Source organism: Phyllostomus hastatus, unplaced genomic scaffold (assembly GCF_019186645.2).
Source record: "Phyllostomus hastatus isolate PE091 unplaced genomic scaffold, TTU_PhHast_1.1 phas_scaffold_60, whole genome shotgun sequence".
Classification (NCBI taxonomy): domain Eukaryota; kingdom Metazoa; phylum Chordata; class Mammalia; order Chiroptera; family Phyllostomidae; genus Phyllostomus; species Phyllostomus hastatus.
The window spans coordinates 18,103,240-18,175,328 of NW_025334038.1; the positions used below are offsets into that span (position 1 = coordinate 18,103,240).

General features: G+C 38.8%; 2 protein-coding genes and 1 long non-coding RNA gene across 3 annotated transcripts; 2 read left to right on the forward strand and 1 right to left on the reverse strand.

The window, feature by feature from the left end:
- Positions 1 to 3,886: 3,886 nt before the first annotated feature.
- On the forward strand, positions 3,887 to 8,768 carry LOC123810358 (HLA class II histocompatibility antigen, DR alpha chain). The gene is made up of 5 exons (XM_045826013.1): positions 3,887 to 4,044; positions 6,299 to 6,544; positions 6,991 to 7,272; positions 7,532 to 7,696; positions 8,373 to 8,768. Exons 1-4 carry the CDS (start codon positions 3,963 to 3,965, stop codon positions 7,684 to 7,686), a joined length of 765 nt encoding a protein of 254 aa, XP_045681969.1. The 5' UTR covers positions 3,887 to 3,962; the 3' UTR covers positions 7,687 to 7,696; positions 8,373 to 8,768.
- A 26,272-nt stretch (positions 8,769 to 35,040) lies between these two features.
- LOC123810280 (DLA class II histocompatibility antigen, DR-1 beta chain) lies at positions 35,041 to 46,422 on the reverse strand. The gene is given in 7 exon segments (XM_045825859.1): positions 35,041 to 35,397; positions 35,680 to 35,703; positions 36,165 to 36,275; positions 36,991 to 37,272; positions 39,157 to 39,391; positions 39,393 to 39,430; positions 46,243 to 46,422. Coding segments are annotated over 7 exon segments (804 nt in total). The 5' UTR covers positions 46,343 to 46,422; the 3' UTR covers positions 35,041 to 35,383.
- Positions 39,440 to 43,799, forward strand: LOC123810281. The gene is made up of 2 exons (XR_006784231.1): positions 39,440 to 39,915; positions 42,822 to 43,799. It is a non-coding gene; the product is annotated as an uncharacterized LOC123810281 (long non-coding RNA).
- Positions 46,423 to 72,089: the final 25,667 nt, after the last annotated feature.

The window sequence follows — 72,089 nt, forward strand, 5'->3', positions numbered from 1 at the left end:
TTTAAAGGAATTACAGGATGGTCTGCTAATTAAAATCGAGCGAATGTCCTGTGGTATGCTGCGGTTCCTGTACAGTGACAGGGAACAGCTCCTCCAGCGACAACCTGGAAAGGGCCAGGAGCAGGCACACGAATCCCAGCTCAATCAAAAATTACATTCATGCTTATCCAACCTCCTAGCTACATCCATTTACTTCAGGTGCTCTAAAATACAACAACAGCAACAAAAACGGTACCTTAAATGTAGAGTAAGATAAGGTAGCATTTAATTAAAGAATTGATCAGTAAGCAAAAATTATATAATTTGATTGATTGGAAACAGGCTTTTCCAATTCTCCTTCTCCAATTAACATACAGATGTAGACGTATTCATGAGATACATCTATTTTCTATAAAATCATTCAGACCCAGATGAGACCCCCAGTTTAGACCTCAGGTGATAGAGCATCAGGTTTGAGGATGCGGTTTCTGGACTGTGTCTTCCATGGACAGTGACTGAAATCACTCCCTAACCCTGGAGAAGAGCGGAAAGGGAGAATCAATCACAGGTGAGGGCAGGCACATTCGCAAAATTGAAAACAACTTTGCACTGGAATGCCTGCCCTCTGCTCCTGGGATTTGTGCTGCCTTCCGCCTGGCGAAAGGTAACAGAGGAAGCTGAAAGCAGCTCTGAAGTGGCAGAATGTCTGAAGGACAGGAGGGTGTGCTGAGTGAGGGGCTCACACTGCTGCCTGGCCAGGTGGGGCTGCCTCATGCGGAAGGCAGCGGGTCTTAGACTCCTTTGGAGATTTTCCAAATTAATCTTTTACTTCACAGTCTCTCAGTTATCAAGTTAAGCTGTGCCTCTTAGAACAAAGATAAAATTGGGAATTATAGAGCAACATGATTATAGATGCTCAAGTTGTAGCAGTGGAATCTGTGGTTGGCTGGTAGAGAGACATGATGAGATGTAGATTCAGTTTCAAACACTCACACGTGCTCACATGCACAGCAAACACAACAGTGTGTGTTTGTGTTTGTACATATAAAATATGTAAGTACATGTATATGCAAAAAAATCTACCCAAGCAAAGAAGGGTGATTTTAATCTCTGTGCAGAGAAAATGCAGGCCTTTGAAGTACCAGCTTCCAGAGGTGAAGAGAGAATGAACTAAACTCTCAAGCTGTCACCCGCGCCCCCAGGTTGGAAATGACCCAAACACCAGGGAGCCCTTCATTCACAAGAGACATGTTCATCAGGAAGGCCCGTTAGCCCACCACCCCAGCACATTTGTTGATTTCAACAGCTGGCAGTTTTTGATCTGATAGAGACTTATTCCAGTAGGCTAGTTTCTCTGCCTCCTCCCAGGATCAGGAGGAGAAATGACACAGAACAAAGAAAGTTTCTTACCTGGGGATTTGGGAAAGAAATGCCAAGATCGAAATTCCTTTGGCTCCTCAGGTGTTCTCAACAGTAAAAATACCATTAAGACTCTTACTGCTGGAGGGAAAAAAAGGCAGGTAAGGGGTCTAAACGAAGGGCTGGAGGCTCTCAGAATTCCAACCACACAAACATAGTAATCAGGTCCCAGACTTGACCGGGATCCAGTGTGGAAGTTCTCATTTCCAAGGTCTAGCCTTTAATCCAAGTAATGTTTTCTCAGGTTCTAAGTTTGATACTATGGCGGGGACCACAGTGAGCTATGGTAGATATATAGATCTCAATCAAAATATATAGATATAGTATTTGCATTTAGTCTTTAAAAAATTTTCATCCACTTTTATGGTCTTGTCTGTATTTTTGGAAATAGATTTAAGAATATTACATTTCTTAGACTCTCCTTTCCCCAGGCTTCCACATGTAGCCGACATTCTGCCAGTGAAGCAGTATTATGAGATTTGGGAGGGGCAGGTAGGCTGAATCCATTTCTTACGGTGGACACAAAGGCTTCCCAGACAGGAGTCTTGGCAAATTCCCTTGGGTTCTGGGAGCATCCCTTTCCACAGGGCTCTAGAGGAGCTGTGACATCAGCAGTGGCCTCTACAGGTCTCCGAGCTCTCAAAGTTATGGTATACGTAGACCTGTGCTCCTCCAGCATTCTAACAGTGTTCAGGTACAATCTCCTATAACAGGAAAGAATGTAATAAAGAGACCATCTATAATGTGAGAGTGTCTATGGTGATTTCTACTTCCTGAATGAACTTTGACCTTACAGTGGCTCTTCACTATCTGCGTCACTGCAAATATCTCATTCGGGAGCCCTCAAAAACTTCCTCGAACACACAGGAGAGAATAGGGAACCATGGGTACTGTTCAGATAGGAACTTCTTTACTATTACACAGAAAAGGAACTGAAAATCTTTTTTAAAATCTCCCAAATTTAGTAATCTCATGAGGAAAACCAATCAATGTTTTAGGACTAAACAGTATCATAAGTTGCCAAGCAACATCTTGAGTTAAAGGTGCTATTACAACATGTAAAATATTTTTCCGAAAAATTCCTCTGATTGCCATATATTTTTTGAGCTCCTTGTAAGAATGAGGCATTATGGCAGCACAGGGCAGGCACAGAAAATATGTACATGGTTTTTCTCTGAACGAGGAGGTGACAAAGCCTAAGTCATAGGCAGAGACTGATACTGTAGAGCTGTCCTCCGGCCCAAGCCCCTGCCTCCAGGAAATGTATCCCTGAGAAATTAAAGAATAGAAGTGTGCTGTGGGCCTCCTCCAAGTGACCTAGAAGCCAGTGTCAGAGAATGTTCAAGGCCCAGATGTGATCAGATAACCACTAATGCACAGGGAGTTGGCCCCCACGATTTGTGAGGCAGCTGCAGGGCAGGATAAGGCCTCAGCCCAGCAGTGCAGAAATCCACCTGAGTGTGTGTGTGATGACTGATGTTAAACAGGAAACTCACCATCTGATGGGCTGCCTCATTGCCAGGTCTTTCTTCACTGAAAGTATTTGGATTCCAACCCTCTCTATATGTGGTTTAATTTTCCCTTATATTACAATAAAGGGGTTAGAGTGTCTTAATTTTCAGTACTCTCAATAGTAAACATCAAAATTAATTCTTTGTATCAGAACTTCCATAATCTTACGACATGATGGAGTGATGGTAAAGCCCTCCTGTAGGTTGGTCTCAGCATTCCCAGTAAAACAGCCCTGCCCAGTTTACTTCAGCCTATTCATCCACTTAAGCCCTCAAATGAGGTGTGTCCCCAAAAGTCTACTCCAGTCTCTGATCATATTTAAGATGGTAGGCATTAGTAAAGGTAGCCCCTTAACAGGTCACTGTCTCCAGTACCCACTACCCACTTCCCAAGGGGTAGCTTCCATCCCCCTCCATCTGGGGAGTGTTGACATTCAGTGTTACCTAAGGGTAGGACAGTGCCTGGGGTCCTGAAGTCTTAAGCAGGGCTGGCTATCTTGGAGCCCAGGACACTGGAGGAGAAGCCCAAAGCAATGAGAAGCTCCTTAAGTGAAGCTCTGCCACCCAATGCCTCCAAATTCAGGTATTTTCCATAGCCTAGAAATTTACCTTTTTATAAAAGGACTTGTTGTCCCTTGAAAGAAACTCTCTAGTTGTCACAGCACAGAGGCATGATCTGTGATCAACCCTCACTTCAGGTTGTTGCACTGATTGTGTTCTCACTCACATGCTTCAGGCATATGCCTTTCTAGAACTTAAAGGTGGAGGAGTGTGAGTGATTGCCTAACATTCTCAAAAACTTGATTTTTTTTAAGTGCTTGTTTGATTAAGAACTTTACATTTTTACCTATCTGCTTCTTAGGCCCTTTACAAGAGTCTTTTCCTTAGCAACAAATATGTCATCTCAAAACACTTTGCTGATTGGCTGTAGCTCAACTGATTTGAATTTCAATCAGTCAGACAACATCACACCCTACATTCTCTTTTCTTTTATTCTTGTCTATTCTGCCCCACTGGAGCTCTATAGATCCCATTAAAGCACTCAGGAAGAAAATGGCCATAACTGGAGTTCCAATGTCAGGATTTTTCATCGCAGTTTTTCTGGCGAGCCTTCAGGAATTGTGGGCTATCAAAGGTAAGTGCTGAGAGAATCGTAAGTAGGAACAATAAGCTCTGAGAGCACTGGAGGAATGAACAGTGGACGTTTGCAGGACAATATTTGGAGTGTAGGAATGGTTTAATCAGTATTCAGTGGGTCTAAATCTAAAAGTATAATAAATAGTAGATTGAAGAGTTCTCTTTCTACCACAATTTGAAGTAAGTTAAATTTATTTTAGAGGAACAAAACTGAGTTGTATATTGGTCAATGCCATCAACTTTGAGGTAAGCCAAACTTAAGGGAGAAGTATTTTCTGACAGGCATTAACAAGCTGCCTTTTGGGGCTTTAATTTATTTTTCTAGAAAATTAGTAAAATTAAAAACCTCATAAAATTTTGTGAGGATTAAAGGAGAAAAATATGAGACATTCTTAACTGAATTCATGGTAGCTATTCTTTGGCATGTGAATCTCATCAGAATATTTTAAACAATGACATTTATTTTGAAGATCACTAGAAAGGAAAGTCACCAAAAAATAACAATCTACCCAAAGGATGGGGAAGGACATGTATGCTGATGGAACTTGCATTTAACTTACTGCCCTTGGAACAGTGATAGGCCTTGTATATTGGATCTTACAATGATCTTCAGTCACTGTTACTCAGTGATTTTTCCAAGAGAGCAGAAACATGAGTGAGGAAGTGAAGAGGTTCTGATGTTCTCTGCCATCTGTTTGGCAAACACTGTGTTGTGGTGAAGATGTATTATGGAAAAATAGCTCTCACCCAAGATGACCACCACAGGGGTGGCAGGTAGACTGGGAATAAGTAAAGTAATAACACAACTCCAAGATTCATGATGGCAATAGCAGGTTTTACATTTCTCAGAAAGGGCCATACATGGGGATGCATACCTGGATGCAAGGGAGAGAGGCCTTTCCCTTGGCTTGGGAAGGGACAACTAGAATATCTGTGTGTATGTACTTGCATGTGCACACATAGCTACAAATGCTAAATAAATCCCTGGCTTTATCAATATACAGTCAGACTTTAAAATCCCCCTTTCCTCTACATACACTATGGAGGCTGCATACTCTCCAGTTTCAATTTTCTTATTTCAAATTGATTATTACCTTGGTATAGATTATTCTCAGTATCAACCATAATAGAATAGACCCCATAATGACAATCTCAATGTAAAGAGTTTTCAGATATAAGGGCTCATCACCAAGAGATATCAGCAGTGTGGGTGTAGATCCCGGAAAGTGTGTTACTACAACACTACAAAGTCTCAATCTTAATTTCCGGGGTACCTCAGACCCCAGTTATATTTTCCATGGGTCTACTTCTTAAATACAAAGCAGTTTCTGGTATTTCTTTCACTGACTGGCTTATTTCACTTAGCCATATGATCTCACTTATAAGAGGAATCTAATGAACAAAATAAACTAATGAGCAAAATAGAACCAGAGGCATAGAATCACAGAACAGACTGACAGTGGTAAGCGGGGAGGAGTGGGGGGACTGATTGAAAGCAGGTGAAGGGATTAGTCGAGGAACATATATGAAGGATGACACGTGGACATGGACAATGGGGTGGGGATTGACTATGGAAGTGGGGGGAGGGTTGGGAAGAGGGGGACAAAGGGAGAAATAACTGGAAAACAACTGTAAAACATAAAAATAATAAAGAGAAAGAAAGAGAAACAAACAAACAAATAAATAAATTTCTGGCCCCAAAGGACTTCTTATAGACCTGATGATATACTAAGAAATTACTTACCTTGTCTGATTTAATCTTAAAAACAAATCTATGGAAGAAGCAAAACCACAGAAGAAAATAACAGGAAAACTACATATAAGTAGGTGAAGTAATCTGCTCAATTCACTAGGTAAGTAAGTAGCTGAATAAGAATTCAAAATTTGATTTTATTTCAGAGTTCAGAACTCAATCTTTTAGGAGCTGCTGCTGGATTTCTAAAGTGGGGATCACTCCTCAGCTAGTGATATGAAGACAAAACACAGCTTCAGGAGACTTCGGGTGTTCAGCTCCCATTTCCTTCAGTTCACTGTCTCTAATGCTGCCCCTAATTTCTCCCTCCCCATCTTGTTCAGCACAAACATGCTGCACCTCGGCCTCACCTTCCCATTCACCCCTATTCCCCACTGCTGCTCCGTGTTCCACTGAGCCTACTACCTGTTTCAACCCCCACCCACAACTTGTGGCATCATCCTGGCTCTTCATTTCTCTCTGCTTGTTCCAACCATAACTCCCTTTTTCACCTTTTCAGAGGATCATGTGATCACCCAGGCCGAGTTCTATATGACCCCACACACATCAGACGAGTTTATGTTTGACTTTGATGGTGATGAGATTTTCCATGTGGATGACAAAAAGAAAGAGACGGTCTGGCGACTTGAAGAATTTGGTCATTTTACCAGCTTTGAAGCTCAGGGTGCACTGGCCAATATGGCTGTGGGCAAAACCAACCTGGACATCACAATAAAGCGCTCCAACCACACCCCAAACACTAATGGTACCTCTCCCTGCTGCACTTCTACATGTGGGAATCACAGCTTTAAAATAGATGCCTTAACTCTTTCTGTTATATTATTGAGAATAACTTTCCCTTCCTGGGACCTAACTTTGCCATAAGCAAGCCCTAGATTCTCAGGCTGTGGGCCCTAAAACATCATGGGTTTTTTTCATTTCTTGATATTCTCACATCTTTTCTCTGCCATCCATAGTCATCCACAAAGTTATTGCCCTCCATCTATGTTGGGGGAGCCAGGAATGAAGTTCTTGGATATCTTATAACTCAACATTGGTTACAGTTTATGGGTGAGAGTGTTAGAGATAGGGACCTGAGACTGTGGCATCGATTCTCATGGCACCATATCAGCTTCTGTTTCAGCTTTAGTGGGAGAGAGGGAGGGGCCATGCCTAAGCATAGAAGGCTAATTTCTGTCCTGTGTCCCCCAGTACCTCCAGAGGTGACTGTGCTCCCAAACAACCCTGTGGAGCTGGGAGAGCCCAACATCCTCATCTGTTTCATCGACAAGTTCTCTCCACCACTGATCAATGTCACGTGGCTTCAAAATGGAAAACCTGTCACTACTGGAGTGTCAGAGACAGTCTTCCTGCCCAGGGAAGACCACCTTTTCCGCAAGTTTTACTATCTCCCCTTCCTGCCCTCAACTGAGGACGTCTATGACTGCAAGGTGGAGCACTGGGGTTTGGATGAGCCTCTTCTCAAGCACTGGGGTACAGAACATCCTTCAGTTCCTTATTTTATGGTTTCCTTCTGTGGTGCATGTGTGTGGTCCTTTGGGACACAGCACAGAGTCCCATTTCATAACAGCTACTGCAATTCTTATTCTTGTTTCTCCCATTATCCAGCTTTCCTTGCTTTCTAAGTTGTAATTTCCTTAATACATTATTCTATTTTCCTCTTTTTAAAATTGATTAATAATTATTTGTTGACTTAGTACCACATTCATTATTCTGCTTTATATTTCCCCAGAGTTTGAAGCACGAACTCCCCTCCCAGAGACAACAGAGAATGTGGTGTGTGGCCTGGGCCTGGTTGTGGGGCTGGTGGGCATCATCGTTGGGACCATGTTCATCATCAAGGGCGTGCGCAAAGGCAGTGCTGCTGACCGCCGAGGTCCACTGTGAGGCACTTCAGGTGGGTTTGCTGTGGTCAGAGCAACACACGTATGAAGTTATCAAAAGAAGGCAACACAGTGGGGGAAAGAACATATGATGCCTTTAAGGGGAAAAATGGGATAAGTCATGGCTCTTGATTTACCTTTGTAGGACAGAATCAGATGTAGCCCCTTTCTAGTATCCCAGAGCTTCAAAGTTCATCATCCCTTCCCATACATGTGCAGCTAGACCTTCAGTCTTAGAAATTATCTCCAGTAATTCACATTTCACAGTCATCTGTTTCACATTAGAATACTGGGTCCTGTGACCTAGGAAAGTTAGCTTCAAGATTTAGATGATTCTTGGCTTATATTTTCTGAGGCAGGCCATCAGTCAGGTCAAAAGAATCCAGAGCTTGGCTCTTTGGGGACTCGTGTAGATTCATTGTAAGAATGCCAATGCCTGTTTTTGCTCCTCCAATCTGAAAAGTGGTGTCAGGGGTGATGAGAGAAGGTAAACTATAGTCTGCTCATTCGTGCTTACTCTGATAGTAGAATATAGCAGTTCATGTTGGAAAGGTTGTATTTACTAGAGGTCAGATCAATATTAAGAGACTTCTAAAGTCAAAGGGCTAAGGGAGAAGGGGAATGAATCTCAAAGTAAGTGCTCAAATATTCATCTTAAGCTCTTTAGAAACTGTGTGTGTCTTTCTACAGGTAATGGGCTTCCTTAGAGAGAAGATCAATGATGAGATTTCTTCTTTAATATCTTTATAAATCTGGCAGTTCTCCAATTATTCACCTCCATGAAGACCACCATTCTTCAGCATTTTCCCGCCGCTTAGTCACACTAGGAGTGGTGACGCCTCTCAGTATTCTATTCCAACTAGTTGGGTGTCCCTGTTTGTTGCCCTTTCCCATATCTGTTTTCCTTCGATTTCCCACAATCTTTTTCCTATCAGCATGCAATGCCTCTGTAATAGGCCCCATGAGACCCTTTCTTTGCTATGGAAACTTTCAAAAGTTTTATGGGAATTCATTGCTTGGGGTTTCTTCAAACAGTGATTGTGACTTTTATGAATACAATAAACCATCAGATGAGTCTTAGGTGAAGTTTTTGGTGTCTGAGCCATTTCTTCACAAGGGCTGGGGAATATATGCAAACCTTTCATCCTCTGTTATTAATAAAAAATATCTAGGTTCATTAGGGTGTGGCCTCACTCAGAGGATGTGTAAGCCATCCAGTTGCTGTGGCCAATCCTCATTTGGACACCTCTACAGTAAGATTTGTTGGGCGGTCTCTACAGGCAACCAGTTCAGAATTTGGTTTTGGTTCTTGAGCCCCCAAGTCAATGAAATATGTGACCCTTCATATGAAGAATCAATGAATCTAGAATGAATCTGAAAGCCTCGGGTTTGGCCTCTGATGACAGGTGAGACAGGTGGTGAGGAGATGAGGTGGAGTGGAGCACAGAAAAGAGGAGGATCCACGTCTGTTACAGAATTTACATATTGGCATCACACATACCAGACTTAATGAGGAATGAGATTAGACACTGAAGATTTTATTTACATAAACATGGATCCCTCTTTCATTACCAGGAGAATGGTCTGACTTACTCTTGGAAACATCTTGCATTTGGAGATGTGACCCTGAGTGGAAAAACTGGGTAAAGGGCTGGGGGATTATGGTGTTAAACAGGAGAAGAGAATGTTTGAGACACAGTGACAGATAAATTGCTCACTTATCTGTGAAACTATTACCTGATGTTTATTTCTAAAATGGTTACCAGAACCTCCCCTAAACCATGAAAACTGATTATTCATGACAATGTGGGAGATTGACATGAAAGTGTTTCTGAAATGAAATACTCTTGGTCTTCATCTTGACTCATCATTTACTGGCTAAGCCACTGATATCTTTTTAAATTAAATATATTGGGGTGAGTTGGATAATAAGATTATATAGATTTCAAGTGTATATTTCTATAATACATGATTTGTATATTGCATTGTGTGCCTACCACCCAAAGTCAAATCATCATCTGTCCCCATATATTTGGCTCCTTTTTCCCATTATTAAAGTGATTAAACAGAGAAGGTTCTTATGCCTTAGTAGCCTACATTAGCAAACCCAAACCTAAGTCAGAATCAATTATATAAATGCACTTGTATCCCAGAAGGTGAAATTTAAGAACAATTGAACAGCCAACTAAGCTTTCCCAAGTAAGGCAGCCACTTTTGTTACAGCCGATCAAATTGTTACCTTGCTTTGTTTCCATTTTCTGTAAAAGCCTTTCCCCTAGCTCCTGTTGACAAAGCATTCTTAACCATTTGTAATTTGATGCTGCCAGATTTAAATCAATGTTTGCTAACATAAACTCTTGTAAATTTTAGTGTGTCCTACTTTATCTTTTAACAATCTTATAAGAGTGACTAGTAAATAGCAATTCTCTGTACCTATGGTTTATAGTATTAAAGCAAAATGTTTAGAAAATTGAAGGTACAAAAGGCCCAGATTTTTCTTTCACATAGCTCCATTTTAATTATAAAATAAATAGATGTACAATAGAGAATATACTAAAAGTCAGACAAATATGGAATAAAAAAGAAAAGTAGTAAATCTATATCTTATCATGTTCAAAAAAGGCATTTTTAAATAGACTTTACTTTTTAGAAAAGCTTTAAGTTGACAGTAAAAATGTACAGAGAGTACAAGAGTTCCCTAACCCTCATCTTCCCCCTGTTCCACTTAAGGTATCTCCTAGTATTAATACCTTGCATTAGTGTGGTACAGTTGTTACAACTGATGGACTGATATTGACACATTATTATTAATTGATGTACATAGTTGACATTAGGATTCACTCTCTATATTATAAAGTTCAGTGGCCTTTGGCAAACGCAAGATGTCATGTATCCACTGTTGCCATATCAAACAGACTAATTCCACCAACCTGAAATCCCCAGTGCTCTCCCTGTGCATCCCTGTTCTCCTCTCCCTGGACCCTGGAAACCAATAATATTTCTACCATTTTCATAGGTTTGCCTTTTCCAAAATATCATATAATTGTATCCAAATAGTAAGCAGGTTTTTCAGCCCAATATAATTCTCTCACTTAGCAATATGTATTTAAGATTTTTCCATGTCTTTTCTATGTCTTTTCATAGCTTAATAGCTTCTTTATTTTTATTACTAAATAATAATTGTGTGAATGTACCATAGCTGGTTTATCCATTCACTATTGAATGATATTTAGGTTACTTCCAAGTTTTGGCAATTGTAAATAAAGCTGCAATAAACATTTGTGTGCAGGTTTTTTGTGTGGACAAACTTTTTAACTCATTTGAGTAAATCCCTGAGACTATTATGACTGCTGAAACATATGGTAAGGGTTTGTGTAGCTTTGTAAGAAACCACCTGAGTGTCTTCCAAAGTGACTGCACCCTTTTGCATTCCACCACAAATGATTGAGTCTCAGTTGTACCACACCCTTGCTACTATTTAGTGTTTTGAGTGTTAGCTAGCAAGCTAGTTTTTAAAAACTTTTTATTTAAACTAATTACAGATTCAAAAAATACAAAGACAGTACAGGGAGATCCTGTGTACCCTTTCACCTATTTTCCCAAATGGTTATATTTTGAGACTATAGTACAGTGTCAAAACCAGAAAACTCATATTGGTGCATTGTGTGCATGTAGTTCTATTCCTATGTTTTATTGTATTTTAGATTTGTGTAACCACCACCGAAATCAAGCACAGAACCGCTCCATTACCACAGAGATCTCCCTCTTGCTACCCTTTCTAGCTACCACCACTGCCTTCCAGACACCATTAGCCTAATACCTGACAACCATCTGTTCTCTATCTCTACAATTTTGCAAATTTGACAATGTTAGATAATCACACAACATGTGACTTTCTGAAGTTGGCATATCTCACTTAGCACAATGTCCTTGAGAGCAATCTAAGCTGCTGTATGCATCAACAGTGACTTCTTTTTTATTGCTGAGTAGTATTCCACAGCAAGGATGTACCACACTTGTCTGTTTACCTATTGAAGGGCACTTTGGTTGTTTCTCATTTAGGGCTATTACAAATAAAGTTTCTATGAATATTTGTGTAAGGCTACTGTGTAAACATGTTTTCATTTCTCTAGCATAAATATAAAGAAAAGTGATCATGTAGTAAGAGTATGTTTGATTTTTTAAGAAACTGCCAAAGTCTTTTCCAGAGGCGCTGTACCACTCTGTGTTCCCACCACAGTGTATGAGGTTGTAACCAGCATTACAGGTATTTTGTGTTTCAGGTGTTTTTACAGTGGTACATCATCATGTTGTTACTTTGCATTTCTCTAATAGCTACTGATATTAAACATCATTCAACATGCTTATCTGCCATCTAGATATCCTCTCATGAAGAAAATGTCTCTTCATGTCTTACGCCAATTTTGAAATTAGATTTTCTTAGCATGGAGTTATGAGAGTCCTTTATATATTCTAGATATTGTACATGCTCTCTGTAATATTTGGGGAGTGCAAATACTTCTCTCTGTAAGTTCTTTTCATTCTTTTAACAGGATTTTTGCAGAAAGTTTATAATTTTAATAAAGCCCCATTTGTTGACTTCATTTCTTTTTATGGATTATGCTTTTAGTGTAATGTCTGTAAAATCACCAGGCCATAGGTCCCAAAGATTTCTTCCTGGTTTTCTTCTAAAAGTTTTATATTTTACATTTAAGTTGATCTAATCTGAGTGAACTTTTAAATAAAGTGTGAGAATGGGTCTCATTTCTTTTTTTCTGTTTTCCTTCTTTATTTTCTCTTTCTTTCTCTTTCTTCTTTCCTTTCCCCCTCCCTTCCTCCCTCCCTTCCTTTCTTCCCGTTTGATTTTACAATAAAAGAGTTTGTTAGTGAAGGAATGAAACAGAGAAAAGGCTACTCCATAGGCAGAGTAGGTTTTTTCTTTTTTCTCTTTTTTTGTGGGGGAGGCTGTTGGGAGTGGGGCATGGATATTCACTTCCTCCAGCACCATTCTTCGGAGTGATCATCCATCCTCCATTCAATTACTTTGCACCTTTGCCAAAAGTGACTTGGTATGGGTCTGTTTCTGGGTTCTCTATACTGGGTCTATCAATCTACATCCATTTCTCCACAATACCCATCAGTCTTGATTAGTGTAGCTATATAAAGGTCTTAAATTTGGTTAGAGTGATCTCTCAACTTTATTCTTCTTTATCAAATTTGCTTTAGTCATTCTGATTTCTTTGCTTTTTAGTATAAATTTTAGAATAATTTTATCTATAACTATTAAAATTATTGTGGGATTTAATTGAAATTACATTAAAGTAAGATATTGGTTTTGGAGGATAAGTGACATCTTTACTATTTTTCAGCTGATGAATATGGTGTCTCCATTTTTAGATTTTTAATTATTTTTATCAACATTTAAGCATACAAGTACTATGTTTTGTTAGAGTTACATTTGTGTTTTTTTTTATTTTTAGTGACTGTAAATGGTATTGTATTTTTAATTTTTGTTTTATGTCTTCATTACCACATACAGAAATGCAAACTAAAATTTTTGGTTGGTCTTGGATTCTGCAACCTTAATGAGCTGCCTTACTAGTTCTAACAGAGTTTTTTGCAGGGGAGGGGGCAGTCTGCGGGATTTTTTTATGTAGACATTCACATAGACTGAATAGGAACAGTTTTATTTCTTCCTTTCTGATCTTCATGTGTTTTGACCACTCTTCTTCATCTTGTTGGTAAAGGAGGGGTGTGTTACCCTAAATAGTACGAGATGGCTGACCCCACAACACCCAAAATAGACAGATGAGTTGATAGCAGTTTGCCAAGTGTTCTTACAGCCTAAGGGAGCAGGACTCCAGGCAGGGTCACTTGGGGGTTGCACTCAGGAACCTACTGAACCAGCAGGGGCTGTGAGAGATGGGCTTTGTAGTAACAAGAGCATGGGGTGTCTCCTGTTTCCAACAGGAGGGTGTTGTTTGTTTGTTTGTTTGTTTGTTTGAATAGTTCCATGGTCTGGCAGGGACTGAGTGAAGGCCTTGGGTTGAGGATCAGTGGAGAGCAGCTGCTCAGGCTGATACAGGAAGTAGCTGGGAGGGGACTATAACTGGTGAAAGGAGAAGATCTCACAGTTAGGTCTTTGGGGCCCTCTGAGACCAAAGATGTCAAAGCAGCACTTGAAAGCTCAGATCTCATAATATTGCATAACATTTTTTTCCTTTTCTTGTTTTATTGTGCTGTCCAGGACTTCTGTTACCAGATTAAATAAGAGTGGTGAGAGCAGAAGAGGAAAAGCATTAGTTTTTCACCATTAAATGTGATTTTAGCTGTAGAATTTTGGTAGAAATTATAAAGTTGAGAAGTTTCCCTCTAGTCCTAGTTTTTTAGGGTTTTTAAAAATCATAAATAAATGTTAAATCTTATCAAATGCTTTTTCTGCATTAACTGATAGAACCATGTGTTTTTTCTTCTCTACCTTAGTAAGATGCATTACATTGGTTGGCTTAAACTATTGAACCAGGCTTACATAGCTGTCACCCTACCATGGGGGATGGGTGTTAGGGGGTGGAAAGGATTGAACAAAAAGGAAAAAAGACTCATGGAAAGTGTGGTGATCGTGGGGGGTGGGTATAAGAGGGATAAATGGTAATGGAAAAATACAATAAAAAATAAAATAAGGTAAAATATCCATCTCCTGCAAAAAAATAATAAGAAAAAATAAGTCAGACTTGCATCACTAGAATAAACCCCACTCTGATATAGTGTATAATTCTTTTGAAATTCTGCTGATATTTTTTGCTAATATTTTCTTAAGGAGTTTTGTATCTATAGTCATTCAGGTATATTCTTTTTTAATGTTTGTTGTACTGTTTCTGTCTGCTTTTGGTATCAGGAAATGCTGATGTCATAAAATATGATGGGATATTTCCTCTTATTCTCTATTTTCTGGAGGAATTTTGGAGACTTGTTAATTCCATTTAAAATGGCTGATAGATTTCTCCAGTGAAACCATCTGGGTCTTGAGATTTCTCTTTCATTAGTCTTCCAATTATGAATTAAATTTCTTTTAAGAGTTATAGAGTTGTTCACTTTACCTATTTATATTGAGTTAATTGTACTAGTTTTTAATTTTTAAGAAATTAGGTATTGTCACCTAAGTTCTCAAATTTATGTATAAACTTGTTTTTAGTATTCCCTGATGTCCTATAAATGCTTGGATTGTCTGAAATTATATCCTTTGTTTTATTCTTGAAACTAGTAATTTGCATGTTCTTACTTTTCTTTTCCTTGTCTGTCTTCCTAAAAGTTTGTCAATTCCTTTAACCTTTCAAAGAACATCTTTTTCTTTTTTTTAATTAAAATATAGTTGGCATATAATATTATATGTTTCAGGTGTACAACATAGTGATTCTACATTTATATACCTCACAATGTGATCAACCATATGTCTAGTAAACCATCTGTCACCAAATTTATCATGGTATTTTTTACTATATTCCTTGTGCTATACCTTACATCCCCATGACTTATTTATTTTATAACTGGCAATTTGTACTTCTTAATCCCTTTTACCTTTTTCATCCATACCCACAATCCACTCCCATCTGGCAACCATCAGTTCTCAAAAAAAAACCTCATTTATAAGTTTTTTCTGTTTTGTTTGTTTACTTTTTTATATTTAGATTCCATATATGTGAAATAATGTGATACTTGTCTTTGCCTTATTTCACTTAATATAACACCTTCTAGCTCCATCCATATTATCACAAATGACAAGATTTCCATTTTCATGGCTAATACTTCATTATCATTATCCATTTTCTTTATTCATTTATCTGCCAATGGACACCTAGGTTGTTTCCATTTTGTAGCTATTGTAAATAATGCTGCAGTGAACATAGGATGTATATACCTGTTCAGATTAGTATTTTTGTTTTCTTCAGATAAATACCCAGAAGTGGAATTGCTAGATCATATGTTAATTCTAGCTTTAATGTTTTGGGGAACCTCCATACTGTTTTCCATAGTGGTAGCACCAATTTGGATTCCTACTAACAGTTTACAAGGGTTCCCTTCTCTACACATCTTAGTCAACACTTGTTATTGGTTGACTTCTTGATAGTAGCCATTCATACTGGTGTGAAGTGCTGTCTTATTGTGGTTTTAATCTGTTGACCATCATATGTTTACTTTATAAAATGTTTATTCAGGTTTTCAGCCTATTTTTAATGAGATTGTTAAGGTGTTTATTTTTTTGCTATTGAGTTATATGAGTTTTTAGATATTAACCTCTTATCAACTATATAATTTATAAAGATTTTCTCACATTCAGTAGGTTGCATTTTTATTTTGTTGATGATTTTCTTTGCTGTACAGGAGTTTTTAGTATAAGGTAGTCCCACATTTATTTCTGGTTTTATTGCCTTTGCTTTAGATGTCAGATTGAAAAATCATCACCAAGACTGCTGTCAAGGAGCTTACAGCCTATGTTTTTGTGACAGGATAGTAAGAATCTAGGAAAATTCCTGGACAAGTACAATAGGGAAATTGAGACAAGAAAATTAAACAGGCCAAACAATTTGAACAACTTATATCCAGCTGGTGAATCACAAGACCTTATCTTCCTTAACTAAGGACACTTGAGAGAAACTGATTTATACCTCTCCTCCTTAACCGTAGAATACATAGCTTAAATCACCCTGGTCTGGGAAATAAAGATCAGAGACCCAATTAATGCCATTTGTGCCAGCTAAATCCAAGGTTAGATGAAGTCAGAGGAACAAATAACAAAACCCCATTAAAACCAGACAGACCCAAGATAAAAGTAGAGCAGTAAAGCATAATCCCAAAGAATAATCCCAACACCCCCACATGCTCATTTTAATGAATCAGCATATTAAAAATGTACCTGGAAAGCTGATGAATATTTGGCTGAAACCATCTCCTAAAATTCTTACCCACAGAAGAGAGATAAAAACCTCAAGACAAAGACTGGGTGTGGGATCACTTTAGAGCACACCCTTGCCCCTTCCTAAGCATGACCTTTTTTTCTTCCAACATCCCTGCCTTGGCTCTTTTCTGTCACTGTGACCTTCACTTCCCAGGATGCTAACAGCAGCCCTGCCTTGGCTCACTACTTTCCTATAATGTTTCTGGGGAGCCAAAGCAGAGCACTGCCTAAGCTTTCTCCTGTTACCTCTACCCTAAGTTCTTCCTTTGTTTTACTGTTCCCAGCTTTAATAAATGTCCTTTCAAAATCACCAGGACTCGTGTTATGAAATCTTTCCTTCAGGAAGTCCAGAACCCACCCACTACAGGCCAGCCTGAGGCAGACCCGCTTTGGACCTCTCCCTGTCTGGTAACATTTTCTTCTAGGAACTTGATAGTTTCAGATCTTACATTCAAGTTTTTAATTTATTTTGAGTTAATTTTTATGTATGTTCTAAGACATTGGTTGAATTTCATTGTTTTGCATGTAGCTGTCTAGTTTTCCCAACACCATTTATTGAAGAGATTGTTTTTTCCCATTGTATATTCTTTCTTCTTTGCCATAAATTGATCATGTATTTTTAGGTGTATTTCTGGGCTGTCTGTTCTGTTCCATTCGTCTATGTGTCTGCTTTTATGTCAATATCACATAAATTGATTACTATAGTTTTGTAATATAGTTTGAAATCAGGGAGCATAATGCCTCTAGTTTTGTTCTTCTTTCTCGGGATTATTTTAGCTATTTTTGGATCTTTTTGATTTGTTACAAATTTTTAGTTTGCTCTATTTCTGTGGAAAAAGCCATTGGGATTTTGTTAGGGTTTGCATTGAATCTGTAGATTGCTTTGAGTAATATGAACATTTTTAGCAATATTAATGCTTTTAATCCATGAGCATAGAATATTTTTCTTTTTATTTGTATCTTCTTCAATTTTTTCCATCAATGTCTTAAAGTTTTCAGTGTACAGATTTTTCAACACTTTGGTTACATTTATTCCTATGTATTTTTTTTTTTGGTGCAATTGCTAATATTTATCTGATCCTGTCCCTGACATGGGTTTCTTCAAGCCCTGTAGATTCCTAAATGATAAGAGCACTAGGAGCATCTTTTGTTCTAATGAGTCTACTCTGGAGGGTCCTGCATGGCTGGCTCCTGGATGGGTGTGGGTCACCACAAGGACCAAGCCATGGTTAAAAGCTTGGGATTTTCAGTCTCATTGCCATACTCCAGAGAGGGAAGAGGGGCTGGAAATGAACTTAATAATTGATCATGTCTATGTGAGAAAGCCTCCATAAAATCCTAATAGTAGGGTATTCAGAGAGCTTCCAGGTTGGTGAACACATCTGTACTGGGAGAGTGACACAGCCCAACTCCAAGCACAGAAACTCCAGCACTCAGTATTTGCTCAGTCCTAACCTTATGTATCACTTCATCTGTATCTCTTATCATATCCTTTAACAAACCGATGAACATAAGAAACTGTTTCTCTGAATTCTGTGAGCCACTCTAGCAAATGAATCAAGAGGAAATCATTGAAACCTTTGATCTATAACTGGTTGGGCTTGCAGTTGAAGTGTGTGTGTTGGGGAAGGGGCAGTCTTGTGGGACTGAGTCCTTAACCCATGGGATATGACACTCTCTCCAGGTTGATACTGTTAAAATTGAATTAAATTGTAGGACACCCAGCTGGTGTCATAAAGAATTACTTGTTGAGAGGAAAAGCCTCCAGACATTGATGATCATAAGTGTCCAAAGTAAAGTGTGCTCTGGGAGTAGTAACAAAGACACACAGGGAAAAAAGACAGAAAAGGGGAGAGCTGGGTTATTCTCTGTTCAGTCAGCCATAGAAGGCCGACTGAATTAGCTTTCCCTTTATACTGCTCTATGAGAAACAAATAAAAACCAAAATCAAGAAAATGTTACCATTCACAATAGCATCAAAAATATAAAATATCCAGATATAAATCTAACTATAGATGAACAAGATTTCTATACTGAAAACTAGATGACATCACTAGAGAAATTAATGCATTTACAAAAATAACAAGACTACGCAATTTGGCCCTGGCTGGTGTGGTTCAGTGGATTGAGTGAAGACCTGCAAACCAAAGGGTCACCAGTTTGATTCCCAGTCAAAGCACATGCCTGGGCTGCAGGCCAAGTCTCCCAGTAGGGAGCATGCAAGAGGCAAAAACACATTGATGTTTCTCTTCCTCTCTTTCTCCCTCCCTTCCCCTCTGTCTAAAATAAATAAATAAATAAATAAATAAATAAATAAATAAATAAATAAATTTGGAGATTACAACAGTAAATATTTTAAAGTTCTCTCCAAATTGATCTATAATCAGTAGAAATACCATTGATAATCATGACAATAATTTTCCCTTTTTATTGAATTTGTTAGGGTGACACCAGTTAACAAAATTATACAGGTTTCAGGTGTACAGTTCTATAATACATCGTTGATACACTGTATTGTCTATTCACTACCCCAAGTCAAGTCTCTGTCCATCACCATGGAATCTCCCTATACTCTCCTCCATTTGCCCCAACCCCCTCCCCCATCACCACACTGTTGTCTGTGTTTGTGTTTCATTTTCTCTTTTTTCTTTTTTGTTCAATAGCTCTGTCCCCCCACCCCACCCCTAAACTCCCCATTGACTGCTGTCAGCCTGCTTTCTATCTATGAGTATGTCTCTCATTTTGCTTGTTAGCTCATCGTGTTCATGAGTGATATATTTACACAATGGGATACTACTCAGCCATAAAAAGAAGGGAATCTTACCTTTTATGACAGCATGGATGGAACTGAAAAACATTATGCTAAGTGAAATAAGCCAGTCAAAGAAAAGCAAATACCATATGATTTCACTCATATGTGGAATCTAATGAATAACATGAACTAACAAGCAAGAAGTTTTTGTTAGTTTGCTTGTTTGTCTTGTATTATTTCTTCTGGTTTGTTTTTGGTTACTGGTGTGCTAGGACTATGAAGCTAAATTTAAAATCCATGTTCATGTGTAAATACTGAAGCCTTAACTTAGTCAAGGAAATTTGAAAAATAAGAACAAAACTGTAAGACATTCAGTAAAAGGTAGAAAAATAATGTTAATTAACATTATTGGTATTGATTATATTAGTTAACACCTTGTGGTACACTAATTACCACAGCATAGAGTAGGCTCAAAAGTAGACAAACTAGACAACAGAACAAAATAGAAATTCTGGAAACAGATCCCCTCCAGATACAATGCTCTGGTTGCTGATGACACTGCAGTTCAGTAAGAGAAAGATTATCTTTTCAATGAATGCTAATAAGTCATTTGAATGTTCACTTGAGAACATTTACTGTCTACTCAAATCATCAAGAAAAATTCATTCTACTTATAGGTGAGATCATATGATATTTGTCTTTCACCATCTGGCTTATTTCACTTAGTATAATGCTCTCCAGATCCATCCATGCTATTGTAAAGGGTAAGAGATCCTTCTTTCCTTCTGCTGTGTAATAGTCCACTGTATAAATGTACCATAGTCCATAGTTTTTTTATCCATTCATTTACTGATGGGCACTTAGGCTGCTTCCAGCACTTGGCTATTATAAATTGTGCTGCTATGAACATTGGAGTGCATGGGTTCTTTTGAATTGACGTTTCAGGATTCTTAGGATATAATACCAACTGTAGAATTGCTGGGTCAAAAGGCAGTTTCATGTTTAGTTTTCTGAGGAAATTTCATACTGTTTTCCACAGTGGCTGCACCAGTCTGCATTCCCACCAACATTTCACTAGGGTTCTCTTTCCTCCACAACCTCTCCAGCACTTGTTGTTCATTGATTTGTTTATGATGGCCATTCTGACCAGTGTGAAGTGGTATCTCATTGTGGTTTTAATTTGCATCTCTGTGATGGCTAGTGATGCTGAGCATCCTTTCAGATGTCTCTGGACCCGATGTCTCTGTGTGTCCTCCTTAGAGAAGTGCCTGTTCAGTTCCTTTGCTCATTTTTAATTGGATTGTTTGTCTTTCTGGAGTCCAGTCATGTGAGTTCTTTATATATTTTGAAGATGCATTTTTTAAATTTGTACCATTTTTTTAAAAAATTTATTTTAATTGTTGTTCAAGTACAGTTTTGTGTCTTTTACTCCTATTCCAGGCCACCCACCCAGACCTAACCACCTCCCTCCCATTTTTAAATTAGTTTTCTTGTCTTCTTAAAGTGGAGTCATGTAAGTTCTTTATATACTTTGGAGATCAAACCCTTCTCTGATGTATCATTGGCAAATATATGTTCCCATACAGTTGGTTCTCTTTTTATTTTAATACTGTGTTCTTTAGCTGTGCAGAAGCTTTTTATTTTGATGAGACCCCATTTGTTTATTCTTTCCTGTATGTCCCTTGCTCTAGGGGACATATCAGTAAAAATGTTGCTGCATGAAATATCTGAAATTTTCCTGCCTATGTTCTCCTCTAGGACTTTAATGGTGTCACAGATTATATTTGCATCTTTTATCCACCTTGAATTTATTTTTGTGTATGGTGTAAGTTGGTGCTTGAGTTTTATTTCTTTGCACATAGATGTCCAGTTCTCCCAACACCATTTGTTGAAGAGGTTATTTTTACTCCATTTTATGTTGCTGCCCCCTTTGTCAAATATTAATTAACCATGGAGACTTGGGTTTATTTCTGAGCTCTCTACTCTGTTCCACTGGTCCATGTGCCTGAATTTATGCCAGTACCAGACTGTTTTGATTACAGTGGCCTTGTAATACAGTTGAGTATCAGGTATTGTGATCCCTCCTACTTTGCTCTTTTTTCTCAAAACTGCAGCAGCTATTCAGGGTCGTTTATGGTTCCATATAAATTTTTGAAGTGTTTGTTCTATGTCTGTGAAATATGCCATTGGTACTTTAATAGGTATTGCATTGAATGTATAAATTGCTTTGGGTAATATGGACATTTTGATGATGTTAATTCTTCCTATCCATGAACACAGTATATGTTTCCATTTGTTTGTGTCTTCCTTGATTTCTTTCTCCAGTATTGTGTAGTATTCTGCATACAGGTCTTTTACCTCCTTGGTTAGGTGTATTCCTAGATATTTTATTTTTCTTTTTGCTATATCAAATGGGATTTTTTTCTTGATTTCTGCTTCTGCTGTTTCATTGTTGGTATACAAAAATAATTTGACTTCAGGATATTGACTTTGTATCCCGCTGTATTGCCAAATTCATTTCTTATGTCGAGTAGTTTTTGAGTAGAGTCTATAGGATTTTCTATGTACACTATCATGTCATGTGCAAACAATAACACTTTTGTTTTCTCCTATCTGATTTGGATGTCATTTATTTCCTTTTCTTGTCTGATTGCTGTGGCTAAAACTTCCAATACTATACTGAATAGAAGTGGTGAAAGTGGACAACCTGGTCTTGTTCCTGATCTTAGTGGAGAAGATTTTAGTTTTTGCCCATTGAGTGTGATGTTGGCTGTAGGTCTCTCATATATGGCCTTTATTATGTTGAGGAATGCTCCCTCTATTCCTACTTTGCTGAGAGTTTTTATCGTAAATGGGTGCTGTACCTTATCAAATGCTTTTTCTGCATCTATTGATATGATCATGTGGTTTTTGTCTTTGCTTTTGTGTATGTGATGTATTACATTTACTGATTTGCAAATATTGAACCATCCTTTCATCCCTGGGATGAATCCCACTTGGTCATGGTGTATAATCTTTTTAATGTATTGTTGGATGCAGTTTGCCAATATTTTGTTGAGGATTTTAGCGTCAATGTTCATCAGTGATATTGGCCTGAAGGTTTCTTTCTTTGTTGTGTCTTTATCTGGTTTTGGGTTTAGGATGGTGCTGGCCTCATAAAAAGAGTTTGGGAGTCTTCCATCTTTTTGGATTTTTTGAAATAGTCTGTGAAAGATAGGAGTTAGCTCTTCTTTAAATACTTTGTAGAATTCTCCTGTGAAACCATCTGGTCCAGGGCTTTTGTGTGTCAGGAGATTTTGATTACTGCTTCAATTTCATCTGCTGTTATTGGTCTGTTTAGGCTTTCTGCTTCTTGTTCATTCAGTTTCAGGAGATTATATTTTTCTAGAAATTTGTCCATTTCACCTAGGTTTTCAAATTTCTTGACATATAGTTCTTTGTAGTATTTCTTACAATCCTTTGTATTTCTGTGGTATCAGTTGTAGGCTCTCCTCTTTCATTTCTGATTGTGTTTATTTGGGTCCTCTCTCTTTTTCTCTTAATGAGCATGCTTAAAGGCTGGTCAGTTTTGTTTATTGTTTCAAAGAACTAGCTCCTGGATTCATTGATCCTCAGAATTGCAATTTTAGTCTTTATGTCATTTAATTCTGCTCTGATCTTGGTTATTTCCTTCCTTCTACTTGCTCTGGGATGTCTTTGTTGTTATTCCTCGAGTTTTTGTAGACGTAGGGTTAGGTTGTTTGTTTGAAATATTTCTGTCTTTTTTAGGTAGGCCTGTATTGCTATGCATGTCCCTCTCAGGACTGCTTTGGCTGTGTCCCATAAGTTTTGGGCTGTTGTGAGTTCATTTTCATTTGTTTCCAGAAACTTTTTGATTTCTTCCCTAATTTCATTTTTGACCCATTCATTGTGTAATAGCATGCTATTTAATCTCTATGATTTTGAATGTTTTGGGTTTTTTTCCTTGGGGTTGGTTTCTAGTTTCAGTCCCTAGTGGTCAGAGAAAATGCTTGTATGATTTCAATTTTTTTGAATTTGTTGAGGCTTGTGTTGTGTTCTATCTTGAAGTCTATCTTTGAAAATGTTCCATGTGCATTTGAAAACAATGTATATTTAGCTTCTTTGGGATGGAGGGCTCTCTCTCTATATATAAGTTAAGTCCATTTTCTCTAGGGCATTGTTCAATTTCACAATATCTTTGTTGATATTTTGTTTGGAAGATCTGCCCGTTTTTGACAGTGGGGTGTTAAAATCCCCTACTGTAATTGTGTTCTTGTCAATATCTTTCTTGAAGTCCTCTAAGATTTTCTTTAGGTATTTGGGTGCTCCTATGTTGGGTGCATACATATTTACAATATTTATGTCTTCTTAGTGGATTCTTCCCTTGAGTATTATGAAATCACCTTCTGGGTCTCTCTTTATGGTCCTTTTTTGAAAGTCTATTTTGTCTGATATGAGTATTGCCACCCCAGCTTTTTTTTCCTGTCCATTTGTTTGGAAAATTTGTTTCCAGCCCTTCACTTTCAGTCTGTGTAGGTCTTTTTTCCTGAGATGGGTCTCTTGTAGGCAGCATATGTGTGGGTCATGCTTTCTTATCCATTCAGCTATTCTATGCCTTTTGATTGGAACATTTAATCCATTTACGTTTAAGGTTATTATTGATAGGCACTTATTCATTGCCATTTTCATACCTGTGTTCCTCTCTCTCTCTCTCTCTCTCCCTCTTTTCCTTCCTTTCCTGAAAGCAGTCCCTTTAGCATCTCTTGCAGAGCTGGTTTGGTGGAGCTGTATTCTTTTAGACTTCTTTTGTCTAGGAAGCTCCTTATCTGGCCTGCTATCATGATTGAGAGCCTTGCTTGGTAAAGTAGTCCCAGCTGCAGGCCTCTGGTTCTCATTATTTGGCATAGTTCTTGCCATTCTCTTCTGGCTTGGAGCGTTTCCATTGAGAAGTCAGCTGCTAGACTTATTAGGGCTCCCTTGTATGTTTCTTCCTGTTTTCCCTTGCTGCCTTTAAGATTCTCTCTTTGTCTTGGTATTTTGCCATTTAAATTATGATGTGTCTTGAAGCTGGCCTCTTTGGGTTCCTCTTGATTGGGACTTTCTGTGTTTCCTGGGTATGTGTTACTTTTTCTCTCATCAAATTAGGGAAGTTTTCCATCATTACTTTTTCAAACAGGTTTTCTATCCTTTGCTCTTCTTCTTCTCCTTCTGCTATCTCTATTATATAGCTGTTATTATGTTTCATATTGTCTTGCATTTTTCTTAACCCCTCTTCATTGTTTCTGAGCTTCTTTTCTTTTTCTTGTTCTTTCTAGTTGTTTTTTTCTACTTTGTCCTCCAATTCACTAATCCGATCTTCTGCTTCATTGACCCTGTTTTTGATTTCTTCTACTGTGTTCTTCATTTCAAAAATTGTATTCTTTATTTCCTCTTGGCCCTTGTTGATGGTTTCTATTTCCTTTTTCATGTTGATATACTTTGCAGTGAGTTTGTTGTAGTTTCCTGTAGTTTTTGGTAGCTCATTGTGAGCTCATTGAGCTTCCTGATAATCATTGTTTTGAACTCAATATCTGATAGTTGAGTTGTCTCTATTTCATTTAGCATTCTTTCTGAGGCTTCCTCCTTTGCCTTCATTTGGGGATTGTGTCTTTGTCTTCTCATTGTTCATGAGACTCTTCTTGTTAGCCTCTGTTTCTTAAATTGATCTGTTCTGGTTCCCTGGGTTTATGGTGTGGACTTCTGTTTTAGAATACTTGTGAGACTCAGTGGTGCAATCTCCTTCAGGTAGCCTGGTGTTCACAGCTTCCCCCTACTCTTTTTTGTGATCATTTGGAGGGGTAAGGGAAAATGGTTTAAGACAGCAAGAGAGCATTCTATGATATTTACAGTAGCAGCTAATAGAGAAGAGATAGGAGATCCTTTGGCTATGTACAGTGTTAACCATGATCTTCCACCCCACTAGCCACTTTTTAGAAAGGATGGAAAGAAGATAAGACTCTTGTTGGGAAGGGAAGGATTGTGAGTTGGATCTAGAAAGCAGTGAGGTTGTGGGAGGTCAGATTCTGAGGTAGTGTGAGAGTAAAGGATAGTAAATAAGTGGAGTGTGTGAGAGAATAGAGTTATCCACTACAGTAATAGAGTTTGGGAAACTGTGAAGTGGGCTAAGGTCTGGGAGGGGTGTTGTGTAGTATTTACAATCATATGGAATAGCTATTATTTACAGTAATATTAGAGCAACAATCATATGACAGAATCTATGAGATCCAGATAACAAGAATAAGGAGTATAGAACCTTGAGTAGTGTGTTAAATGGAACACAATGGAAGGACAGTAAATTAGCAATACACCATGAATGAGATAACAGGGGAAATCTGTCAAATGATACAATATAACCAGCCAAGTAAAGCAGACTATACAGAAAGAAGAGGAATACCAAAATACTATTATAATAAAAGATGTAAGAATAATGAAAAAATTATAATACAAATATGCAATAACTTCCTAGTTCAAAAAAAAGCAAGAAAAGAAAAAAAAGAAAGAAGAAAAGCAGAAGATGGAAGGAAGAAGAGATGAATTTGGAAAGGAAGAAGGTATTACACTAGAAAGAAAGAAAGAGAAACATAAGGAATTGAGAGATATAAAAATAATAAAAATTTTAAAAAATTAAAAGTTACTTAAAAAAGACAAAATCAAGCAATTAAACAAAAAACCCTCTTGTTGGTTTCAAACTGGCCAAATCAGTTTTTCTGGTCTTGCTGGCTTCAGCAGGCTGAGGGGAGATTGGTATGCTTTTCTCCCTTCCTGTTCAGCACTCAGTCAGCTTCTCCCTGTCTCCTTCTCCCCAGAGCCAGTCTGGTGCCTCTCTGCAGCACCCTGGGTGTGGGATCTGGGCTCTCCTAAGCATGCTCTCTGGAGCTCACCACCGTGGGCTCTGGGATCCTTCGGAATGAGCGCACCTTCTTCGTGTTCACAGCTGTGTGCTCCAGGGATCTTGCGGGGAACCTGCATCTTTTCCAGGTTCACAGGTGTGGACTCCAGGGTTCTTGATGGGTGTGCACTTTCCTCGAGTTCACGACCATGGGCACCTGGAATCCTGTGGAGCACCCACGCCTTTTCCATGACCATGGCTGTGGGCTCTGGATCTTCCACAAAAGCACACTCTTTCCGGGTTTCGGGCACAGCCAGAGGCCAGGCTGCCCTTGGTCGCACAGGCTGGGGCCACACTCTTCCCAGGGGTATGCATGGGTGCTCTCAACCCCTGTGTGCAATCAGTCTCTGAGACTGAGACCTCTCAGTCCTCACTCCCCTCTCTGTGCCTTCAAGCATCAAGGCCTCCCCCAGTGCTGTTCAATCCTTGTTTGGGGGGGAGGGGGAGCGGTTGACCCAGCTCTCTCCTGAGTGCCCTGAGGCAGACCTGGGAGCACTGGGCCTGGGGCTGCAACCTCCCTGGTCCCCACACTGATCCCTAGGCCCTTATTACTCTGAAGCAATCTCCTTACTGTCTGGTTTTTCGATGTCCGCTATAATTTTTTATCTGTTTTCATATATGCTGTGGTACTGTTGGCTGTTTGCTCTGTTCCTCTGTAGATTGGCTAGGTTTTTTTCCAGTGTGTAGGGGGAAGTGGAATCCCCTCCCTCCTTCAGCCATCTTCCTCTGGAGATATATTTTTAATTGCATTAATTTCTTCTTTTACCCTTAGTACTTCCTTCCTTCTTTCTTTTTTTTTGTTAAATTCACTTTTTCTAGATTCTTAAGTTAAAGTTTAGATCTCTAACTTTTATATATTTCTCCATTAATATTATAAACATTTTTATCTATAAGTTTCTCTCTAGGAACTGCTTTGGTTTCATATCACAAAATTTGAAAATTGTAATATTCCCTTATTTTAAATATTTAGTTCCTCATCTGTTTGCTCTTTGATAAACCATACATTATTTAGATGTATATTATTTCAATGCCAAAAAGTTAGATGCTGTCTCAATTTTATTGATTTGTAATTTAATACGATTGTGTTAAAATAATACATACTGTGTGGTTCCTGTGAAATTTCTTAATACTTGTTTTACAGCCATAATATATGGTCTATTTCATGGATATTCTTTGTGATATTTAAAGAAATATTTATCCTGTAGTTATTGGATGTAGTCAATGCACATTGTCAATTTTAAATGTTAATTAGGTCAAGATGATTTAAATTACTGCTTGTATCTTTGATTTTCTTACTGATGCTTATTTACAGAAAACTATAAAGAAAATTTTCTGCCTTCTATCTACCTCCCAAGTCCCCACACCACTACCATAGACTCAGAAACAGTTCTGGGAGGAGAATCAACTGTCAGGGAAAGCAGCTTATATAATATTATACCTCACAGCTCATAGACTCCAATCCATTTCATACCTACAGGATTATTAAAACTAACTGGTTTCTCCTTACCCATCATATCCCTTTCTGCACCAGGCCCGTTCTCCACCATGCTGATGTTCAGCAGGTGACCCAGATGATGAGAGTGGGCCCTTGTCCCTGCTTACCTAAGCAGAAGGCATCCAACTCCACAATTTCTCATTGTTAGACTTCTTTGTATCTGTACCTTTTTTAAGTCTTTAAAAATAATATTTTTCCAGTTTACCTGTTTAATTCATACATTTTTCTTTTTGTTTTTGTTTTAATATTTTATTGATTATGCTATTACAGTTGTCCCATTACCCCCTCCATCTCCCTCCACCCTGCACACCCTCCCCCACCCACATTTCCCCCCTCTAGTTCATGTCCATGTGTCATAAGTTCTTCAGCTTCTACATTTCCCATACTATTCTTGCCCTCCTCCTGTCTATTTTCTACCTACTATCTGTGCTACTTATTCTCTGTACCTTTTATCCCTCTCTCCTCCTCGCACTCCCCTGTTGCTAACCCTCCATGTGATCTCCATTTCTGTGGTTCTGTTCCTGTTCTAGTTGTTTGCTTAGTTTCTTTTGGTTTTGCTTTAGGTGTGGTTGTTAATAATTGTGAGTTTGCTGTCCTTTTACTATACATGTTTTTTATCTTCTTTTTCTTAGATAAATCCCTTTAACATTTCATAAAATAAGGGCTTGGTGATGATGAACTCCTTTAACTTGACCTTATCTGAAAAACACTTTATCTGCCCTTCCATGCTAAATGAAAGGTTTGCTGAATAGAGCAAACTGGGATGTAGGTCCTTACCTTTTATGACTTGGAATACTTCTTTCTAGCCCCTTCTTGCCTGCAAGGTCTCTTTTGAGAAATCAGCTGACAGTCTGATGGGAACTCCTTTGTAGATTACTGTCTCCTTGTCTCTTGCTGCTTCTAGGATTCTCTCCTTCATTTTTACCTTGGCTAATGTAATTATGTTGTGCCTTTGTGTGTTCCTTCTTGGATCCAGCTTCTTTGGGACTCTCTGAGCTTCTTGGATGTCCTGGAAGTCCATTTCCTTTGCCAGATTGGGGAAGTTCTCCTTTATTATTTGTTCAAATAACTTTTCCACTTGTTGCTCTTCCTCTTCCCCTTCTGGTACCCCTATAATTCAGATGTTGGAATGTTTAAATATGTCCCAGAGGTTCCTAAGCCTCTCCTCATTTTTTTGAATTTTTATTTCTTCATTCTTTTCTGTGTGGTTGTTTCTTTCTTCCTTCTGGTCCACTCCATTGATGTGAGACCCAGCTTTCTTTCCATCACTATTGGTTCCCTGTGCATTTTCTTCATTTCACTTATTGTAGTCTTCATTTTTTCATCTAATTTGTGACCAAAATCAACCAATTCTATGAGCTTCCTGATCACCAGTGTTTTGAACTATGCATCTGATAGGTTGGCTATCTCTCAGTTACTTAAAAGGACGGGTTCTGGGACTTTCATTTGTTCTTCTGTTTGAGCCATCTGTTTTTTGTTGTTGTTTTTTTTTTGGTCTGGTCACACCTGTTACATATGAGGGGCGGAGCCTTAAGTGTTCACCAGGGCGGGGCAACCCAGCTGCTGGGTTGTGACACTATTGTGGGGGTGGGTTCCAAGAGGGAACAATGGCACTTGCTCTGCTCTCTGCCGATTTCAGTCCCTTCTGCTGCTTCCCCCAAGCAAACTGGACCTTTGTGGTGCTGATTCCTGTGTGGGTGGGCTTGTGCACCTTGTGGGTGTTTCCAACAACCTCTCCTGTGAGGCTGGGAGTCTCTCCCTGCACCTCAAACCCCACAGGTGTTTTCAATCAGCGTCCCAAGGCTCTATTTCCCAGTGCTGTGATCCTGGGTTGCATGCAGTGCCTTGCTTCACAATCGCCACCTCGCTGGGTCTGCCAGTTGCCACCTCTTGGCTGGAGTTTGCCAGCCGCCACTTGCATGCCCAGGGTCTGCCCGCTGCAATCTTATGCACCTGGTCCCAATGCTTTTTGTGCCGTGAGACCCCTCTCCACCTGGCTTCCTGACTCCGTCCCTCCTACTGGTCTGGATGAATGTGTCTATTTTAACTCCTTAGTTGTCCTACTTCTATACAGTTCAATTTTCTGTCAGTTCTGGTTGTTATTCTGTTTCTAAATGGTTGTTGTCCCTATCTTGGTTGTGCAAGGAGGCACAGTGTGTCTACCTATGCCTCCATCTTGGCCAGAAGTCCAATTTATACATTTTTTTCTTGTTCTTATGGTGGCAGTGATGGCCCTAATTGGCACTATGATTTATTTTTTCTTAACCATGTTGATAGTGCTAGTAAATTTATTTAAAGCCCTGCATATTGTTCTTATGCATGACTATACCATAATTTGTGTGTTCTCTATCTGAAAATTCAGACTGGTTTTTTCCTTTTCTATCACATGTTTATATGTTATCTTGGGCATGTATGTGAGAATTCATGAGTGTAAACCCCTGGGATGGAGGTGTTAGATGATCCAAACTATTGGGAGGGGTGTGCCAATCTATGTTCATATCACCAGGTGCAATGCCCAAGCACCATCTTGCAGCACTCTGTCCTTTCCCATATTGTTACTGTATGTCAATGTATAAGTCAAGACAGACTTACTAGTTTTTATTTTAGAATTTGAAAATGTTTTTATTATTCCAAACCCTGGTGCAAAAAAAATTCAATGTTATGTCTTCTTGGGCTCATGTAGTATTATTTCTTTAATAGATATCTAAAAATGGATGTTCATTATTGTTAGCCAAGTAGTATTTACATTTTTAATCATAATAGTTACTGCCAAGCTCCCACCCACTCAAGATCCTCACAGCAGTCAGTATTGAGAGAATCCATCCACATAGACTCTTATCAATTTGTGACTTAAAGCAGGAATGTCAAACTCATTTTCACTGGGGGCCACATCAGCTTCGCAGTTGCCTTCAAAGGGCCAAATGTAATTTTAGGACTGTATAAATGTAACTACTCCTTAACAGTTAAGTGAGAGCTCAGCTCTGCCACTGGGGAGAAATGATGTGCTGGGTCAGATAAAACAAGGTGGAGGGCCGGATTTGGCCCATGAGCCTTGTGTTTTATTTAAAGTAACAAACTACCATCTTTGCTAATTGAAGGAAAAATATTTAATCCCATTGTTAGTTGAATTTGCATTTTTCATCTTATTTCATATGTTTCAATAAATATTTTGTTTATTGGTCATTGTTATATTCTCTTCTGTAAATAATATATATGCATTTTGTTAGGCTTTTGTTAATTTATTTACTGACTTGTTGGGAGTTTTATATATTGAAAAGACCCACTGTCTATCTTGTGTGTTGCATTTTTTCCCCCTGAGTTTTATATACTTCTTTTAGTTTTATTTTTACATGCAAAAAAATTTTCTGTTCAAATATATTTTTCAGGTATGTCTTTGGGATTTTGAATTACTTACAAAGACTTATTTTTTAAAAGGTTTGTTTTTAACAAACCAATCAATGTTTCTCCTCCTCTCTCTCTCTAAAATCAATAAGCATATCCTTGAGTGAGGACTAAAAATAATCCAACGATTTCAGTAAATTTATAGATGTATACAATCACCACAATCCAGGTTTAGAACATGTTTAATACCCCCAAAAGTTCCTTGTTTACAGTTAGCCCCCACCCTCATTCCAAAGCTTGTACTGATCTGCTTTATGAATCTACAAATTTGCTTTTTGCAGATATTCCATGTAAATGGAATCATATGACATGTAGTCTTTTGTGTCTGGCTTCTTTCATTTAGTATAATGGTTTTGAAGTTCATTCATTTTGTAGCATGTATCATTTTCTTTACATGTATTTCAGTTGTTCCTGTCTTTGTATTGCCAAATAGTATTTCATTATATGGGTATAGTACATTTTGTTTATCCATTCACTAACTAATGGAAATTTGAATCATTTCTAGTTTGGGGCTATTATGACTAATGCTGCTATGAACATTTGCAAATATGTATTTGTGATGATATATGCTCTTATTTCTCTTGAGTTGATTCCAAGGATGAGAATTGCTGAGTCATATGAGAAGTGGATATTTAACTTTTTAAGAAATTTCTCAAGTGTTTTCTGAAGTAGTTATAACATTATACACTCCCATCAGTAATGCATCAGGGTTTAGAAAGGCTTCTTATCCTCAAACATAATTATAACAACACTGATGATAATAATGGAAATAATAACCATTATTCTATTTTTATTTTCTTTTTATGTTTTGATTTTTATTCATCAGGGATCCATTTTGTTAAAAGGAATGAGTTTGAAATTCATCTTGCCAATAATTTCAAATTATCTTAACCTAAGCCTCAACTGTTCAGGGACCTAATTTAGGTCTCTGTTTTACTGGTGTATTTAACCAAAAATTAATCAATGCAAAAAAAGTGCTTGTTAAAATAAAGGTATTTTGTTTTAGCATCTTAAAAAGCTAGTCATTTCATGACTTTTTTTCAAAATTTTCCATTGAAAACATATATTTTCATAAAACTAAGTATCACCCAAATAAGTTCTAAAAATAAATTCTCCTGTTTACTGGTTTATATTTTGTAATTAGGTGTATGGCTGACATTTAATACTCAGTGCTAAAAAAAACAAACCTCATAACTTTGAGTTGCTGCTATCCATCAAGAATCTATCATCCTTTAGGAGGAAATACTGAAAAATATAAACAACCTGATAGTGCAGAAGCTATAGCTTCTGTATCCTAAAATCATTCTTCCTTACTCCATCTACCATTTCTTTCTTTCCAAAAATATATGAATTAGCTCCTTTCCTTCCCTGTGTGCATCGGGAGAGGTGGGCCCAGTCCACAAAAGGTGAGTCGTGGTTTGTCTGAGTCAACAGCTGTAATTGCAGGATCCTCCTAACGTGTGGAAAGTGGGTTCATTGGGAAGACTCCTTGTAAGAAAAACAGTTCTCCTTTTCTACCTTTAGAAGTTGTTGTGAGAGAATACAAAGCCTAAAGCTGCTGCAGGCATCCTTCTACTATCTTAGGAGCGCTGGCATGAGTAATAGGGGTATGAGGTACAAAGTCCCAGGCTCACTGGTGATGCTACTGACCTGATGAATTGGTCAACTCTGGAGATGCCCCATCTAGGGTCTACCTTGTCTGTAAGCTAATATGTTAAAGAAAAATAGAGCAAATTAGGTTGAATTTTCTACTAGTAGCAGAAAGCATCTTCATTTAAATATTCATACCATATACTTAAATTCTACCTTTAATTTCACACCATAGGTCTCAAATAAAATGACACAATTCACTTCTTCATCTCAGAGAACAAAGTGAGAGTAAAGTTGCAAGCCTGAGTTTAAACAGAATTTATCTCAACTGCAGGCATATTGCAGATGTTACTATCAGCTTGTTGAATTCTGGCAAGATGATAACCACTTTCACACAACTAATGCACAATATAATTAAAATATGCATAATCTTTAAATTCACTTGAAAATAAAAGTTGTCTCTGACAGTAAAGAAATTGTGTTCAAATTACTGTTCCTTTGAAATAAACTTCTGAATCAATTATCTGCTCTTTAGATTTTAGATTCACACTTTAACTGTTCAGATGAAACACAAGAGCAGAACCCACCCTCTTCTAACCACTTTAGCTGTCCTTCTCTGAAACCTGTCCAGCTCCCTCATATTATTAGAGTCTGTGGAATGTAGAACCAAATACTGATTTAGAATTAGTTTCAGTGTTTTATGAAAGGATCAAAATGTTTTGATTTTGTCTTCTAGCTTATTTTTCATTATATATTTTTGTCAAGATTATTGTAATTGTTAGTTTGTTCTCAGTTTTCATGGATTTTTAAAAATTTGTGATTTAAACTTCCATTATATACAATATTTTAATGTATAAAATAAAAATAAAATTATTAAATAAGATACATTTAAAAAGTCTATCTTTTATCCCTCAACCCTCATTTTGCCTCACAGAAAACCATTTTTTAAATTTCTCCATTGTTTCTATTTACAAATATAGGGAGAGAGAGAACAGTTGTAGCTATAGATTCCTATTCTCCTTTACTTTATTAAAAACATATGCTGTGTACTATGCAAACACTCTTGTTCCTTGCTCCAAACATATTCTGGAGATTATTCCATAGCAGAGTATTCTCATTTTTCCTTCCAGTGCAGAGTACTTCACTGTTTGGATGTACATCAGTGGATTCATACATTACCCCCTTGCTTCCCAGCATTGTCTCTGATTTATGCTAAGACAAGATCCACACAGGAGTTTCCTGTGACAGACACTGAGTTGGTCACACAACCTGGAGGGCCTCAGAGGTGCATCTTTTCCACTAGATTGTGCTTTGTCCTGAAGCCTCTAAGACCTATTAATGGGCAAGGGTGAGTTGCAAGAGAAAGAGTCAACACAGCATTGATTATTACCTGAGAGACAGAAAAAGAGTGAAGTATTGAAGCCCACCATTAGTCTAATAAGCAGGGACTTCAGGAAGTACTCAGGTTTGCCCAGATGTGGTTCCACAGGTTGGGCATTGGCCTGCAAACTGAAGGTCACCAGTTTGATTCCTGGTCAGGGCACATGCCAGGCAGCTAATCAATGTTTCTCTCTCTCTTTTTCCCTTCCTCCCTCTCTCTCAAAATAAATAAATAAATAAGTATAATCTTTTTTTTTAAGGAGTACCCAAGTTTGTCCTGGCTATGTAGTTCAGTTGGCTGGAGTGTCACCTCGATACTCCAAGATTGCCAGTTTGATTCCTGGTCAGGGCACATACAAGAAGCAACCAATGAATGCATAAATAAGTGGAACAACAAATCTTTCTCTTTGGACTCAATGAACTTTAAAAAATTATAAAAAGTTCCCAAGTTTAGATTCTTTAAAAAAAATCAGAGAAAAAGAGACCAAAGAACATAATTAGAAACATTTTAAAGGCATTACATCCTTACAACTGACCTGCATTTCTTATACTTATTGTCCCCTTTCTATGTCCCATGTTGCAAAGGGACTTATGTGTTCGTCCTTGAGAAACAAAGATGTAGGGGACTGCCATGTATTGCAGGCTTTGTCCCAGCTCAGGATAACATGCCTAATCACAGAATGCAGAAAACTCATGAAAAAGCATGGAAGGAGCAAGGAAATCTTCCAGATCCCCATGTGACAAAAGTTCAGGACTATAAATGAAAATTATTATTGATTGTGATGAAATCCTCTATTTCTCTTTTCTTTCTACTTTTTGTCCTTGAAGCTATATGAAGCAGACGATTTTTACTCCATGTTAATTGGGGAAATTTTTATAAAGAAATGTGGGCAGAGGGTGAATTCAGGTACATAGGAGAGAGTAAGGCTTGAATACAGAGGGACCAGGGAAGGAAGGAAGGTAAGTAAGGCACTGCAGTTGGTCGATACTGGGACTTCCAGGTCAGGAGCGGGGGTAGAGGAAGCCAGCAGGGAGGACATGTTCTGCAGGGTCACTGAACCAGGACCGAAGCAGATCCTGAGGAGGTGCCCTCTTTGTGGAATAAGGACCAAGCAGGAAACCTTTTCATGCTGCAAAGAAGCGAAGAAGGGGACAGAAGGTTCTTTCTTCCTTGAGTGTCACCAGCGTCACCATTGTTACTTCAGCTCAGGAGTCCTGCAGACAGAGGAGAATGATGTTCCCAGACCTAGCCAACAAGCAGCTTTTTTCCTTTCTCTAGAGCCTCCTAGAAGGAAGTTCCAAAATAAAAAGAAAAGTTCTCAGGTCACCCTGAGCCAAAGCTGCTTTAGAGCAGGCCTTTTATTAAGTGGTGAGAAGTTTAGTGTAAACTGCCTGACCAGAAGTCAGATTCAAAGACATTCCCATTATTTCAGTCACCTCTACATTCTGTTCTAGGGAAACCGAATATGTCTCTAAAATACAGTTAAAGAGCATTACCTGTTGGCTGAAGTCCAGAGTGTCCTAAGAAAGAGAAGGAAGATATAGACTTAAAAGACATGAAGGTAAATCTGTCCCCAAACACAATGTCACCAGCCCCAGACCACCTGACCTTTCTCTAGTACCACAACCCCCCAGAGTAGAGAGGAGAGCAGAAACTGAGAGCAGTGACCCACAAAGCTTCTGTCGCACAAATCTGGTGTAATTTTATTAACTGCAGTGTCTGTTCCTTCATTTATTCCAGGATCTTGGCCCAAACACTCATGGATGTTAACCCTTCTCTTACCTCTATAGGCCATAATTCCTTGTTTCAACCATAACTAACCATGAACTATTTTTTCTGGGTTTCCAGGAAATTTGAGATTAACCAGGGAAAGAAAGGCTTTGTATGGGGCCACTGACATACAGAGAACTAACGTGAGCAAAGTCATGTTTCTTCCCCCGTACAGTCTGTGGGGACCTTCAGCTGCCCACAGGTTCCTTACCTTTCTGATTCCTGAAGTAGACGAACAGCCCTGCCCCAAGGAAGAGCAGACCCAGAACGAAGCCCCCAACTCCACTCAGCATCTTGCTCTGTGCAGATTCAGACTGTGCCCCTGAGAGAAGAAGCTGGTTTTAGTGATTTTTATCCCAAACCCAACTTCTCTGATCGAGACTCTGAGACTGAGAGCTTTGAGGGTCAGAAGAAGCCTTCCCTAGAAGAACAAGAAGAACTGGCCATTTCTGGAAAGAGGCTTTAAAATCACACTGAGGAGACATGAGGTTCAGGCACTGAACTCATTGAAACATCATGGCCTGACATAAGGCCATGGATGCCTTATTTCAGTATCTGATGGATGCGGAGCCTAGGGCTCAGTAAAGTGGAGTCCTTGTCCAGGGTGACAGAGCTAATAGACAGCAGAGCAGAGACTGAACTCTCCCCGTGTCAGGAAGGTCCCTATGCTGTACAGGATGTGGCTTTGCTCAGATCTCATTGGACAACTCAGAGCAACAGGGCAGAAGTACCACCCCTGCCAAGGCAGGGGACTGGTGCCCAGGGCCAAGGAGGAACATGACCTGTGACATCGTGGGAAAGTTCAAAACAGAGACAACCTCTCTTCTGACTGCCAGGAACAACAGCTTCCCCAAGGACTCTAAGTATTTATAGAAATTGTCACAGGTCCACACACCCCCCACCCCCGTGACCTGTGTGGAAAGGGAGAACACGAGCAAATGATAACGTGGTGTGGGGAGGGGAGAACCCTGACACTCAGGGATGAACAAAGCCCCCCATGGTGGGTGAGGCCTGAGTGGGGACAGAACACTTCTCACTCCACTCCACGGTGACAGGGTCCATCAGGCTCAGGTGCTGCACTTGGCAGGTGTAGACCTCCCCACTCCGGGGAACGGTTTCCAGCATCACCAGGATCTGGAAGGTCCAGTCTCCATTCCGGATCAGGCCCGTGGAGACGACCCCAGCCTCCTCTTCTTGGCCGTTCCGCAGCCACCGGACTTCAATGTTACCGGGGTAGAAACCATTCACAGAGCAAACCAGGAGGTTGTGGTGCTGCAGGCGCTGCGTCTTTGCAGGGTACACAGTCACTGTAGGCACAGCTAGGAGAGAAAAGACCAGGAAACATGAGGGACGCAGAGGTGGCTCCTGGGCTGGCTGCCTTTCAGCCTCCAGGCTCCAGTCTCCAGCAGGCCTCCCTCCCAGCAGGAGTTAGTGCCATGGGCCTTAAATCTATCCCTACAGCATGGGCCCACCAGCATGAGAGAGGTGGAGGACATTTGTGGATTTTTTCATATCTTGAAACAGTTATTCATTGTTGAAGTGTTTACAACTCTTCACAAGGCATATAGTGCATTAATTAAAAGTGTGATTTCTGAAGCAGGGCTGCCTGAGTTCAAATCCAGGCTCTGCCTCATACTGGTTGACCCTGGCAGAATTTTCACATTCCTCCATTCTGAGCTTTCTCACATATAAAGTGGGACAATAACACTAACTTACCTCTTAAGGACATATGAGGATCAATGGACCTAATCGCTGGAACTTAGCCATCAATATTTGTTAGCTACTTACTACCCTTGTTCACTTGGAGAGAAAATGTAATTCAAAGCAGTGAGGATAAATTGGGGAACACTGGGGAAGATGGGGATACAGGGTAGGAAATCCTGGGACTGCAACACACACGCCAGAGAACAGCACAGAACTGGTTCTTCCTGGGAAGCAGGAAAGACACAGGTGATTCTCTGACCCTATAAGCTGAGTCCCAGAAAAGCATGAGTCCTGGAGAAGACGGGAAGGAGCAAGGAGAGTCACTCATCTAGAAATATTTACAATTACACTCAGTTGGGCAAGCCCTCTCCTTTTCAAAAGCAGCATATCTATTATTGGAATTGCTATTATTTTATAATTGTCTCTCTTTTTAGCTGACATTGAGCTCAGGGCAGGGTCTGGGACTCATTAATATGTGCGTTTCCTGCCTGAGGCCAAGCTCAATAAATACAATGGAGAAAGGGGAAGGGGAGGAGGTAGGGGAGGAGAAGGAAGAGGTAGGGGAGAAGAAACCTAGGGAGAACATTTTTACACCACAAATAGGTACATTTAAGATTGATAGTAAATCATTGCTAACAACTTTGCAGTCCATTTCATTACATTAGAGGTGTTTCAATTCTTAACATGGAAAGTAATAAAGGAGAGACAAAACACAAACCAGGAATTGGAGAAAGTGCTGAGTCAAATATTAGCAATGTGTTCCCCCTACTGCATGGAGAACCCATAAAACCACTGAGAGAAACACCAGGCCCCCAGAGTTGATAGACAACTGGCAATTCTTAGAGCAGGAGTAACAACTAACCAATAAATATGTGAAAAATGTTCAAGAACCTTAGAAATCAAAGTACAAATTAAAAATAAAATATATAAAATTTCAATTTCATATATTTTATATGTTGATATAAAATACTTAAAAATTTCAGTATTTGGTAATATTTTTAAAAATTCAGAATGTGAGGTAAATTGTCACAGCTCTATAAAGATAATATGTAACTACTTAAATATGGTGCTATTAGCATTACAAAAATAGTAACATCCATATGTTAGGTAACAAAATTACAATTTAAAGATCTGATTCTGTAATCACTTAAGCCTCGGAAAGGTCGGAGTGCCCCGCCCTCCAGAACTCGGCCTGACCCCCCTCCCCAGTGAAACGCTCGCGCAGCAAACACGCGGCCCTGACCAGGGTTTGGGGTTAAGGAGGGTTTGGCCACGACGGACAGCGAGTCCCCTCCTCGCAGCACCCCCCCCCCGACCTTTCACCCCTCACCTCTGCTCCCCGAACCTTCACCCCAACCGGACAGCACCGCCGTGTCCCTCACACAGGCCGCCGTCACCCGGCGACCCTGAGCGCAGCCGTCACCCGCGGGCTCGCTCGCGGGCCCACAAACACGCGCATGCGCACGTACGCGCACACCCCCGCCCCCCGCCGCGCTCACTTTGCCGGTGCACCAGGAATCCGTCCAACACCCCGTAGTTGTGTTTGCACACCGTGTCCAGCTCGGCCCGCCTCTGCTCCATGAAGTCCTTCTGCCCGTTCCAGTACTCGGCGTCCGGCCGCCCCAGCTCGGTCTCCGCGCGGTACTGCCCCCAGTCGCTGTCGTAGCGCACGATCTCCTGCCCGTTGTAGATGTGTCTCTGCAGGAGCCGCACCCGCTGCGTCCCGTTGGTGAAAGTGACACTCGGACTTATGCTGCTCCACGAAATTCTTCGCTGTGGGGACGGACAGAACGACCCGGTCACTCGGGTTAGAGGCTGACGGCGACGCCGCCGGTGCGGGCGCCCGGCCGTGGGGGCACGAGGCCCCGGCACCCCGACTGCCGGCTCCGGGGTCGCCCCTCGTCCGGGGCCGGGGGGGGGGGGGCGGGGGGACCCCTGGGCGCTCAGCCGCCGCGGATCCCCTCGGCCTCCCCGCGGGGCCGCGGGACCGGCGCTGCGCGAGGGTTCGGGCCGGCACCGGCCCCGGCCCCGCCGCCCCCGGGAATCCGGAAGGAAAACGGCCGCCGCCGCCGCTCGGGGGCTTAGGGGTCGGGCCCAGCCACCGAGAACTCCCGCGGGAGCGAGAAACGGCAGCAGGAAAGCGTGGGCTTCCGGAAGAGAGACACTAACGGGATCTAAGTTCGGGCGACAGGAAGGGGCCTCGGGGTGACGCTGGAGGTGAGACCACGGTTGGGTCGGCGTGAGCTGGAGGAACACAGGTGACCGCATAGGTTTGGGGAAGGGGAGGCGCAGTCCAGGGAAAGGCTGCAGCTCGGGCCAGAGCCGGACGGAACCCGTGAGCCTGCTCCGGGGACCAGGGCAGAGCCGCTCCCGGGGGCGCAGACGGCGGGAGGGAGGCGGGGGAGACGGGACGGGACAGGCAGGTGCGGCCGTGCCCAGAGCCTGCGGGTGAGTGAGGATGGGACCTCACACCGAAGGTGACGGGGAACTGCGGACGAGTTTCAGGGAGAAATAAGCATAATCCCACAGCAGGGCCACATCTCTTCTGCATGTCCAAACCTAGAAAACTCAGAAAACCAGAAGAATAAACCGGTGGTTAAAGGTGAGAGAAATAAATGGAAGATTCTGATCTCATCAATACTGTAGAAAGTAGAATTACTGCAGAAATTTGAGACACTTTACTCAAAATATTGGTGACTTAAAACATTGGTAGCTTTTATCAATGTTAAAAGTTAATTAGAGACGCGATGACCAAGAACTGATGAAATTTTGAAAAACATTGCATAAGGTAAAAAATAAAAATGAAGATTTCTTACTTCAACTGATTGAATGGATTCAACAAGGAAGCAGTGAATTAATACATCTCTCTCTCTACCTCTCTCTGTGTAATGAGCTAAAATAAACCATGAAGAACTGAATTGGAAGGTGAGTGTGTGTATAAATAGTGAGTCCAAAATTTCTAGAAACAGCCAATGTAAAGCAGTGTTCTCAACCTCAAAACTATTGATGTTTGGATCAGATAATTCTTTGTTGTTGGGGGTGGGCAACCTGTTCTGTGCACAGTAGGCTGTACTCAGCATCCCTGGCCTCTCTACCCACTAGTCATCAGAAGAAACCCCTGGGGTAACAACCAAACTGGCTCCAGATATTGCCAGATGTTCCAGGGGTGGGAAGCGGAGGGAGGGGTGGTGAACCTTCACAGGGTGAGCTCCACTGGTGTGAACCATCTGAAAAATCTGTGGTGAAAAAGCCACTGCTAATTATAGAGCAGCTGAGAATTACACAGAAAGTTCTATTAATATTATATCTGTTGAAAATCTTGGTAATCTATGAAATTTTTAATTTTTAGCAGTCTGGTCCCAGCACGCAGTAATATTTTTAGCAAAATAAATTTGTTCAGGGCCTGTTTACCTGTTTCTTTGCCTTGTCAACCAATCACCAAGTCATATAATGTATCCTTCACATCATCTTCATTTTTAATTTTTCTGCTGCTGGTCCACTATTTATCTACAGTAGAAAACTACAGCCACAGCCATTTGATTCCTGTTCAATGTCCCAGTTAATTCATTTTCTAACTGTCTCCTGCTCCCAATAATACCAGAGGGCACCAAATTACCAACCTTGGCCAGATGTGGAACTCTCCCTTTTACAGTTGTTTCCCCTCAAAAAGGGAGAAAATAGGATGACATTCTCATATAGACAGTTTGCAAAAATGAGCAGGTTCCCAGGCTCTGAGTAGAGACCTTCACTTAGAAATGAGGGCAGAAAGGAGGGCACTGTGGTCAGACCACATTTATTCACAAATTCTCCAGTGCTTCCTGACACATGAGAAAGTTGAAAAAATGTGTGAAGTTGCTGTTCACTGTAGCCTGTGTGGTCAGCACTGTTGGTCCCTATTCACTACCCAACTTAAAGTTTCCAAATATAACACATAAAAATATAGAGTGTCCAGTTAAATTTGTATTTCAGATAAATAATTCTTGGTTCTCTGAAATTCAGATTTAATTGAGCATCTGGTATTTTATTTGCCAACCCTAGCCCAACTTGCTAATAAAATCTCAGAAAAAAGAGTATATTTAACGCTTCTTTATGTTCTTCCTCTTGTGCCCACAACAGTCTGTACGTAGTGCAAGCACATATGGAACTTTTAACATTATAAATGCAAAATGAATGTGAATTTCTCCTCTACATTGAAACTACCAGCCCTTGCATTGACCCACCCCCCAACCCTCAGACACACACTGGCACATGTGAACCTCTGAAATTTCATCAGTAATTCAGACTCAGCCAAGCCACTGTTCACTAGTGGTGGTTAGAAGCCCAAACTCTAGAATTACAGAATCTAAATTTGAACATTAGCTCTTCCACTTGGGTCAGATTTTAACATCCATGGGCCTCTTTTTCTTTATCTCTAAAATAGATTTAGTGATAGTATATTCCTTGCAGTATATTGTTAAGTGTGAAATTAAATAGTGCTGATCACATAATAAGTACTCAATAAACACATTGTTATTTTAATACTTATAACCCCTATGAATGCAAGCTCACAAGATCTTTCTATTTTTTAATTTCCTAAAGAAAATAATTTCTTCATAATTTGGCAGTTGTCTTTAATTAATTTTATCACTAAATATCATTTTGAACACATGAGGACAGAAGTTTGGCTTATATGTAATAATGGGACACACACGACCCTCATGTGAGTGTGCTGATGTAGAGGAGAGGGCTTTCTAGACACTGAGGGTCAGACTATGTACTCCATGTTCTACAACTGACTGTGTGACTCTGGGTGAGTTACTTAAACTTTGAATTTTAGATTCCATAGAGTATTATGTTTTTAATTACTGCAGATAAGATAGGATAGTGATGAGGATTACATACTCAAATTTATAGGTCTGGTACATAGTCACTACAGAATGTTCTGATGCTCCATGCTGATAGAGACCAGATTTGTTTTGTTGATGCCTCCATCCTCATTATCTAGGGTGATAACTGGTCTATTCTAGGTCACTAATAAATATTGGCTGTATAATCAATGGCTTTTTGCATAACCAGTCACCTGGGCATATGAAACCACTCTAGTGGCTCCTTGCTGCTGACTAAATATCTCCGGTTCTCACGTCCTCCCAGCTTCTTCTGAGGCTCATTTGTTTTTGTGCTTTAGGTCCAGCTGACTCCCTGGTCCTGGAGCCCAGTTTCTCCCTGAGGTCAGCTGCTCAGAAGAGTCACCTGTAATCCATCCATCATGTCTTCAGCTCCCATCCTCTCTTCAAATGGTCCAATCCAGTTTCCATCTTGTACAATTGACTGACTGTGCACGTTACATCCACCAAACCCAGTGCTCACTTCTCTGCATGTTCTTGCTTCCCAAACTGCTAGTGATTCTCACCACATCTGACCACTCCCTCCTCTGGGAAAATTGGCTTCCCTTCACCTCCATGCATCACACTCTCTTGGTTTTCCTCAACACTGCTGGCACCCCTTCTCAGTACCCTTGGCTGCCTCACTAGCCCTTGGTCCTCTGGGCTCAGCCCTTTCCATCTTCCTGTCTGCCACACACACTTGCTCACTCACTGTGTGGCCTCCTCCACTTTCCTGGACTTTAACGCAGCATATGTGTCAATGACACCAACATGCGTACCCCCAGCCCTGGCTGGAGCTCTCGGCTCCTGTACTCAACTGACCTCTTGATAGGGCCACATGAATGTCAAAAAATCCTTTCAAACTTAAACAAAATATTTATTCCTAACCACCCAGTTCAAATTATTTTCTTACAGTATTCCTTATCCCAATAAACTGTACCACTAAATTTATTCAAATTATTTAAGACAAACTTTTTAGGGATAAGCTTGATTTTCTACTCCTCCCCCTTTTGATCCATTAAAAAGTCATAAAAATATCTACCCCAAATCTGCTCACCTTGTCTTTATGACTGTCCTTGTCACTACCACATGAAATGGAGCCCCAAGCATGTCTTCCCTGGAGAACTCATCCATGCTCCTAATGGCCTTGCTGACTCCACTCATGAACCCCTAGAGTCCAGTCTATACATGGTAGCTGGTGTTATTGTTTTTCAAATAAATATAACTGCACTCTCCTTATTCACATGTCTCTTCAAATAAAATTCAAATTTCTTACCACAGCCATTAGAGCCCAATATCATTTATCTCCCATTTTCTCCACCCTCTTCCTGTCTCAGTGTCACTCTTCAACTTGCTGGCTGTGCCTGAGCCACTCTAGCCTTCCTTCTGTCCCTGAAACATGGCAAACACATTCCCACACTTTGGCACTTCTCTGCTCCTCTCTCTGGAACTCTTGTCCCCTAGATCTTCACATGGTAGCTTCCCTCATCATTCAGGCCTCGAAAAAATGTCACTTTCTCAGAGAGAGCTCCCCTAACCACCTGAACTGAAGTCAGGTAAATTTCATTTTCTCTGGCATGACTCTGGTTTATTATTTTTTATTTTTTTATTGTAGTTCAATTACAATTGTCCCCATTTTCCCCCCATTACTCTCCCATGCCCTGCCCGTACCCCCTCTCCCACATTCAGTCCTCCCCCCCCCCCACCATTGTCCTTGTCCATGGGTCCTTTACACGTGTTCCTTGACTTGACCCTTCCCCTTCTTTCCCCATTATCCCCCTCCCCTCTGGTCACTGTCAGTTTGTTCTTTATTTCCATGTCTCTGGTTTTATTTTGCTCACTTGTTTGTTTTATTGATTAGGTTCCACTTATAGGTGAGATCATATGGTATTTGTCTTTCACCACCTGGCTTATTTTATTTAACATAACACTCTCTAGTTCTGTGCTGAATTTTTTTCTTTCTTAAATGTCATTGGTTTATTTATTGTCTTTCTCCCCTGATGTTAGCTAAGTTCTATGATAATAGGGGACTTTCTATCATATTGAAATAGGATTTTCTGATCCTACAACAGAGTCCAGTGTATAATAGTTGCTCAGATAAATATGTGACCTAAGTGAATGAACTGAGTTTCTGGGACTTGATCATTGTGTGAATCCTGGAAAATGGAAGAGGTTCAAGCTCCTACACTCTTTTTTTTCAGATGACACATTATATCCCTTATACATTCTGTGAGAAATTCAAACAAAGTTCTTTCTTTTTCTATTGTTAGAAGAAACTTTCGCCAGTAAGGAGAGGGTGACTTTTTAAAAAAGTGAAAATATCACTATATTTTATCTTGTCTATGAATCTGTTCCAGTGCTGAGGATCTGTGAGTACTTTGGGATCTCAGGAATGGTAATGAGGTGGAGAAAGAATAGGGAGAAACTGAGCCCTGGGTGGTGTGGCTCAGTGGATTGAGTGCCAGCCAGCAAACCAAAGGGTCACCAGTTCAATTCCCAGTCAGGGCACATGCCTGGGTTGTGGGCCAGGTCCCCAAATGGGGGCATACATGATGCCACCACACACTGATGTTTCTCTCCTTTACTTTCTCCCTCCCTTTCTCTAAAAATAAATAAAATCTTTTTTAAAAAAGAATAGAGAAGAACTGGAAGTAGAGGTAACCAAAAGTGGCTGATTAAGGAAAACAGTGGGCATGATGAATGGACCTGTGACATTTGGGGCCAAGAGTCCAGGAAGCTAATGATGTCTCTTGACTTGATTATTGACTTTCAGCACCATGGGATGAAAGCAGCCTTCATACTCTATACTCCTGCTCCAGGTGTATAATTTGAACCTATGAAATTGCTAATATTTGACTCTTTTTAACTTAAGGAACAGAATTTCATGCAGTTTATCTCTACTAGTTTAATCACCACTGTGGACTCAGATTAGACAAAGGGAGATGTAGGAGAAACTGATAGTATAGGAAGGTTCAAAACAGATTCACGATGGATGCTAACCTGGACAGGTGTTCAGAAGATGCCTTGAGTTCTTTAAGGCATCAAAAAAACACCCCACAAGTGCTCTTTATCTGTAGGGTCGTTCCAAGCACCAGCAATCTCTGCTTCAGCTCCAGGAGGCTTTCCACAAGGGGAATAGAGAGCACTAACCCCAACTTCTGCCAGACAACCTCCCTTATAGGAACACAGATCTTATAAACACTGGGGTTCAGGGAGAAAAGAAAGGAAAGAGTGGCGGAGGCCCCTCACACATTAGAGAGACACCTACATTACAGTTTCTGTTGAGGACATAACATGGGATTTTCTAAGAGAGACCCTACTAATTTGTTTTGGTTCTCCATAAAATTTCAGAGAAACTTTTTCTCTTCTTCAAATAACTCAGCATAATGAATGGAACCACTAGATGGGAATTAGTTTGATATCATTCAAACTACTCTCAAGACCCTGAGGGAATGGGACACCAGGCTGGAGAGGCTTTACCGGAGGAGAGCCGAGAAGAAATGACCTGTGTACATGGAGCCCCTTACACAGTTCTGGTGGAGGGCAAGCACCCAGGCTCCCTTTGTTGTGGAAAGAATTGGGGATCCATGCAATAAAGACAGGTGGTCACTGAAGAAAATGTCACAATTTTTAAGGGACATAGCTTAGACACAGTAATAAAGTGAATCTCTTCCTTCTGTCACCCCAGAATTTCCCACCCCCACACCCAAGATATGCACTTACGTGGTGTGTTCCTGGCCAAAGCCAGGAGAGGGCTCAGTACCAATAGTATCACCATCAGAGCTGCCATCCAGGAGCCTCCGGGGAAGCACAGACGCACCATGCTGGAGAATGGAGAGGACAGGGTGCAGAGAGCAGGCAAGTCTTACTCAATGAGCAATATGACCTTTCTCCACCCACATCCCAAATAATACCAACCAAGGAACTCATTTCTTTGTTCCTGGATTGGGTAATTTCAGTGTTGAGAACCAATCAGTATGAGAGATGAATGGTGTCATCAAATGCTGGTCAGAGATTCAGTATGAAGGTCTTCTTCTGAAAGTTTGAATTTCCTGTATTAAAAAGATTGTTTTAATTTAGTGCTTTAAAGGTTTGATTCAGTTGTCTCTGAAACATTTTATTGGGCCCCTGTTGTGAGCCAGTTCTGTGCTGGCCAATGCTGTGTGTACAAGTTGGGGCCTTTTAGAACTATATTCATTTCTCAGACTTGCAGAGACAGCCATTTTGACAAATGTGTGTATGAGTATGTTTAGGAGTTTAGGCAATGGAGAAGAAGATGATTGCAAGTTAGGAGACTCTCAATTTTGCCTTTATTGCATCATACTTTAGTGTTGTAGATTTGGGTAAATTACTTAACTTCTCACAATTAAAGTCACTGTGATCTTTCCGGTGTTTTAATTCTGGAAAATGCTGTGATTCTGGGGACACTTCAAGGAGCAGTTTCTCCTAGTAACTGATGACATGACAGACTTACAGTCATTGATTGGAGAATGTAATCTGTACCTCTTTATAAGGAGGAATGTCTCTGACTGAAGGAAACTGAAAGTTATTCAATAATTAACCCGAGTGAAAAGGTTTTTCAGATTTATCTCCCAATGCTGTTGCTGAGCTTAGCAGCACCTCCAGAATACACATAGACAAAAGTGCTCAGAGGAGGTGACCTATATGGAGTGGAGAGGAAAGTACTTTTGAATAGCACCTTTGGATAACTTTTAACCCAACAATGTAATAAGGCCAACTGTCCAAACCAAAGTATCCAGGGAGCTGAGATGTTGATAAAGGAGTCAAAATCAGCCTATGACACAATTCTACTATAGAACAATTAATATTTTATGTTAAAAAAAAGTCCAATGCCTTACTCTTGGTCTCCATTATGATTTTTCATTTTCTTAAGGACATGCCCCCTTGCTTATTCAACTTCTTGCTTTATTTAAAAAAAAAAGTTTAAAAAGACTTTGTTAATTAAATTGTTATACAGTGTTCAGGAAATGGAATGCTGTGGAAAAATAGAAATTATATTCTTTGATATAATAATATAATTTTAATTGTATAGTCTACTTTATATAATTATTACACAAAATTTTAATATAAGTATAATTCTCAGATCCTGAGTGGACTTCAAAGGATCATTCTTTATCTAAAATGTCAGCATTAATTCTCACTCGATGACAGTTCTTTTCTTTTCTTTTATTTTAAAATATATTTTATTGATTATGCTATTACAGTTGTCCCATTTTTCCCCTCCCATCCCCCCTCCACCCTGCACACCCTCTCCCACCCACATTCCCCCTCTTTAGTTCATGTCCATGTGTCATACATATAAGTTCTTTGGCTCCTGTATTTCCCATACTATTCTTACCCTCCCCTTATCTATTTTCTACTTTACCATCTATGCTACTTATTCTCTGTACCTTTTTCCCCCTCTCTCTCCTCTCACTCCCCCTGTTGACTAACCCTCCATGTGATCTCCATTTCTGTGGTTCTGTTCCTGTTCTAGTTGTTTGCTCAGTTTGTTTTTGTTTTTGTTTTAGGTGTGGTTGTTAATAATCATGAGTTTGCTGTCATTTTAGTGTACATATTTTTTATCTTCTTCTTCTTCTTAGATAAATCCCTTTAACATTTCATATAGTAAGGGCTTGGTGAAGATGAACTCCTTTAACTTGACCTTATCTGGGAAGCACTTTATCTGCCCTTCCATTCTAAATGATGGCTTTGCTGGATAGAGTAACCTTGAATGTAGGTCCTTGCCTTTCATGACTTTGAATAATTCTTTCCAGCCCCTTCTTGCCTATAAGGTTTCTTCTGAGAAATCAGCTGATAGTCTTATGGGAACTCCTTTGTAGGTAACTCTCTCCTTTCCTCTTGCTGCTTTTAAGATTCTCTCTTTATCTTTAATCTTGGGTAACTTAACAATGATGTGCCTTGGTGTGTTCCTCCTTGGGTCCAATTTCTTTGGGACTCTCTGAGCTTCCTGGTCTCCCTGGAAGTCTATTTCCTTTGCCAGATTAGGGAAATTTTCCTTCATTACTTGTTCAAAAAAGTTTTCAATTTCTTGCCCTTATTCTTCTCCTTTTGGCACCCCAATGATTTGGATGTTAGAGCATTTAAAGTTGTCCCAGAGGTTGCTAAGCCTGCCCTAATTTTTTAAAATTATTGTTTCTTCATTCTGTCCCAGTTGGATGTTTATTTCTTCCTTTTGTTCCAAATCATTGATCTGAGTCCTAGTTTCCTTCCCTTCACTGTTGGTTCCTTGAATATTTTGCTTTATTTTACTTTGGCTAGCTTTCATTTCTTCCTTCATTTTGCCACCAAGCTCAATGAATTCTGTGATCATCCTGATTACCAGTGTTTTGAGCTCTGCATCAGATAGGTTCTCTGTCTCCTGGTCACTTAGCTCTTTTTCTGGAGTTTTGATCTGTTCTCTCATTTGGGCCATATTTCTTTGTCTCAGCACACCTGTTAGGTAGTAAGGGGGCAGAGCCTTAGGTATTTGCCAGGGTGGGTCAACCCTCTTTGCTGCATTGTGGCACTGTTTGTGGGTGAAGGGTCAGAGAGGGAACAATGACACTCATTTGCTGTGCTTTAGCCCCACTTTCCAACAACCTCTCCTGTGAGACTGGGAGTTTCTCTAGCCTTTGCAACCCTTGCAGTATTTTACAGCTAGATTTGATTGTTTAGTTTCCTGTTCAGCCATCTCTACCTCACCCTCACAATCCAGCACCTTGCCACCTGTCCTCTCTGCTTAGCTGCCTTTCTCCCATCTCTGCCTCTCCTATCAGCCTGGGTGAACATTTCTCTAACTCCTTAGTTGTCAGAGTTCCACACACTTTGATTTTCTGGTACTTCTGGTTATTTATTATTTTCAAATTGGTTATTATCCTTCTTTTGGTTGCGTGAGGAAGTGAAGCATTTCTACCTATGTCTCCATGTTGGCTGGAACTCCCAAGAGAGTAGATCTTAAATGTTCTCATCACAAGAACAAATTTTGTATCTATGTGTGGTATAGTTGTTAACTAGACTTATTATGGTGATCATTTCACAACAAATACAAATATCCAATCATTATGGAGGAAGGTCCAACATGGTTGCAGCATAGCAAGATGCTGAACTCACCCCTGCCCATGAGCACACTCAAATAGACACCTGTATATAGAGAGCAATTACTTCTGCAAGACAACTGAGGGCTGAGTAAACAGCTTCTGAATAACAAACAGGAGAAAGAGACTGAACAGGGAAAGGCTGGGAAGCTGGAGTCCCCAGCTTTGGGAACTCTTTGGGACAAGGAGCTTATAAGCACCATTGTTTACATCTCCCTCCACTTGGATAAGGCTGGCAGAGTTTTATTTGGGTGCTTTGGACAACTGGCAGAATCACCTCAGTGCATTCACAGGCACATTGCATGGAGTAGTTTTTGTCCAAACAGAGGGAGAAAACAAGAACAATAGGGCTCCACCTCAGCACCTGGTCTCCCTACCAGGAGCTGCTCCAGCCCAGTTGGCCATGCACCAGGTACTGTAAATGCCTGTCTAGCTCCAACTGGCTTCCCCAAACTACTTCACACACAAAGTCTACACAGAGGTCACATATACACAAACCACTTTTGATACAACAAACAAGAGAGAGACTATATAGATAAGGCTGGGGAGCCATGGGAGCTATCCAGGGACTGAGGAGAGATCACTTCTCAGGGGACCCAGAGGAAAACAATGAGTTACATACAAAGGAAACACAGGAAAGTTATCAGCTGATTTATCTGCATCAACTTTACAGGACAGAAGGGAGTGGCAGGCATCTTTGAAATGCTAAAAGAAAGGAACTTACAACCTAGAGTAGTTTACCTAACAAGGTTATTATTCATGTTTAAAGGAGAAATAAAGAGTTTCCCAGACAAACAAAAACTAAAGGAGCTCATCATTATTAAAAAGACAATAGGGCTGGGGAGGATTGAATGTGGGAGGTGAGGGGTGGGCGGGGCAGGGGAGAGTAATGGGGGGGAAGATGGAGACAATTGTAATTGAACAAAAATAAAATTTTTAAATAAATAAATAAAACAGCTTTATAGAAGTGTTAAAGGGTCTTTTATAAGCATAAAAGGAAAGGCCATAACCAGACATTAGAAAATACTAGAAAGGAAAAAATGTCACAGACAATACCAAATATTTGATAAATACCATTAATCAGACATTTAAAAAGCTAGTATTAAGGTCAAAAGCAAAAAGTATGAAACCACTAAAACACAACAAAAAGATATAAAACATGACAGCAATAACAAAGTGTGGAGGGGCAAGTAAAAATGTAGTCCTTGTAGAATTAAATACCTATCAGCTTAAAATAGACTACTGTAGATATAGAATGATATATATCTATATCTATCTATCTATATATCTATCTATCTATATATCTATATAGATAGATAGATATATCTATCTATATATCTATCTATCTATATATCTATATAGATAGATAGATATATAGATAGATAGATATATAAATCTCATGGTAACCACAAACCAAAATTTCCAGAACACACGTGAAGAATAAAGAGAAAAGAAACCAAACAAAAACACTAAAGAAAACCAGCAAACCACATGGGAAGAAGTCAAGGATAGAAGAAAGAAATGGAAGAGAACTATTAAAACCACCAAAAAAAGTTAACCAAATGGCATGAAGTATATACTTATCAACAGTTACTTTAAATGTAAATGCATTAAATGCTGCAATAAAAAGAATAGGGTAAATAGATTTTAAAACATGACCCATCTATATGGTACTAACAAGAGACTCACTTCTAAAAGAAAGACACATACAGATTGAAAGTGAAGGGATGGAAAAGATATTCCATGCAAATAGAAATGAAAAGAAAGCTAATTAGCAACTCTCGTATCAGGCTAAAGAGACTTTAAAACAAAAAAAATGTGAAAAAAGACAAAGAGCATTACATAATTATAAAGGGGTAAATCCAAGAGGAAGATATAACCATTGTAAATACAGGTCAATTTTGCCAAATATCCAAACAAGAACAAACACCTGTCCTCAAACTATTCCAAGATATTCAAAAGGAGGGCAGACTTCCAAGCTCACTTTATGAAGCATGCATTATTCTAATTCTGAAGCCATATAAACACACTACAAAGAAAGAAAATTTTAGGCCAATATCCATGATGAACATAGATGTATACATTCTCACAAACTGTTAACAAATCAAATTCAACAATACATTAAAAAGATCATACACTATGATAAAATGAGATTTATTTCTGGGATGAAAAATTGGTACAATATCCACAAATCAATGAATGTGACATACCACATAAACAAAATGAAGGATTAAAATCATATAATTACATAAACAATTACAGAAAAAGAATTTCACAAATCCAGCAACAATTTGTAATAAAAGAAAAATTCTCAGCAAAAATAGAATAGAGGGGAGAGGGGAGGGGATAATGAGGGGAAAAAGGGTGAAGAGTTTATGGGAACAATTATAAAAGATACATGGACAATAACAAGGTGAGGTGGAAATAGGAGAAGGAGGTTGAGAGGGCTGGGATGGTGGGAAGGGGTGGGGAAAAGAGGTAGAAAACTGTACTTGAACAAGAATAAAAAATGTTTAAAAAATTAAAAAATAGAATAGAAGAAACATATCTCAAAATAACAAAAGCCATATATGACAAACTCACAGCTAAATCAGACTCAACAGGCAAAAACTAAAACCATTTTTCTTAACATCAGAAACAAAACAGGAATGTCCACTTTCACCACTCTTTTTTTAAAGATTTTATTTATTTATTTTTAGAGAGGGAAAAGAGGGAGAAAGAGAGAGAGAGAAACATCAATGTGCAGTTGCTGGGGGCGTGGCCTGCAACCCAGGTGTGTGGCCCGACTGGGAATTGAACCTGCGACACTTTGGTTTGCAGCCTGTGCTCAGTCCACTGAGCTATGCCAGCCAGGGCTCACTTTCACCACTCTTATACAACATACTGTGGGAAATATTAGCCACAGCAATCAAACATAAAGAAGAAACAAAAAGAATCCAATTTGGAAAGGAAGAAGTAAAACTTCCCCATTACCTGTCACATTCTACCTGGCGGTATCCTGAGAATGAGGTGACTTGAACATAGAGGGGAAGCCCACCATCTCAAAGAATACAGAGCATTTCCCAGGGCCAAGGTGACACCATTTTACTGAGATCCCAAAGGTACCAGGTGTTCAGGAAGAGAAAACAAGAACTTCTGCTATAGCATCAAATATTCAAAAACAAAATAAAGACTTATAGTCCTCAGCCTGTTGAATGGTTAAGAACAAAATAGTAACTAATAAAGAAGAGTTTCCTACTTTACCTGCCCAGGCAGAGAAACCATGTATGAAGTACCATAAATAACCAAGGTAACAAGGTAGCACAGAAGAAATATGAAGTTTCCAGAAACCAAATTAAAAAAAATTATTATTGTTTAAGTACAGTTGTCTCCATTTCCCCACCACCACTCATCCCCACCCCAACCATTCCTACCTCCCACCTTCGATCCTACCCACTTTGGCTTTGTCTACGGGTCTTTTATACCTGTTCTATAACAAACCTTCCCCCTCTTCCTCCCATTACTTCCTGCCAACTCCAATCTGGTTACTGTCAGTTTGTCCCTAATTCTAATGTCTCTGGTTATATTTTGCTTGCTTGTTTGTATTGTTGATTAGGTTCCACATATAGGTGAAATCATACTGTACTTTTCTTTCACGGCCCAGCTTACTTCACTTAGCATAATGCTCTCCAGATTCATCCAAGGTGTTGCAAAGGGTAGGAGCTCCATCTTTCTTTCTGTTGCATAGTAGTCCATTGTGTAAATGTACCGATGTTTTTTGGTCCACTCATTCACTGATGGGCACTCAGCTTGCTTCTAGTACTTGACTATTGTAAATTGTGCTGCTAGGACATTGAGGTGCATAGATTCTTTTGAACTGGTGTTTCAGCATTCTTAGGGCATAGTTCCAGCAGTGGAATTTCTGTGTCAAAAGGCAGTTCCATTTTAGTTTTCTAAGTAATTTCCATACCATTTTCCACAGTGGCTGCACCAGTCTGCATTCCCACCAACAGTGCACTAGGGTTCTCTTTTCTCCACAGCCTCCCCAGCACTTATTTTTTATTGATTTGGTTATGGTGGCCATTCTGACTGGTGTGAAGTGCTATCTCATTGTGGCTTTAATTTGCATCTATCTGATGGCTAGTGATGCTGAGCATCTTTTCGTTTGTCTCTGAGACCTCTGTATGTCTTCCTTGGAGAAAAGTCTGTTCAGATCCTTTGCCCATTTTTTTATTGGGTTGTTTGTCTTGCTGGAGTGGAGTCATGTGAGTTCTTTGTATATTTTGAAGATCAAATTCTTCTCTGAGGTATCATTTGCAAATATATTTTCCAATATGGTTGGAAATACGGTTGCAATACTCTTTTAATTTTGCTGACATTTTCTTTAGCCATGCAGAAGCTTTTAATTTTGACAAAATCCCATTTGTTTATTCTTTCCTTTATGTCCCTTGCTCTAGGGCACATATTGGTGAAACTATTGCTGTGTGGAATACCTGAAATTTTCCTGCCTTTGTTCTCCTGTAGAACTTTTATAGTGTCACAACTTATATTTTATAGTCTTTTATACATCTTGAGTTTATTTTTGTGTATGGTTTAAGTTAGTGGTTGAGTTTCATTTTTTTGTATGTAGCTGTCCAAATCTCCCAGCACCCATTTGTTGAAGAGGCTATTTTTGCTCCATTTTATGTTGCTGCCTCCTTTGTCAAATATTAGTTGACCATAGAGACTTGGGTTTATTTCTGGGCTCTCTATTCTGTTCCATTGATCTATGTGTCTGTTCTTATGCCAATGCCAGACTGTTTTGATTACTTTGGCCTTGTAATATAGTTTGATAATCAGGTATAATCAGTGAGTGATCCCTCTCACTTTGTTTTTCTTTCTCAAAATTGTTGTGGTTATTGTGGGAGGTGTATGGTTCCATATAAATTTTTGAAATGTTTGTTCCATATCTGTGAAATATATCATGGGTATTTTATAGGGATTATTGAATCTATACATTGCTTTTGGCAGTATGGACATTTTGATTATGTTAATTCTTCCAGTCAATGAACATGATATATACTTCCATTTATTTGTGTCTTCCTAAATTTTTTTCTTCAATGTTGTGTAGTTTTCTGAGTACAGGACTCCTACCTCCTTGGTTAGATTTATTCCTAGGTGCTTTATTTTTCTTGTTGCTATAACAAATGGGTCTTATTCCTGATTTATATTTCTGATATTTCACTGTTGGTGCACAAAAATACCTTTGATTTTTGAATATTGACTTTGTATCTTGCTGTTTTGCCAAATTCACTTATTAGGTGGAGTAGTTTTTTTGGTGGAGTCTACAGGATTTTTCCATGTACACTACCATGTCATCTGCAAACAAAGACAGTTTCATTTCCTCCTATCCAATTTAGATGCCTTTTATTCCTTTTTCTTGTCTGATTGCTGTGGCTAGGACTTCCAATATATGTTGAATAGGAGTGGTAAAAGCAGACATCTTTGTCTTGTTCCTGATCTTAGTGGGAAAGTTTTTAGTTTTCCCCCCTTGAGTATGATGCTGGCTGTAGGTTTCTCATATATAGCCTTTATTGTGTTGAGAAATGCTCCTTCTACTCCCACTTTGCTAACTGTTTTTTTATCATAAATGTGTGCTGTACTTTATCAGATGGTTTTTTCACATCTATTGATATGATCATGTGATTTCTGTCTCTCCTTTTGTTTATGTGATGTATTATGTTTATTGATTTTTTAATGTGTAAGGAGCTTTTCTACCTGAAACAAAAAGACAAAAGTATAAAAAACTTTTAGTAAAATATCAAACAAACAGACCAAAGGAGGAAATTTTAACTCTACTGCAAAATGGGACATTAAACACAATTATAACATAGAGTTTAAAGGGGAAAATCATCTAAAAAATAAGACTTCTGCAATTTGAAAGCAAATGCACAGGAATGAAAAATATTTTGTGACAAAAAACATTGAAAGGAAGGAGGAAAAAGGCTCAAACTGCTCACATAAATGAAAATAAAATGCAATTAGAAGTAAAAGGACTAATATATATGAACTTTTCTACATAAACCTAATGGTAATCATAAAACAAAATCTAGAGCTTAGACATGCAACATAAAAAAGAGGAAGTGAAGAAAAAATCATGAGAAACCTCTAAATTAAAATAGCAGACTGAAACACAAGGGAAAGACATGAAATACAGACAACCAGAAAACAAAAGATAAAATGGCTGCAGTAAATTATTGTATATCAATTATCACCCTAAATGTAAATGGAGTCAGCTCATCAATCAAAAGGCACAAAGTAAAAAGTTGGATAAAATGATGAGACCCAACTATATATCTTATCCAAGACACCCATCTCAGCTATAAAGACATGCATAGACTCAAAAAGGTGAAAGATGATACTCCAAGCAAATGGCACCCAGAGAAAAGCAGGTGTAGCTGTACTTATATCAGACAAAATAGATTTCAAAATAATTCAAGAAAACATAATACTTACCTATGTACACACACAACCTGCAAGCACCAAAATATATAAAGCAATTAATAACAGACCCAAAGGAAGAAACTGACAAAAATACAATTATAGTAGAAAACCTGAATATGCCATTGATAGCAATGTACAGATCATTCAAACAGAATTTCAATTAGGAAATATCAACCTTAAATGATATATCTATATATAGAACTTTCCATCCTAAAGCAACAGAATATACATTCTTCTCAAGTCCATATGGAACATTCTCAAGGATAGACCATATATTGGGATATGAAACTAGTCTCAATACATTTAAGAAGACTGAAATGATACTGAGCATATTTCCCAACCAAAATGATATGAAACTGGAAATTACAAGAAAGCTGGAAAAACCATGAATATGAGAAGATTAAACAACATGCTATGAAAAATAATTGAGCCAAAGAAGGAATAAAAGAAGTGATCAAAAGATACATAGAAACACATAAAAATGTAACATTCCAAAATTTGGGGGATATAGCAAAAAGCAGTAATAAAAAAAAATTTAGTTTCATAGGCCTATCTCAGAAATAAAAAAAAATTTAAATAAACAATCTAATACTACTTTTTAAACAACTAGAAAAAAACAAAGCCCAGTCAATAGAACAAAGGAAATAATAATGAAAGAGCAGAAATAATATAGAGATCAAAAAATAGAAAAATGTAATGAAACAACAAAGAGCTAGTTCTTTAAAAAGATTAATAAAGTGACAAACCTCTGGTTTGACTCACTAAGAAAAAAAAGAGAAAGGACTAAAATAAAATCAGAAATGAAAGAAAAGAAGTTACGAGAAACTTCTGGCAAGATGGAGGCATAGATGGACACACTATACCTCCACGCACAACCAAGATTGGAACAACAATTTAGAGGCACAGTAACACCCAGAACTGACAGAAAATTTATCTGAATGGAAGTCAGACAGCCAAGAAGTTGAAATAGACCTGTTTATCCAGACCAGTAGGAGGGATGGAGAAAAGCAGCCGGCACCAGGTCGCGGCATGGAGAACAGGGCACATAAGGCAACTGGGAGTGTGTAAGGCATCTGGGGCACGCAAGACCACAGATGGACCCTCAGTACGCAAGTGGCAGCTGGCAGACCCAGTGAGGTGGCAAGTGTGGAGCAGGGCAGAGCACGCAGCCCAGGATCCCAGAGAAGGGACTGAGATCCCACGGAGAACAGAGCTACCACCATTGTTCCCTCTCAACCCCGCCCTCACATACAACATCACAATCTAGCGACTGGGGTGCCCAGCCCTGGTGAACATGTAAGGCTCCGCCCATCACTGGAACTGGAGCAACTAATCCAAAAAAAGAGAGAGAGAGAGAGAGAGAGAGAGAGAGAGATGGCTGAAACAGAAGCACAAATCAGTGCCCCAGAGCTCATCCTTTTGAGCAACCAAGAGACAGCTAACCTACCAGATGCACAGTTCAAAACACTGGTGATCAGGAAACTCACAGAATTGGTTGATTTTGGTCACAAATTAGATGAAAAAATGAAGACTACAATAAGTGAAATGAAGAAAATGCACAGGGAACCAACAGCGATGGGAAGGAAACTGGGACTCAAAATAATAGAGTGGACCAGAAAGAAGAAAAAAACAACCAAACAGGAAAGAATGGAGAAATAAGAATTCAAAAAAATGAGGAGAAGCTTAGGAACCTCCAGAACATCTTTAAACGTTCCAACATCCGAATTATAGGGGTACCAGAAGGGGAAGAGGAAAAGCAACAGACTGAACATGTATTTGAACAAATAATAAAGAGGAACTTCCCCAATCTGGCAAAAGAAATAGACTTCCAGGAAGTCCAGGAAGCTCAGAGAGTCCCAAAGAAGTTGGACCCAAGAAGGAACACACCAAGGCACATCATAATTACATTAGCCAAAGGTAAAAATGAAGGAGAGAATCCTAGAAGCAGCAAGAAATAAGGGGACAGTTACCTACAAAGGAGTTCCCATCAGACTGTCAGCTGAATTCTCAAAAGAGACCTTACAGGCAAGAAGGGGCTGGAAAGAAGTATTTCAAGTCATGAAAGACAAGGACCTACATCCCAGATTACTCTATCCAGCAAAGCTTTCATTTAGAATGGAAGGGCAGATAAAGTGCTTCTCAGATAAGGTCAAGTTAAAGGAGTTCATCATCACCAAGCCCTTATTTTATGAAATGCTAAAGGGACTTATCTAAGAAAAGAAGATAAAGAAAAAAAACATGTATAGTAAAAGGACAGCAAACTCACAATTATTAACAACCACACCTAAAGCAAAACCAAAAGAAACTAAGCAAACAACTAGAACAGGAACAGAACCACAGAAATGGAGATCACATGGAGGGTTAGCAACAGGGCAGTGGGAGGAGAAGAGTGGGGAAAGGGTACAGAGAATAAGTAGCATAGATTGTAGGTTGAAAATAGATAGGGGGAGGGTAGGAATAGTATGAGAAATGTAGAAGCTGAAGAACTTATATGTATGACACATGGACATGAACTAAAGGTGGGGGAAGTGGGTGGGAGAGGGTGTACAGAATGGAGGGGAGTGAAGGGGGGAAATGGGACAACATAAAATGTCAATATCAGCATAATCAATAAAAAATAAATATCACATAATCAATATTTATATTTTAAAAATTTAAAAAAAAAGTTCAACAAAAAAAAGAAAAGAAATTACAATGGACACCATATACAAAGAATTATACAAGAATACTATGAAAGGCTCTATATGCCACCAAACTTAATAACCTACATAAAATGAAAAAAATATATTAGAATATATAACCTTCCTACAGTGAATCATGGAAAACTTGAAGACCTAAGTAGAATAATCCCTAGTATGGAAACTGAAAGAACAATGAAAAACCTCTCCCCCCAAAATACAAAGTCCAGAACTAGATAGCTTCACTGTGAATTCTACCATACATTAAAATGACTTACTCCTTGTCCTTCTCAGAGTCTTCCAAAAGATTGAAGAGGAGGGAATACCTCCTATCTCATTTTATGAGGCAAACACTAATCTGACACAAAAACCAAGCAAGAGCAATGCAGAAAAAAACTCTCAGTCCAACATTTCTGAAGAACATAGATGCAAAACCCTAAACAAAATACTAGTGAATCCAGTAATTAAAAGGATTCCATTTTATGATCAAGTGGAATTCATCATGACCAAAGATGGTTCAACATATGCAAATCAATCAATATGATACACCACATTAATGAAAGATAATTATATGATTATAAAAGTAGATGCAGAAAAAGCATTTGACATGATACAACATCCATTATGATTAAAACACTCAATAAAATAGCTATAGAAGAAAAGCACTTCAACATAATGAAGGCCAAATATGACATTCTCTTAACTAATATCACACTCAATGGTAAAAATCTGAAAGATTTTCCTCTAGGAGCAGGAACAAGACAAAGATGCCCACTCTCACCACTCTTATTCAACAAAATACTGAAAGACTTAGCCAGAGCAATCAGTCAGGAAAAAGAAATAAAAGGCATCCTAACTGGAAATAAAAAAAGTAAAATTCTCACTAATTGCAGGTGACATTATTCTGTATATAGAAAACTCTAAAGATTTAATCAAAACACTATTAGAAACAATAAACAAGTATAGTAAAGTTTCAGGGTACAAAATCAATATATAAGAATCCATTGTATTCCTATATACATACAACAAAATATCAGAAAGAGAAACAAATGGAACAATTCCATTTAGAACTGCAACAGAAAGGATAAAATACCTAGGAATAAACTTAGCAAAATTTGTGAAGGATCTGTACTGAAAAGTACAAGACAGTGTTAAAAAAAAATTTAGGACACAAAGAAGTGAAAAGATATTTTGTGTTCACTGATTAGAAGTGTTGCCATTGTTAAAATGTCCATATTGCCTAATGCAATATAAAGATTTAATGCAAAATGCATATTTAATGGTATTGTTCACAGAAATAAAACCAAAATATTTCCATTTTGTATGAAACCCCAAAAGACATTGAATAGCCAAAGTAATCCTGAGAATAAAAATAAACCAGAGGCATCACATTCTCTGACTTCAAACTGAACTACAAAGTTACAATAATCAAAACAGTTTGGGCAGGAACAAAGACACACAGAACAATGAAACAGTGTTGAGAGCCTAGAAATAAACCCACATATAAATTGGCAAATAAATTTTGACAAAGGAGCTAGATATGTACAATGGAGAAAAGAAAACTTCTTCAATAAATAATTCTGGGAAACTTGGAAAGCCACATGAATGAAACTAGAGAGCTATTTGTCACCATAGACAAAAATTAACTCAAAGTGGGTCAAAGACCTAAATGTGAGACTTGTCAATAAATTATATAGAATAAAATATAGGTATTCAATACTAAATTATGGACCTTGGTCTTAGAGAGGGATTTATGAATTTGACCTCAAAGGCAAGGAAGGAAGGGCAAAAATAAATGAATGGGACCATATCAAACTAAAAAGCTTCAACCCAGCTAAAGAAACCATCAACAAAACAAAAGAGCAACCAACAAAATAGAAGAGATATTTGAAAATAACATTCCCAATAAGGGATTAATATCTAAAATACATAAAGAACTTATGCAACTCAACAACAACAAAACAAGCAATCCAATTTAAAAAATGGACAGAGGACCTGAACAGACACTTCTCCCAAAAAGATATACAGATGGCCAATAAATATATGAAAAGATGCTCAACTTCACTAGCTATCAGGAAATGCAAATTTAAACCACCATAAGATATCACCTCCTACCTGTTAGAATGGCAATTATAGACAAGAAATAAGTGTTGGAGAGGACGTGGAAAAAAGGGAACCCTCATATACTGCTGGAGGGAATGTATTAAGTAATTGGCTTAACCACTATGGAAAACAGTATAATGGTTCCTCAAAAAATTAAGAATAGAGCTACCATATGACCCTGATGCAGATACTGACCTGCAATATCTGCGGTGCTGCAGATGGTACATGAGACATTCACACAGACTACTGAGTCCTGTGGAAGAATAGGGACATCACAGCTACCCTCTCAAGGGGAGGGTGCCTCAGAGTGAGCCTGGCCACTCTCTCAAAGAGAGAGGACCCCACACCGCTGCCTGATCAGGCTTTTATTAGGTAGTTTTTGGGTAGGAATGCAGATACAGCTTATTAGCCATTGTCTGGCAGTGAGGATCAAACAGATAGATAACGTTCAAAGAGCTAAAAAGGGCTCACACTGAGTTGGGGGTCTTATCACCTAAAAAACTATAGAATTTAAGGGGCTAGATTCATTTCCTGCCCAGGCCTTTATAATCTAATTAAAAACATCCTCAGCAAAGCAGGTTTCACAGGATTTTACATATCCTATCTCAGGCCTGATTACCCTGGGAGTCCCGCCATTTTCCAGCACAGGGCTGCACTGCCCCTTGTCGTTGTTACAGGCTTGAGTAGGGCAGAGGAGACAAGGTAGCCAAGAGGTTTGAGACTTCTTGCAGGCAGAATGAGAACTCAGGCTTTGTCAAAGCCAAGGGGCGAGGGGCGATCACTTCCATTTTCCACAGCCCCCCAAGTCCTTCCTTGAGGACCTTCCCATGTGATCGTGCCTGTCTTAGATCCATCCTCCTCTGAGGAATCTTACCCATCGTCATTGGCTAACCGACCAAGCAATGGGGGCCAGGCAAGGAGCAGGCAGCGCTCCTGCCAGGGAGATAAGCTTGTCTCCTAAGTGTCTCCTGGTCCGAAGGTCTCTGCCTCAGCCTTAGCCATGGGGGGTTACAGCTCCTGAAACCAGGCACGGTGGTTCCCAACATGACCCAGTAATCACTCTTCTAGGTTCTACCTGAAAATTCTTAAAACATTTACTCATAATATGTTCATTGCAGTATCATTTACAATAGCCAAGATATGGAAACAACCTAAGTTTCTTTTCAATGATGATTAGATAAAAAAGATGTGGTGCATATAAACAATGGATATACTACTCAGCCATAAGAACAGATGAAATATTGCCATTTGTGACAACATGGGTAGATCATGCTAAGTGACATAAGTCAAATGGAAAAGGAGAACAATATGATTTTATTGATGTATGGGATATAAAACAAAAAGCAACAAATGAACAAACAAAGTCAGATACAGACTCCAGAATGGCATAGTCCAGAGGGGTGAGGGAACTGGGGGAAGCTGAAGAGGTTAAAAGGGGTCAAATTTATGACGATGGAAGGAGACTAGATTTCAGATGTTCAGCATACAATGGGATGTGCAAATGCTGTATATAAAATTATGCACCTGAAGTTTAAATAATGTTATTAACTGATGTTACCCCAATAAATGCTTATTTTCTAAAAGATAAAAATGCTTTATACAAAAAAAACCTAACCCTTACATAGAATGCTAAACATGTGGGCCATTCCAAAGTATATCAACTAAAATAATAATACTAAGATATTCTATGGAGTTTAAAAGTAATATATAATTAAATACCCCCAAACAAATATTATGTAAATTTGAGAGAGAGCATAAGGTGTTAGATCATTCCAAGACCCCTCATGTTATCTAAGAGCTGGGCAGACATTTTAATGCAATTTGGAATTCAGGATGTATGTTGTCATTTGTAGAGTAATCACCAAATAAGAAAAACATGCTAGTACTCTAAAGCTTGAAGACAGAACAAAGAAGTAACTGTTTACATCACTCAGCTATAGTACATCTGTGTGAACCACTTTCTTAATATTAGACATTGTCAGTGAAAAATCAAATAATTTTAACCAGTTTGAATACCAATCATAAAACAGAAGCTTATACATATAAGCTTTTACTTTTACTTTTCAGCCTTTACTAAAAAGCCTTTACTTTTACTTATAAGCCTTTACTTTTACTTTTGCTCAATGATCTGTATGCTCAAAAATGATGAATGAATATGTATCTTTCAAACTTAATACCTTATTTATAATTTATAATTTTCTCTTTGGAAAATAAAATAGCAGAGTGTTAAGTTACAAAAGCATAAAAGAGTATAAAAAATATTTATTTTATATTTATGACTGACCATTTCAATACAAAAAATGTTAAAAACTTGTTACCTTTTTTAAACTCTTCTGGAGGACTAAAGTAAATTTCCTTTTGTGGTTCAATCTACTTCCTCAATTATTCTGACTTGTCAAACTAGAAATCATTTCAGAAACATTTTTTTCCTCTTTGTTTGCCAGTGATACTTTGAAAAATTCAGCTAACAAACAATTCAGTAAAACTAATTTCCTTTCTCTGTGTAAATAGGTCTGTGTTTCAGAATCTATGTAATACTAATTAATGTGACAGGCAGCACTATAGAAACCTGAAGTTCCCTGTCTGGTTGTACGGAGCTGGATCTCACCAGTGACAGGCAGGGCCTTGACCCCTGTGACTGACTCTGCAGCACAGCTGCACTATGTCGCTGACAGAGGAGTCACCCTGGTGCCCGGGAAACCTGAGTGTCTCTGAGAGAAACTGTTGTCCTGTTTTGCCTTCCAAGTGCCTTTCCCTTTTCCCCTGGCTTCTGAGGAGTTTTAGAAAGTCAGGTTTCTGGACTTGGAAATAGAAAATAAGAAAACAAGCAGAGAGATACTGTGCCTGAAACCCCTGAAATCCCACTGGGAACATTTAGCCAAAGAGGTAATAAAAAAGTGTGGGGGACAGAGCTCAAAAGAGTCCTGTGAGAAGATATCGGAAAATAAACTTTATAAACTATAAAATAAAGGACAATGGGGTAAAATAAGAAAGTAGCATAAGTGTTGCTAAGGGCCACAAACCTTTTTTTTTTGTTGTTCAAAATTCAGTTGTCTCCATTTTCCCACCACCACTTTCCCCTGCCACACCCACCCACACCTGCCACCCTCAACCCTACTGCTCTTTGGCTTTGTCCATGTGTCCTTAACACATGTTTCTTGATGACCATTCCCCCTTTTCCCCCATTATCCCCTCTGACCTCTTTGGTTCCTGTCAGTTTGTTCTTCATTTCAATATCTCTCATTATATTTTGCTTGTTTATTTGTTTTGTTGATTAGTTTCCACTTATAGGTGAGATCATATGGTATTTGTCTTTCACTGCCTGGCTTACCTCACTTACCAAAATGCTCTTCAGTTCCATCAATGCTGTCACAAACAGTAGGAGTTCCTTTCTTTCTGCTGCATAGAATTCCATTGTGTAAATGTGCCAGTTTTTTGATCCATTCATTTACAGATGGGCACCTAGGTTACATCCAGCACTTGGCTATTGTTAATTGTGTTGCTATGAACATTGGGGTGCATAGGTTCTCACAAATTGATATTTCAGGGTTCTTAGGGTATAATCCCAACTGTGGAATTGCTGGGTCAAAGGGCAGTTCCATTTTTATTCTTCTCAGGAAATTCCATACTGTTTTCCACAGTGGCTGCACCAGTCTGCATTCCCACCAACAGTGTACTAGGGTTCCCTTTTGTCCACAACCTCTCCAATACTTGTTTGTTGCTTTGTTTATGATGGTCATTCTCACTGGTATGAAGTGGGATCTCATTGTGGTTTTAGTTTGCATCTCTGATGGCTAGGGATGCTGAGCATCTTTCCATTTGTCCCTGGGCCTTCTGTGTGTCCTCCTTGGAGAAGTGTCTGTTCAGGTATTCTGCCCATTTTTAAATTGGGCTGTTTGTCTACTTGGAGTGGAGTCATATGATTTCTTTATATATTGTGGAGATCAAACCCTTGTCCAAGGTCTGATTTGCAAATATATTTTCCCATATACTTGGTTCTCTTTTCATTTTAATGCTGTTTTCTTTAGCCATGCAGAAGCTTTTATTTTGATGAGATCCCATTTGTTTATTCTTTCCTTTATGTGCCTTGCTCTAGGGGATATATCAGTGAAAATATTGCTGCTTGGAATATCTGAGATTTTCCTGCCTATGTTTTCCTTTAGGATTTTTATAGTGTCATGACTTATATTAAAGTCTTTTATCCACCTTCAATTTATTTTTGTATATTTGTGTAAGTTGATAAGGTGTAAGTTGATTAAGTTTCATCTTTTTTGCATGTAGCTGTCCAGTTCTCCCAACACCATTTGTTGAAGAGGCTATTTTTACTCCATTTTATGCTGTTGCTCCCTTTATTCAATAGGAATTAATTGACAATAGATACTTGGGTTTATGTCTGAGCTCTCTGTTCTATCCATTGATCTACGAGTCTGTTCTTATGCCAATGCCAAACTGTTTTGATTCCCATGACCTTGTAATATAGCTTGGTGTTAAGTATGGGGAAGCCTCCTACTTTGTTTCTGTTTCTCAAAATTGCTTTGGCTATTCGGAATCTCTTAATATTCAATACAAATTTTTGAAATGTTTGTTCTATATCTGTGAAATATGCCATTAGTACTTTAATAGGTATTGCATTGAATCTATAAATTGCTTTGGGCAGTATGGGCATTTTGATGATGTTAATTCTTACAATGAACATGGAATATGCTTCCTTTTATTGGTGTCTTCCTTAATTTCTTTCTTCAGTGTTGTGTAGTTTTCCAAGTACAGGTCTTTTACCTCCTTGGTTAGGTTTACTTCTAGGTACTCTATTTTTCTTGTTGCTATAACAAGTGGGATTTTTTTTTCCTGATTTCTGTTTCTGATATTTTATTGTTGGTATACAAGAATGCCTTTGATTTGTGAATATTGACTTTGTGTCCCACTATTTTGTCAAACTGAGTTGTTGTTTGTGTGTGGAATCTATGGGATTTCCTTTGTATACTATCATGTCGTCTACGAACAATGACAGTTTTTCTTCCCCTTTCCAGTTTGGATGCCATTTATTTCTCTTCTTGTCTGATTGCTGTGGCTAGGATTTCCAATACTATATCAAATAGAAGAGGTGAAAGCAGACATCCTTGTCTTGTTTCTGATTTTAGTGGGAAAGCTTTGTTTTTGCCCATTGAGTATAATGTTGGCTATAGGTCTCTCATATATGGCCTTTCTTATGTTGAGGAATGCTCCCTCTACTCCCACTTTTTTGAGTGTTTTTTTTTCATAAATGGTAGCTGTACCTTATCAAATGTTTTTTCTGCATCTATTGATATGATTGTCTGCAACAATCATGTGATTGTTGTCTTTCCTTCCATTTATGTGATGTAATACATTTATTGATTTGTGAATATTGTACCCACCTTGCATCCCTTGGATGAATCCCACTTGATCATGGTATATTATCTTTTAAATATATTCCTGGATGCCATTTGCCAATATTTTGTTGAGGATTTTAGCATCTATGTTCATCAGCAATATTGGCCTGAAGTTTTCTTCCTTTGTTTTATCTTTATCTGGTTTTGGGATAAGGATGATGCTGGCTTCATAAAAAGAGTTTGGGATTCTTCCATCTTCTTGGATTTTTTTTAAATAGTCTGTGAAGGATAGTGCTTAGCTCTTCCTTCAATATTTTATAGAATTCTCCTGTGAAACCATCCAGTCCAGGGCTTTTGTGTGTTGGAAGTTTTTTTATTACTGCTTCAATTTCATATGCTGTTATTGGTCTGTTTGGGCTTTCTGCTTCTTGTTCATTCAGTTTCAGAAGATTATATTTTTCTAGAAATTTGTCCATTTCACCCTGGTTTTCAAATTTTTTGGCATGCAGTTCTTTGTAGCAATTTCTTACAATACTGTATATCTCTGTGATATCAGTTTTAATCTCTCCTCTTTCATTCCTGATTGTGTTTATTTGGGTCCTCTCTCTTCTTTTCTTGATGAGTCTGCTTAAAGGCTTTTTAAATTTTTGTTTATCTTTTCAAAGAACCAGCTCCTGGATTTACTGATCCTTAAAATTGTGCTTTTAGTCTCCGTGTCATTTAATTCAATTCCGATCATGGTTATTTTCTTCCCTCTACTTGCTCTGGGCTGTCTTTGTTTTTGTGCCTCCAGTTCTTGTAGTTGTAGGGTTGAGTGATTTATTTGAAATGTTTCTATCTTTTCAGGCCTGTATTGCTATGAAATTCCCTCTCAGGACTGCCTTTGCTGTGTCCCATAAGTTTTGGACTGTTGTGAGTTCATTTTCATTTGTTTCTAGAAACTTTTTGATTTTTTCCTTGATCTCATTCTTGACCCATTCATTATTTAATAGCATGCTATTCAACTTCCATGAATTTGAGTGTTTCTGAGTCCTTTCCTTGAGGTTGGTTTCTAGTTTCGGTCCCTTGTGGTCCAAAAAAATGCTTGAAATGAATTCAATTTTCTTGAATTTGTTGAGGCTTGTTTTGTGTCCTATCATGTAGTCTATCTTTGAAAATGTTCCATGTGCATTTGAAAAGAATGTGTATTTTGCTTCTTTGGGATGAAAGACTCTACATACAACAGTTAAATCCATTTGATCTAGGACATTGTTCAATGCCACAATATATTTGTTGATATTTTGTTTGGACAGCCTATCCATTTTTGACAATGGGGTGTTAAAATCCCCTACTATAATTGTGTTACTGTCAATATCTTTCTTGAAGTCCTCCAAGATTTTCCTTATGTATTTGGGTGCTCCTATGTTGGGTGCATATATATTTACAATGTTTGTCTTCTCAATATGTCCCTTGAGTATTATGAAGTGACCTTTGGGTCTCTTTTTATGGCCCTTGTTTTGATGTCTATTTTGTCTGATATAAGTATTGCTACCTTGGCTTTTTTTTTTCCTGTCCATTTATTTGGAATATTTGTTTCCAGTCTTTCTCTTTCAGCCTGTGTATGTCTTTTGTTCTGAAGTGGGTCTCCTGTAGGCAGCATATGTGTGGGTCATGCTTTTTTTATACATTCTGCTACTCTATGTATTTGACTGGAGCATTTAATCCATTTATGTTTAAGGTTATTATTGATAGGTACTTATTCATTGCCATTTTTCATACCTGTGTTCCTCTCTCTCTCACTGTTTTTTCTTCTTGTTTTTAAAGCAGACCCTTTGGCATCTCTTGCAGGGCTGGTTTGGAGGAGGTGTATTCTTCGAGCCTTCTTTTGTCTGGGAAACTCCTTATTTGGCCTTTCATTTTAATTGAGAGCCTTGCTGAATAGAGTATTCTTGATTGCAGGCCTTTGCTTTTCACTACTTGGAATATTCCTTGCCATTCCATTCTAGCTTGGGGTGTTTCCATTGAAAAGTCAGCTGCTAGCCTTATTGGTGCTCCCTTGTATGTTACTTTCTGTTTCTCCCTTGCTGCCTTCAAGATTCTCTCTTAGTCTTGGAGTTTTGCCATTTTAATTATGATGTGTCTTGAAGTGGGCCTCTTTGGGTTCCTCTTGATTGGGACTCTCTGTATTTCCTGGACTTGTGTGACTTTTTCTCTCACCAAATTAGGGAAGTTTTCTATCATTACTTTTCCAAACACATTTTCTAATCCTTGCTCTTCTTCTTCTCCTTCTGGTATCCTTATTATTGTTATGTTTCATGTTGCCCTGCAATTCTCTTAACACTTGTTTGTTCTTTCTGAGTCTCTTTCCTTTTCTTGATCTTTCTGGGTGATTTTCTATCTTATCCTCCAGCTAGCTGATTCTGTCCTCTGCTTCATCTATCCTGCTTTTGATTCCTTCTACTGTATTCTTCAGTTCAAAAATTGTATTCTTCATTTCCTATTGGCTCTTGTTGATAGTTTCTATTTCCTTTTTCGTGTTGATATAGTTTGCAGTGAGTTCATCATAGTTTCCCCATAGTTTTTGGTAATTCTCTGTGATCTCATTGAGCTTCCTTATAACCAGTCCTTTGAACTTAATATCTGATAGTTGACTTGCCTCTATTTCACTTAACATTCTTTGTGAGGCTTCCTACTTTCCCTTCATTTGGGGTTTGTTTCTTTGTCTTCCCATTGTTTATAAGACTGTTCTTGCTATCCTCTGCTTCTTAAATTGATCTGTTATGACTCCTTGGGTTTATGGTGTGAACTTCTATGGTAGGAGACCTATGAGATTCAGTGGTGCAGTGTCCTTGATTCCTGAACTTGCTGCTCTTGGGCTGTCATTTATGTTGGCTCTCTGGATGTAATTGGGTTTTGATTGTTGTTGGGTCTTTCTTTGGTGGCTTATTCCTTCCAGCTGGTTAACTTAGGTCACTTCACCCACCAGGTCTTGTATGCTGTTGTGCAGGTATAGACAGGTTGCATTGAAGCTGGTTCTTCTATCTGTCTAAGGTTTTGAGGCTTATCTCTTTCTATTGTTCAGTTGTTTGTTGTTGGTAATTTGTCCACCATTTAGTTGTAATTCCAGGTTGGCACTGGGAGGAGGTTGGTGTGACTTCTATTCACTCCTTCACCATCTTCCTCCATTACCTATATGCCAAAACTTTCTGGGTTCAGTTTCATATTCTGTCCAGACTGTCTCAACACCTTGCTCTCTTAAGAATGCATTCTTGAAAACACTATGTGCCATAAATTAAATGTTTGGTCATATTTTGAGAAAAACAGGCTAAAAATTTAAATTATTTTTAAAACTACTCCTGTGATTGACTTATTTCACTTAGCTTAATACTCTCCAGGCCATTCACACTGTCACCAAGATAATATTTCCTTATTTTTTATAACCAAGTAGTATTCTGTTGTGTAAATGTACCATAGTTTTTTTATCTACTAATCTAGTGGTGGGCACTTGGGCTGCTTCCAAATCTTGACTATCATAAATAATGTTGCAATGAACATAGGGGTGAATATATTCTTTTGAACCAATGTTTCAGGGTAAGCCAGTCAGAGAAAGACAAATACCATATGATTTCACTGATATGTAGAATCTAATGAACAAAATAAACTAACAAAGTTGAAACATACTCATAGATACAGAAAACAGACTGACAACTGTTAGAAGGGAGGGAGATTGGGAGGCTTGGTGAAAAATGTGAAGGGATTAAGGAAAAAGAAAACAAATTAATAGACACAACCATATAGTGATTACCAGAGGGAAAGGGGGTTGGGGAGGTAGGTGATGGTACAGGGGTGATAAATGGTGATGGAAGGAGACTTGACTTTGGGTGGTGAACGCACAATACAATATAATTTTATGCATGAAACCTATTAATTTTATTAATCAATGTCACCTCAATAAATTCAATAAAAATTTAATGGAAAAAAATTACTTCTGGCTGCAGGAAGGGGCTATGAGAGTGTATGTGTCACATCTGAAAGGGTATTCTCTTCAACGATCAGCCATGCTTTCCTCTGGAAAAGCAGACTAGCAGCTTCAGGATGGGCATCTGTGTCCTACACCATATATCCCTGAGATGCTTCAGTTATTGTAATGGGTATGTATCGTTGTACTTTCATGATTGAACCACCCTTAACAGATGTATATAGAAAGAATTGGGGTAGAAACATTAATAAATGCAATAGAACCCAAGATAATAGAATTACTGTGTATACCTTACATTTAGCTGTAAAGTTTTTGTGGACTAAGTAAAACAAGAAACAAGGATGGATCATGAACTTTCTCTTATCTCTCCAAGAAAACATGAGAGGTATTTTTATTCTTCCAGTTAAAATTTCATGAGCCTGCCCTGGCTGGCATAGCTCAGTGGGTTGAGCATGGGCTGTGAACCAAAGTGTCACAGGTTTGATTCCCAGCCAGGGTATATGCCTGGGTTGCAGGCCATAACCCCCAGCAACTGCACATTGATGTTTCTCTCTCTCTCTCTATCTCCCTCCCTTCCCTCTCTAAAAAATAAATAAATAAAATCTTTAAAAAAAACTTTATGAACCTATGTTATAGTCACAATAAATAATACAGAAAAGTTGAAAGACCATACACCTATTTTCTAGAAGTAATAAAAATATTTTTTAAATGTTCATGTCTTTTATTAACCCTTGATGAAAGATTAGCATTTGAAATGAAAATGTAATTCATTGAGACATTCAACAGGGTTCTCCATTTATCCAAACTGGAAATAAAAAGATAACTTTTTTCTATAATAATAAAATGTATTAAATATATTAAAATTAATATAAAAGATATGTTGTATGTATATTATTACAAAGCTTAATGTACTACAAAACCATTCAATAAAATATGTAATTTTAAAACATAAGTACATATTATTGGTTTTCATGTCTGAGGTCATTAATGGGTGAAATAAATTCCTAAGTGATACATAATATGAACCTTGACTACATTTTTAAATATTCAGAAGCACGCAGGAGAGGAAAATGAAAGCAACATACTTGTAATCTACTTCCATATAACAGTATTTTTCCTTTAATTAAATAATATGTTTATGTTGTTGTATTTATAACTTTACAAATTAATAGGCACTGAATTAAGTACAGTAAACTGTATAATCTTTTATCACAGTAGGTGAGATCAATTAAATTTAGTTCTAGGTCTAGAGAAAGAGAAGAATTCAATAAGAAAGAAATCTCTAAAAAATAAACTTAGTAAAAGATACTGCTTTACAAAAATTAATTTGAGATGGATCAAAGATCTAAATATAAGATCTGAAACAATAAATTACACAGATAGACATAGGTACTAAAATTATGAACCTTGGTCTTACAGAAGAATTTATGAATTTGACCCCAAAGACAAGGGAAATAAAAGCAAAAATAAATGAATGGGATTGTATCAAACTAAAAAGCTTCTGCACAGCAAAAAGAAACTGAAAGAGAACCAAAAGGCAACCAACCAAATGGGAGAAAATATATGCAAGCAACAGCTCCAACAAGGGGTTAATATCTAAAATATATAAAGACCTCTTACAACTCAACACCAAACAAAAAAACAATCCAATTAAAGAATGGACAGAGGACCTGAACAGACACCATCCCCCCAAAAAAGACCTACAATGGCCAACAGACTTATGAAAAGATGCTCAACTGCATAGCTGTTAAGGAACTGCATTTCAAAACTGCAATGAGATACCAGCTCACACCTGTTAGTATGACTGGTAATAACAAGTGCTGGAGAGGTTGTGGAGAAAAAGGGACCCTGATTTACTGCTGGTGGGAGTGGAAACTGGTACAGCTCCTATGGAGAACAGTATGGAGGTTTCTCAAAACATTCA

Bases quoted from the DNA above. Each gene is read 5' to 3' on its own strand.
- LOC123810358 (XM_045826013.1), top strand. From the start codon at position 3,963: ATGGCCATAACTGGAGTTCCAATGTCAGGATTTTTCATCGCAGTTTTT. The intron at 4,045-6,298 runs GTAAGTGCTGAG...TCACCTTTTCAG, and splicing joins GGAATTGTGGGCTATCAAAG to AGGATCATGTGATCACCCAG. The intron at 7,273-7,531 runs GTACAGAACATC...ATATTTCCCCAG, and splicing joins GCCTCTTCTCAAGCACTGGG to AGTTTGAAGCACGAACTCCC.